This window comes from Uranotaenia lowii, chromosome 3 (assembly GCF_029784155.1).
Source record: "Uranotaenia lowii strain MFRU-FL chromosome 3, ASM2978415v1, whole genome shotgun sequence".
NCBI lineage: Eukaryota > Metazoa > Arthropoda > Insecta > Diptera > Culicidae > Uranotaenia > Uranotaenia lowii.
In genome coordinates this window covers 161,315,780-161,387,868 of record NC_073693.1, presented here as the reverse complement: position 1 = coordinate 161,387,868, position 72,089 = coordinate 161,315,780, and the positions used below count along the sequence as shown (strand labels likewise).

Below are 72,089 nucleotides of genomic sequence, written 5' to 3'. Positions count from 1 at the left end.
TTGATTCGTTGAATCTTACTGGATTTGTTCCCATGTACGTCCATCATTGCCTTTTTTTTATTTATTGCTTTTTTTTTCTTGCTGTTTCTTTTGCTGCTACAAATTTTTCAACTTAAGAACAGGGACCATCTGGGAAAAGGGACATTTTGGGGTGTAGCCCCATCCCACACACACATGAGTCCATTTTCAGGGTTTTACCGCGCCCCAGATCGCGTTGCTTTTGAGATTTGTCATGTGCGGCCCAGAGACGTTTGTTCAGTTGAGTTCATCATCATCATGTAATTTAATTACTAGCTTATTTTAACACGTACTATATCCTAATATTGTTTTTCACGAACGCCAAACATTTATTTTTAAAATTTGTCAAGTTTTCTTCTCGCTTGATGTCCATAGGTAAAGTGTTATACATTTTTATTCCTTTATAATATAATGAATTCTGTGTGGATGCTAATAAAAATGAAGCTGCTCTTATCTCACTGGCAAAACGAGTTCCATAACGATGCAGGTCAGTTCCTCTGATTATTCTTTCCTGAAGGTATTCTGGTGCTATTCCTTTTACAATTTTAAATATCAGGATCATGGTATGATACGTCACTCGCTGCTTAACTGAGAGCCATTGTAATGTACTCAGCATAATTTGAATAGGGGTTCTTCGGTCACATCTTAGAATCAGTCTCATCATTTTATTCTGAAGCCTCTGTAGACGAGCCATTTGTTGATCATTTGCAAAGCATATTATTGAGGGGCAGAAATCAAAATGCGGTGATATTATTGCCTTGTACAAGTAAATAAGACTCCATTGAGTCAAATCATTACGCAACCGACATAAAATTCCAAATTTTTGTGCTATTTTCTTAACAGCATAGTCGATATGGTTTTTGAAATTCAATTTTTCATCAATTATAACACCAAGATACTTAATTTCGTGAACTATTTCAAGACGCACACCATCGATACTAACATTAACTATATCACAGTTTGCAGGCTTGTTGGAGACAATCAAACATTTAGTTTTCGAGACATTCAGTTTCAACATTTTAAAATTCAGCCATTTACTTAAGTTTTCTAGATCACAGTTCAGTTGTACAACAGCAGCATCAGCATTGTCATTAGCAATAAATATTACAGTATCGTCAGCAAACAAATTTATATCACAGTGGTTCAGGATTCGTTTCATGTCATTAATGTATAAAATAAAAAGCAAGGGTCCAAGCACACTTCCTTGTGGTACACCGACCTTGGTTTCTTTGGTATTGGATATCACAGTGGCATACTTCGTTCGTTGATAACGGCATTCTAAATACGATTGGAAGCAATTCAGAGTTGTGCCCTCTATACCGTATTTCCATAGAGTTTTTATAAGATTTCTGCGTGAAATTGTTTCAAATGCGCGTTTCAAATCTAGAAATACTGCGATTATCTTTTGCCTTTTCTCCAACATTCCTTTCCATTTGGCCAACACCAAGTTTAAAGCTGTCTCACAAGAGTGATTCTTACGATAGCCACTCTGTTCTGGGATAAGCAGTTTATACGTGTCAATATAATTTATTAATTGTTCCTTAACTGCTAACTCCAATACTTTCTCGTACAGAGGAAGCATATTAATTGGACGAAATTCTTCTGCTTTCGATGTACCATTGACTTTTTCTATTGGGACAACCAAAGATTCTTTCCAAGAGCGGGGAACAATTCCAGTCAGCAGTGACTCATTTATTATGGTTAAAATATTTTCACCGATAGCATCAAATGCATCTTTTAAAACTCTGCAACTAACCTCATCCGCACCAGAAGATGATCCCATTGTCCATATAATTTTCTTAAGTTTTTCAAGCGTGATGGGCGAGAAACGAGTTAATTTGCTTTGGGTGTAAACTCCTCTAAGTTGCATTGGATCGGGCTCTGCTTTAATAGAGTTGCTAATTTCTTCAATGCTTTGGATGAAATAATCATTGAATTTATTTGCGATTTTGGTTGCGTTTAGTTCAACTTCTCCGCCAAATTCAATTAGACTTGGATTTGGTGCATTTGGACTTAAAAGCCTTCTGAGAGTTTTCCACAACTCCTTACTATTATCTCTGTTTTCTTCAATTGTACGCTGAATCCACTCTTGTTTTTTTCTCCGTAAGCAACAGGAGTATTCATTTCTGTACGTTTTATATACCAACCATGTAAAATCAGAGTTACATTTGTAACTCGCGGACAGCTACACTCAGTGGGTGGGAACATGGGAAGGAGAGATTATGGTGGGACTCAGGGTCGTTACAGGGAAATTCACTACGTTACACCGTCTTCTGGAGTAACCTCACGCAAGGGATTCCAATTACAGCTAACATGTTTTTCAGAGGTGCCGAAACGGGTGGGTACCTCTCATGCTATCAACCAGAGTCGGAAATTCAAAATATGATAAACAACGCAAACTGTGAATCACTGAGCGGACCACCCTAGAGAGAGATTTGATAACCATTTTGGTTCGAAACTTTAACGATTCCCGGAAGTGTAAAGCGATTACGGATTTCTACAGTTACACAATTTTTGGATGCGATTACAATAATGCTTAAGTTTATTTTACGGATGGGCCCTGGCATGACGTCACACACTATTAATACTTGCGGCTTTGGTTCTTCCTCGGCGTTGGTTAATCGCCGCGCGGCTGCGATTCCTCTGTCGGCTTATTATTCACCGTCTCAACCAGTAACGGAGGCACCTGGCTGGAGACGACTGACATGCAAAATGCCGCCCCAATACTTGCCGGTTCTAGCATAGTTGGGAACGGCCGGAAATAAAGCATGCTGGTATGATTGTTGTTTGTTGACCTTTCGACACCAGCGTCGGGCTAAAAGATGTTGTTTTGATGCTGACCGGTCCAAGACGAGGTTATGTTCGAGTCGATACCAAGTGCTTGCTCGACTCCGGTCTCGAACGGTGTTTTCTGTCCGGAACTGTTGGTTGCCTGGGGATAATTATGGTGTGGTTCGTAAGAACCAGCCAAACAGAAAAAGGCCCTTGTGGACCTACGCAAGGGTATTAAAAATAGTGTGCACGTCAATGTTTACATTGGTTTTGTTTTTACATGTGGTTCAGTCTTTTTAACAAATACATATTTTTAGATAACATTTTACCTTTTATCTGCAGTTTTACAATGTGCTTCGTTTTAATGTCGTTTTAACAGTTGTTTATGCCTTTGTCACTTTCTTTTAACACGTTACATGTAATATAAATGTGGTTTTAATTCTTTTGTCAAACGCATGTTCATTGAGTTTTCAGAACTATTACTAACCGTACTAACAAAGCAAATTTAACATAATTTAGCTTTACTTTTAACGTGTTGTGTTTGTTTTTCGCACTGTTTTTTGCTGTAATGTAAAGTAGATTTTAAGTAACGTTTTTACACTTCCTATTAGCTACGTTTTACTTTGAAAAACTCAAGTCGCGCACAACTGCTCCCTCAGGCGATCACGAACAGAAAGGACAGGAAGCGGATAGCCGCTAAAGCGCTAAGTGGAATTTTCTACATCCAACCAACACACATACATTTACGGTAACACAAACAATACTAGTGTGTTGTTTTCTGGGTGACCACACTTCCCCGCCTGGGCTCCGAAAACACACGACGCCTATGGATTTCCCCTGAGAAGACGATGTGAGATCTTGGGAAGGGATGGCAGTCGGTCAAGGTTTTGATCTGTTTGGATAACTGTTGTAGGGTTCACTTAATAGGACAGGGATAAGTCAATTTTGTGACAGAGTCACATTTACAAAAGTAACGAACGGTTACATTACCCCATCGTCCCTCTTCAAAATGAATGGTAATACATTCATTTTGTCTTGAGAGATGCATGCACCAGTCCATCTTACTATCTTTATTTTGATTGAACAAAATTAATAATCGAACTTTTGGAACGTTTATAATCACAATCCGCATAATTTCATGTCAGCATATGACAGAAACAGCTAATGATTTCGTTCAGTGTTTTCGCTGTCGTAGCGATCAGTCATGACAGTCTCTCATAAGAACTGTCAAGTGGGAACTCAAGTATTCATGAACAAGAGTCTAATAAGAAAATTTTCATAACAAGAGAATGAATTTTTGGTCGACCGGTCGAAAATAAACAAACTATCCGTGGCTGGTGGATTATCAAGGTAAGTCCTAATCTTCACAACATAAATCCTTCTAAGCGCTAATTGTGCAGATTTTTGCCTAATTCTAACGTTTTTCTAACTCTTTTCAGTTCTGGCTAAAACTGCGGAAGGAAATATCCGGAAATGGTGGAATACTGCTTGAAATATCAGCTGGTAAGTTTTCATAGTTTATGTTTTGCTATGTTCTGCAACAAATCCGAAATGGATGCTATACATCAGCAAAGGAAAGTATTCAATTATTGTTTCTTCGTCGTTTCAGATCTTCACATCCGCAATCACTCTTTGAAGGGACGGAAGGAAACCAACTCGGAAAACTTTAAAAGGTGAGTTTATGTATCGTGTTACCTAATGATCAGTAACTTTTCAGGTATTTTGTTTCAGGTTCCGGTTCGAAGTTCTCCAGCAGAGAAAACAACAGTGGCTTCGCCCGATGTCTCCGCTAACTCGTCCGGGATTGTCTGCAACTTAGCCATGACCATTTAGAGGACGTAAAATGGACTAAGTTCGGCGTTGTAGCCTGCAGAAAAAAGAGTTGGAATTATACATCTGCTCATTTTCCGACGACCTACAGGTACGGAAGCATAATGTTTGAAAGATTAAGTGTATGTTAAGTGTTTAATTATTCTTTTTGTGTTTCTAGGAGCAAGAGTGTGAATATATGTTTCTATTTGTTTCAAAATTCAGCGAATTAGTTATTGAATATCCGAAATTCCTACTGAAGCTTTGTTGACGCAGTTTTCACTACTGACAAAGATTATTCCGTGCATTACTATTCCTTCATATTGTAAAAACAAAGATGAGGCAAACTTTTCCAAGTGAGTTTGGAACTGCATACTGTACTGTTGCGTTAGACCAGATCTCCTACAGATCTTGATGCAAACGTCTTCGTTCGTATCAGGCTTTCTGCCGAGAGTTTGTGTTTTGTATTGGGAGTTTGTAGTTGGACTGAATTCAATGAAAAATCTAGGAAGAGAATTTTGAAACTATGGAATTTGGTAGCATCCGGTTGCGGAGAAACTGTTATCCGAAGATTGAAATGTTGATAAAGTAATTCAAATTTGCTAAACTGCTACTACGGAAAACTTTAGATGCTCCAATGCTTTAATGAACTGAGGTAGTAAATAAAGCTGATACGATTCTCAAAGTATCGTTAAATCAGGATTCTAATATCTATTTTCGTTTCACTTGAGAAAAACCTGCAAATTGTCATTTCTGTAAGATCGTCAAAGATCTGGAATTCTCAAAAATATCCAACAACAGCTAGATTTTCAAAGTTCGGGTTACAAAGTAATACATTCGTTCTTGAGGGTTTTCACCTAACAAATTAGAACATTTTTCAACTCCTTTGAGTATTTTGCTTCTAGTCAGAACTTCCATTTTCAAATTAAGTTAAAGTTTCAATTTCTTTGCTCCTACTACACATTGGCAAAATCGGAAGAATTTAAGATTTGATAATCTTTTTCGACAAAATTTAGGGTCAGATTTAAATTTTTGTAAGGGATTTGGACATTTTCCGGAACTACTTGCCCTTCCAAGTAGTTGCTTGCACACTTAGCATATGCTAGCTGGTTTGTTACTCACTTTGTAACCGTAGTCTTGGGGACTAAACTTGAAAAATATTCCTCCAAATAACTGTACGTTGTTAGATAACCGATTATTACGATAATTCGAAGTGTGCAACATTCTAACGCGGCGTTTTCGAGAGAACATCTGTATATCTCGATAGTTTTTTTTTCTGAAAATGTTGCTCACTTTTGCAACAATCATCCAAATGTCTCTTTTTGGTAATTTTTGAATTCGTAATCGTAACTGCTCTCATGGATGTGCTTATAAAATGAGCCAGCAGATTTTTTTGTAAATTTGGTTGCCTTTCTAAATCCAATGTATTTCGTACTCCGGTTCTAAAAAAAACAGAAAATAAATGTAAATATTAAAAACATAAACTGTTACATGTTAACTTTGTTGTAAATAAATAAATTTTGAACAAATAGGAGATCAATTTAGTATCCAATCTTCCGTATCTATTTTAGCTATTAATAATTTTTTTTTTTGCGTTGCTATCTGTGCATAAACTGTTTACACAAAATAAACTGAAACTTTATCAGGAATATTGAGTAGAGATCGTTCGGAGGACGATCAAGTTTCAATCAGGAACTGATTTTCATCCCTCTCCGGGGGAACGGGTAATGTAAACATAGCGAACTTTTTCTTTTTTTATGTGGGCGCCAGAATGTAACTCGCGGACAGCTACACTCAGTGGGTGGGAACATGGGAAGGAGAGATTATGGTGGGACTCAGGGTCGTTACAGGGAAATTCACTACGTTACACCGTCTTCTGGAGTAACCTCACGCAAGGGATTCCAATTACAGCTAACATGTTTTTCAGAGGTGCCGAAACGGGTGGGTACCTCTCATGCTATCAACCAGAGTCGGAAATTCAAAATATGATAAACAACGCAAACTGTGAATCACTGAGCGGACCACCCTAGAGAGAGATTTGATAACCATTTTGGTTCGAAACTTTAACGATTCCCGGAAGTGTAAAGCGATTACGGATTTCTACAGTTACACAATTTTTGGATGCGATTACAATAATGCTTAAGTTTATTTTACGGATGGGCCCTGGCATGACGTCACACACTATTAATACTTGCGGCTTTGGTTCTTCCTCGGCGTTGGTTAATCGCCGCGCGGCTGCGATTCCTCTGTCGGCTTATTATTCACCGTCTCAACCAGTAACGGAGGCACCTGGCTGGAGACGACTGACATGCAAAATGCCGCCCCAATACTTGCCGGTTCTAGCATAGTTGGGAACGGCCGGAAATAAAGCATGCTGGTATGATTGTTGTTTGTTGACCTTTCGACACCAGCGTCGGGCTAAAAGATGTTGTTTTGATGCTGACCGGTCCAAGACGAGGTTATGTTCGAGTCGATACCAAGTGCTTGCTCGACTCCGGTCTCGAACGGTGTTTTCTGTCCGGAACTGTTGGTTGCCTGGGGATAATTATGGTGTGGTTCGTAAGAACCAGCCAAACAGAAAAAGGCCCTTGTGGACCTACGCAAGGGTATTAAAAATAGTGTGCACGTCAATGTTTACATTGGTTTTGTTTTTACATGTGGTTCAGTCTTTTTAACAAATACATATTTTTAGATAACATTTTACCTTTTATCTGCAGTTTTACAATGTGCTTCGTTTTAATGTCGTTTTAACAGTTGTTTATGCCTTTGTCACTTTCTTTTAACACGTTACATGTAATATAAATGTGGTTTTAATTCTTTTGTCAAACGCATGTTCATTGAGTTTTCAGAACTATTACTAACCGTACTAACAAAGCAAATTTAACATAATTTAGCTTTACTTTTAACGTGTTGTGTTTGTTTTTCGCACTGTTTTTTGCTGTAATGTAAAGTAGATTTTAAGTAACGTTTTTACACTTCCTATTAGCTACGTTTTACTTTGAAAAACTCAAGTCGCGCACAACTGCTCCCTCAGGCGATCACGAACAGAAAGGACAGGAAGCGGATAGCCGCTAAAGCGCTAAGTGGAATTTTCTACATCCAACCAACACACATACATTTACGGTAACACAAACAATACTAGTGTGTTGTTTTCTGGGTGACCACACTTCCCCGCCTGGGCTCCGAAAACACACGACGCCTATGGATTTCCCCTGAGAAGACGATGTGAGATCTTGGGAAGGGATGGCAGTCGGTCAAGGTTTTGATCTGTTTGGATAACTGTTGTAGGGTTCACTTAATAGGACAGGGATAAGTCAATTTTGTGACAGAGTCACATTTACAAAAGTAACGAACGGTTACACATTGTAGAAATTTTGTATATGCTTTATCTCTTTTTCTTTTCATTTCAACAAATCTGAAATCATACCACTTATTTGATTGTTTGGCTTTTATTAATTTATAAACCACTAGGTTATTAACACATCTTTTGACAATTTGTATAAGATTATTTGCTTTGTCATGTAGATCATTGGAAAGCTGATCTAAATTTGTTTCTTGCTTGTGTTTTCTCAATAAAGTGAGTAGATTTTCTCGAGAATAGTTTTTCCAACACTTTACCCGGACAAAAGTATCTTCAACATTATTAACATTGCTAGCAACATGTATACATAGAGTTTCATGGTCAGATATTTTAAAATCATTGACGGCACAAACACTGATATCACAGTTCGAAAATACCAAGTCAATTATTGTTTGGCTAGTACGTGTTATGCGAGTGTAGTCTTTGACATGTTGATTTAAGTTGTACGAGGACATCACATTCTTTAAGTTTGCAGAACTAACCGAATTAGACCAATTGATATTGAAGTCTCCAACAATTAAGTTGAACCAAGTTGAACTTAGACAAATCTACGAAATCATCAAGCCAGTTTTCTTCTAAAACCTTCAGAAAATTTGCATCGCTTTCGTTTGGCGAATGGTACAGAATACCGTATCGTCCGGCAGTTAGTCCATTGTAAATTTCTATTCCAAGGAACCAATTTTTATCTTTCTGTTCATTTAGTAAGACCTTGTATTTCATACTTGTGTGTATATTAGACCGCTTCCAAAAATGACTTTTTGCTCCCATATGTTTTTTCGATGCCTTTTGGGCCACCAAGCATCTGTGCAAAATTTGAGATGATTTGGTTGATTCCTGAATTAGCGCAAAGCGTTTCAATTTTGTATGGAAATTTGTATGGAAGAAGAAATTTCTGCACATTAAATCGTCTAGAAAAGTCAAACAAGCTTGAAATGAAGTCGGTCTTTGATTTTTGGTTTTGACTATTCTTAAGCTTCATTTTTTGCTAACATGCCAAGCAGCTAAACATTTCATGAAAAAAGTTATAAACATTTCAAAATAAAAAATCTGAGTCCATTGGAAAATATTCAAAAAAGGCAGACTTTGCTTGCTAGAGCTTTTAATAATTTCATGAAATGTTTTTGCAAAGGTTATATAAATCAATAAAAATTCTGGCTATGCAAAGCAGTTTTTTAAGAATTTTTATTCTCATCATATGGTTACACAGCTTTCAATTAAGGAGTCAAAATGGCTTAAATTAAATTAAATAATTTTGAAAAATAAAATTTGTACAACATTGAATATTTTTTCTGGGGTACAAGTTCGGTATGTTCTTTCTTGACATGAATTGTACTGCAAGAATCAAGGAATATTTTTCATCCAAAGTTATATTTTTAGGAACATTCAGTACATCTCTAGCGATTTTTGAATGAAAATTTTTGTTTTCCCATATAAATTTCCATACAAAATTAAAAATCGTTGCGCTAATTCAGGACTGGATGGATCGCTTCCAAAAATTTTATTGCTTTTTCTAGCAGCAAAAACAACCAAAAAAAGTTATGGGAGGTGTAAAATTTTAAGAATTTAAAAGTTTCATACAAAGCTTGCAGCGGTCTAGTGTATATACATCATCACGCCTCCTGTGTGTCTCGAGTCAGAATAACAACTTATGGAACGGAAGTTTGCTATTTGAAAAAGATTTTCTCCCAGTGCTTGTGTTACATGTGTCTCAGATAGCAATAATAATTTCGGTTTGATCGTGTGCATCATTAAACGAATTTCTTCAAAAATTTGTAGTCATACCTCCACAGTTTAAATAAATAACAGCTGGATGATTTTTGCTTAGTTTGTGGGATTGCTATTGAGCATAATCTATGAAACGACGCTTATTCGCAACCATTTTTTATAAACGGGACATTCCTCACTGTAAGCAAAATGATTTATATCCAGGTTCATTTTCCGCTCTTTGTTGATGTTTTTGCAATTTATGCAGATCCTAAAGTCTGATTTACAATCGGAAGTTCTGTGATTTAAAGCGCAACGTGAACAGATTTCAATGTTTTTACAGTCTGCACTCTTATGACCATATGCACAACATTTGAAGCAACGCATTATGCTAAACGATTCGACTACTCTGCAGCTATCCCATCCTATGTTTACACGGCCCATTTCAAGCATAGTTTCTTGTGAGGCCAAATCGACTTCAATGATTGCTGTATATTGTGTGTAATTCATATACTTACTTGCAAAACTAGTAACAAGCTTTAAATTTTTGATTTTCAAATATTCGTTTTGGTCTGTTAGGCATTGTTGAAGGATTTCGGCCGATAATTTTTCCGATAATCCTGTTATTTTGAGTCGTGGTTTGATCGGCTTAGACATTGTACGTTTGAGACTACTGATTCTAAGTTGTCGGAACTATTAACACCGAGAATCACCCTACCATTATATCCTTCTCTAACGGTTTGTATTTTAGCAGCAGATCTATCTACTTTGGCACGTAAAGCTTCCTTAGTTTCTCTAGATGTTTGTTCCCCCTCTTTAGGCTTAACTATAACCATTGGCTCTCTTTTTTTCAGGGGCGTTTTTTCGGAAAATCGATTTTTACCTTTTAAAAGATCAGCAAAGGTTGGAGTCTGGTTGCTATCTATTAAAATCGGATCATCTTCTGGGTTTTCATCAGCGCTTTTTTCCAGACGAGCTCTCTTCCTAGATCCTAAATTAGCACTAGGGCCAGATGGAGTATCAAGACTTATTATTTTTTTCGATTGTATTGGAAGATTTTTAATATTTTCTTCCAAAACACTTTTGACTTCATCAAGAATATTTTCGCTCTCTGATTTTAACACTGATTTTAAATTTTCTACGTTTTCCTTCATCTTTGCATCAATTTCGTTTCTTAATGTATTAAAATTCTCATTCACAAACATCACAATCTCGTTTAATTTAATCATAAGCTTATCGTGGCCTATTCGATCATCACGACAATCTCTGCACACAAATTTCATTCCACGGTTTTTGTCCATATACTTCAGCCCATTATCATCCAACCCATCACAGCACTTCACATGCATGATAGAGCCACACGTCCCAAAGCATTTAACTCTTGCAGTTTCTTCTCGAATCGCTTTTGTGCACACACTACACGTCGAGTTCAACGACATCTCGGCAGCGAGTGTAGGCCTGCCGGCCACGCGCTTTGCTATCAATTTGCACTGCTTGAATATTTATATTTCCCACAGTGATATCAATCAACAGAACTTTATCCAAAGTTTTAGGACATTTACTTTATGTCTTCCAACAAGACTTTTATACTATTAGAAAGGAAATAAAAACCACTTTCTAATCGAACTGATTTGCTTATTTTCAACCACTTTTTCACGTCAAAAATAGTAAAAAATAAACTCATAACTTTAAACAGCACTGCAAACGTATCGAGGTGTGACTAAGTGAGTAATAAATATTAACACGTTGTAGAATGTAAGCACAGTCAATACGGTTGGTCAATGTGTCGAATATAAAACCTTGCTGCAGCTCGATGCGACGCTTTTCGAGTGAGGTTAGGCATATCAGTGCACACCTTTCCTCATACGGCGGTAGTTGGATCGGGTTGTTCCAGGGAAGACGCCGTAGAGCGTATCTTAAGAAACAGCGTTGAACTCGTTCAAGACGGTGGCATTGTGTCCTCTGAGCTGGAGCCCACACCTGGACGGCGTACTCCATGATGCTACGTACTGATGCACAGTATATGGCTTTCAATGCGTAAACGTCATCGAAATCCTTGGTGTTGCGACGCAGGAATCCGAGAGCAGCGAATCCTTTTGCAGAAGTAAGCGCGACATGTTCAGTAAATGTGAGCCTGTTGTCGATCTTCACTCCGAGGTCGAGAATAGACTTCACGCTCTCCAGCCTTACTCCGGTTAGTTGGTAGTCAAAAAGGATCGTTCTTCTAGCACGACAAAAGTTTATAACCTTGCACTTCTTCGCGTTTGCTAGCATTCCGTTTAAGCGGCACCACTCATCTAGTCTAGCGATGTCAGCTTGAAGGGCCAAACAGTCAACAGTGTTATGAATCTTCCGGAAAATCTTCAGATCATCGGCGTACAAGAGTGTATCGGACTGAAGTGTTGAGCACAGGTCATTCACGACGATTATAAATAGCAGAGGTCCGAGGTGGCTCCCCTGGGGAACTCCAGACGGTGTGGCAAACATTCGTGAGCGCGTGTTTCGTATTCTGGTGAAAGCCTGGCGGTCGGTTAGATATGACGCAATCCACTCGAGTGCCCAAGCCGGGAATCCTAGTCGATTCAACTTTGCAACCAGTATTTTGTGCGGCACACGGTCGAAAGCTTTGGCAAAGTCAATATAGACTGAATCCACCTGGCAACCTTTCTCCATGCTTTTATTCAGTGAACTTACGTAGCACATCAAATTTGTAACTGTTGACCTTTTCTTGACGAAACCATGTTGATATTCCGAGATCAAAGGTTTAACAGCGGCATACATTCGCTCGTGCATAAGAATTTCGAAGATCTTTGACATTGAATTTAAATTTTAGTTTATATTGGATTGGAATATGGTGTTCATTTCCTTACACATAACTTATATGAATGTGATAATTGAAATATTTCACCCTTTCAAAATGGCTACAATTGGAAAAAACACGATGTATGTACCAGTGAAAGAAATTTTATTGCGAAAAACAAAGGCAATTAAGGTTAGTAAATTTATTTTCAACTTCTAAAAGATTATTTTTCTTACGATTATCACAAAGCGTTTGTTGTGTTGTTCTATTTTTTCCCCACAGCAAGTTATCTTGTGGATTCCAGATAGTCCTTTAAAAATAGTGGAACGCTGGATTCTGAAAAGTAGCCTCGGATATTCTGGGCGATAAGCCACTGAAAAAAGACAGCAGTTGAGCGTCGATGATTCACATTAAATATTTTACTAGAAAATTATACCATTGGAAAAAAACACAACTGTCTCTCTTATTTTAAAACGCCTGAAGCTAGATTTGAAATAACATAATTTGAATATCAAATTAAAGCCTATTTGTAGGCGGTTTCATTTCACACATAACATCAATTTGTGGAAATTTATAAGTTTCATGTGTCGCCTACAGCTTTGAAATATTTCCGTAATATATGTGTGACACATAATTTGTAAATGGCAGACAAATTGCAAAGATCTATATAGGCCGACACATAGCCCTAATATGTGGATTTTTTGCAGTGTAGTGTGTAGTACAAACATAATTTTTCTTCATCGGAAGTTGGAAGCCGACTTCTGAAATTAAATTTAGTGCTGGCGCGATAGAAATATTCAATAGAAACTAAACTTGAAATCCTAAATTTGAATGAATTGAGTTTACACAAACTTTCAACATTATCACTCAATAGTACAAAGAATGTTTCAAATAAGTCGTAGATGTTTTAAAGTAACCGACTCTTATCGATATCTAATAATTTACAAAACTCGCCAAAAAGTTGATTCATTCATTGAAATAATAATTTAGTGCATCTTAAAAAACGATATACATATCACATGAAGATTTGCTTTAGTGTTTCTCGGCTACACTGACGAAAATGCAACCTATCAGCAGAGCTGTCAAATTACGGTTGTCAAATTTCGGGTCTAACTACCGTTGCAAAAATCCAATTTTTCTCTGAATACGCAATATCATAGATATATGTTGCCATTAAAAAAAAGTCCGAAATCTGATTTTTCCTCTCAAAGCATCCTATGCCTATAAACAATTCCATTTTCCGCCAAAATACGAGCAGTTCCCTTTCGACCGATCTGAAAAGAAATCTTCACATCCTTGACGGAAGTGACGATTTCTTTTCGAAAGACATTGAAGTCAGGAATCGTGACCGTAATTGGTGGAACCTTTTCGTTTTTAAGAGTATAAGAAGAAGAAGGTTTCTTAGTACTCTTATCAGAATTAAATATGAATATTTCCTCATCACCGATGTTATGAAGGACATCGAATGAATTGGAAATTTCAACTTTTTTGGGCGATGGACCTGAATTAGGTTCGACAATCCGTTTTCCTCCGGCCCTTGAACCGGCCGATGACTTCCCCATGCTGGAAAGAAAAGAGAAAAATATGAATAAAAGAAAATAAAAATAATTTTAGCACTGAAAAGTGCTGATTGAAAAACAGGTAAGGAAAAAATAAATAAAGTAAAAATGTTCCTGCAGGTACACAGCAACGATACGATGCTCCGGCGTACGCGTTGACGGCTCAACGGTACAGATGGAAGTGAGAGGGTGTTAAATGTTAATTTTAAGTTGTCCACGTCGATTATTCAGTCCTATGTACCAGTGTACCTATGTCTTTATAAACTCATTTCTATCTCTTTTCCTCTTCAGCCAATTTCATTATTTGCTCATCATGTTGTGACGATAGAGTCATGTAGCAATGAAAATTTTAAAAAGTAATAATAATAATTAAAATGAAAATAAAAATCAGGAGTCTTGCCAACAGCGTTAGTTTCCTTTCAAAACAATTTTAATTAAAAAAATATAACATAAAAATGAGCGTGTCTAAATCCAAAGAAGCCTTTTTGAGTTCTTGAATTCTTCTTATAAACCCCTCTGGATTTCTTACATATATTAGGGTAGATACTCTAGATTTCGACAGGAGCTAGTTTTCGCCAAATTTTTAATGAAAGGCTTATCTTTCTATTTGGTGGCTCAAGCTATCTATGTTCATATTTTTCTATTTTTGATTTCCCAGTTTAGTATACGTTGAATATAAAAAATCTTATAAATAAGTTGTTTAATAGTAGTAAATCAATAACTGAAAAGTAACATTCTAAATCATCCGTGAAATTCAATGCTATCGACCAAATAAGAATGATTTTGAATCATGAAAAAACTCCCCTTTTATTCGATTGAAAGCAACATAAAAGGAATCAATGGATCCATATAAAGTTCTGAAATCAATCTTTTCGGTACTTTATTTCATATTTTTGCTAACATTTTAAGAAATTTCAACTGTTTTTTGAGCTGTCGAAAACTAGCGCAGAAAATTCACCTACCGTCATCTGGGGCAACATGCAACATTTTTCAACTTCAATGGCTTCTAAAATCTAGAGATAATCTAGAGATTCCTCTTGTACATCAAAAGTTTTAAGGTTGATTGGACACCAAATTGACGTAGTCAGAAAAATTATTGGTTTCACCAGTTATTTTTAAATTTTCAAAAACATGCGATTTTCACCCAACTAAGAAAAAGGGGTAAGTTGCAACAAACTCTGTTATTAATTAAAAGTCAAATGATAACGTTTGAACATTTATAGTTTTGACACATTTGTGATGTCATAACGCATAAAGCACCAATTGCATTAATTTTTTTTGTTTTGTTCGAATTAAATTTTACATTTTTCTAACAAAACTGTTTTTAAGGAAAAAGTGTAAATTTGCTGCATACATTTAGGGGTAAAAAATGCTACAAATATTCTATTAGCTTAAATCATGAAAATAAATCTTAGGATGAATGAAATTTGAATGATAACAAACACATAGTGCAAAATAATGATATCCCAGCATATAGAAACGAGATTTATGAGGTTTAGTTATGATTTTCATTTTGTTGCCTTTTGCCCCAGACTGGTAAGTTAATTATAAAATATTTATTTAAAAAAATTGGTGATTGTCCGAAAAATATTTTTACTCAAACAGTGTTGGTATAGGATAATGAAAACAATATAAAGTTTGTAGGTATTATCATTAAGCCAATCCGTCATTCTGGGTAAAGTTTTTTACGGCATCGAAAAATGCCAAAATTACATTTATTGCTCGATTTTTCAAATTTTTTATGAGAATCATGAACTTTTAAAAACTCTTTCAGGATGTTAAAAACTATGTCATCATCAATTTGTTATCATTCAATGATAACTTTATTGCAGTTTATTGAAATACAAATTGAATGAGTGTTGTGGTATACAAATGTGGCATCTAACCTAGGGTTACCAGATCCTGCAGCACCAAAAAGAGTACATTGAGATCATTTACTCTAAAAGTCAGGAGAAACGATACATTTCCGATTTTTTGAACTCCCAGCCATCGGATTGATACAAGATCCATTTAATTTTCGAGTTTTGCGCCCGGATGGTATGCGAACACAGAAGGAAAAGGATGTACATAAATCGTATTATGTGAGGAGTGGAGGCTCCTAATACTTCTAATAAGCGAGTTTCTACTGTAATTGCTATCCAAGATATTTCAATTAAATGAAATAATGTCAATTTTTTGAAGTTTTGCAAAAGTTGGATATTCGGAAAGATAGCAGTATTTGGATGTTACACTGGTAAACCAAAAAAAAAATAAAACAATCCATTGCCATATTTTATTGACGTGTACATTTCCTTTACAATCATTCCATAGTCTACATTTGGGCGCATTTAAGTATATTGTCTAAATTGTGTACGTATTGAATTCTGTTTGCATACTCTAAGCATTTTAATGAAAACAAGATGTTAAAGAAATTTGTTGTAAGCTGTACTCTTTTCGTAATTTTTGCATAAGATGTGAAATAACCTCATAAAATGGAAGAAATACATAGGTTTTTCAGAGCAAATGTCTTTTAATAAAAAAAGAGTACATTTGGTAAAATTTCATGAAAAGAAGAGTACGCCCATTTCTCGATTGAAAAAGAGTACATGTACTCTTAAAAGAGTACGTATGGTATCCCTAATCTAACCCTGCTTTTGCATGTTGCCCCGTTTGACGGTAATAATCTATTTTTCGACAACCATCTTCCTTGGTATGTTTATACTGTTTCTATGGTGTAAAAACGCCGTGAAGTAGAAAAGCAATCCAATATGCAAAAATTCATATTCTTGAGCTAACAAAGGAGGTGAAAATGTTCTTGTCGAAAGGTTAAACTTTTTGGTGTGGAAAACTAAAATTGAATGTCGAAAACCGAATCATCGAAAGGTTTAAGTAAAAGGATAATAAAAACTTTGTCTTTAAACTTTCGATCAATAAAAAAGGAAGAGAATGAGGAAAAAAAAGTCTGATTCAGAGAACCAATCATATTTGTGATGAAAAACTTGAGTCAATTAATATAAACCATCCGACAAAAGCAGCAAAAACTGTCGAAATCTAGGTATTTTACCCTATATTATATTATATAATAAAGGGTGATACGGTGTGTGTGTGTGTGTGTGTGTGTGTGTGTTTGTGTGTATGTGTGTGTGTGTGTGTGTGTGTGTGTGTGTGTGTGTGTGTGTGTGTGTGTGTGTGTGTGTGTGTGTGTGTGTGTGTGTGTGTGTGTGTGTGTGTGTGTGTGTGTGTGTGTGTGTGTGTGTGTGTGTGTGTGTGTGTGTGTGTGTGTGTGTGTGTGTGTGTGTGTGTGTGTGTGTGTGTGTGTGTGTGTGTGTGTGTGTGTGTGTGTGTGTGTGTGTGTGTGTGTGTGTGTGTGTGTGTGTGTGTGTGTGTGTGTGTGTGTGTGTGTGTGTGTGTGTGTGTGTGTGTGTGTGTGTGTGTGTGTGTGTGTGTGTGTGTGTGTGTGTGTGTGTGTGTGTGTGTGTGTGTGTGTGTGTGTGTGTGTGTGTGTGTGTGTGTGTGTGTGTGTGTGTGTGTGTGTGTGTGTGTGTGTGTGTGTGTGTGTGTGTGTGTGTGTGTGTGTGTGTGTGTGTGTGTGTGTGTGTGTGTGTGTGTGTGTGTGTGTGTGTGTGTGTGTGTGTGTGTGTGTGTGTGTGTGTGTGTGTGTGTGTGTGTGTGTGTGTGTGTGTGTGTGTGTGAGTGGGTATGTGTGTGTAGAATGTTGCTCCTATTTTGATTTTGGAATTCACTCTTCAGTTGTCAAAATTCCGTCCACGGATGAAGAGTAGCGTTGTGGTGGACCCGCAACATTGTATTTATCAATATTACAGTTCGTTTATGCATGCAAAGCATAAACAAACTGTATATCGAACAAAGTCCAATGTGAGGGCTCAGCGCAAGACGCTGACTCCGCACTTTCGGACTGTACTATGTTCGGTCGGTCACCGCACGCAGCACTGTAAAGAAAGTAGCAAATAGATTAGTCTTAAGTGACACACGAACGACAGCACACGTATTTTTATTCAATTAACAGATATCACAGGGCCAGAGAATGGGAAATAGTTCATGGCGATCCTGCCCGGTTTTTATTACTTGGTGACACGCGACGTTCGGAAAAGTAAAACTAGTTAAAAGTGCAAGTGTCAAAAATATTCCCTTAAAAAGTACAAAAACTTAACTAGCACTTTACAATGGGATGGTTCAGCGCGGACGAAATCGTCGCGCCGGTGACGAACAGTGCGTGCGAGCAAAATCAAGTAGCCCAAACAGTGGCACTGTGTGCGATTGCGGCAGCCGCTATCGGATATATTTCAGTTAAGGTGATAATAAAACTGCACCGCCAACAAACGGAACGAGTAGCCACTCGTGCGATCCAAATGAACAACTTATCGGCAACACCTTAAAAAGTAAAAAAAAAAAAAAAAAAAAAAAATGTTAACGGGGAAAAGAAGTGTGCTAATCTAGTGAGTCAGAAACAAAAGACAATCAATGAACAATGAGTACAACAACAAACTACGAACAGAACGAAATTCTGATTAAAATATGCAAGCAACAACTGGAAGCGATAAGGGAACAACTAATGCTACGGCTGAAGGAAGATCCGTTCACAGCCCAAGACAGACTCTCGAGCTGATAAATACATCGGGAATCTTACAGACGATAGTATGAATACTTCTTCCACTGAGCAAACGGGATTATTGTTGACAATGCCGTCGGGGACGTTGGAAACGCACCTGAGAATTGGAACCGGATCTAGATAAGTATCTATAGGTTTAATTTAAAAAAAAAAAAAATTAAAATAATGTTTTTAATGTATAGAGTAGTCAAAAAGCTAAAATAATATTTCGACTTTTAGGAACAAACAACAAACAGAAAAACAAAACATGGAAAACCAAAACAACCAACAGAGGAAGAGAACAAATGAAGAGAAATGAAAGACAGAAAAAAAAAAAATAATAATAATCGTAAGTAGAAACCGTATTTTTTAGAAATAGTGCTTCTTCCCTACTCAGGGAATGGATAGATTTTTAGAAGCGGGAGATTTACTTAACCAGCTTCTGATAAACCTCAAAAAGAATAATAAGTAAAGCAAAAAGACAAGGAATCTTAAAATCTTACAGATTAAAGATACCTTGTCTGATGCAAAAAACTTTGTTATAAAGCAAAGAGGAAAAGAAAACGAACAAAATATAAATAAAAGATATGTACATTTGAAAAATGTTGCCAGAAGTTGTTTGGCAATATTAAAATCAGATAATTTAGAAAAAACAGAACTAGAAGTAGTCCTACTAGAAAAAGTTACCAAAGGTTCTGAAGGACCAGGTATTTCTAAAAGCACTAGACCCGAAGGAGAACAGGAAACCGACGACGAAGAAGACGACACTGGAGAAGACGAAGAAGAATCCGTGATAGAGTCTGATTCAGAAGAAGAAGAACCAAACGACAAAATGCCACCAAAGCTAGACTTAAACATAGCTTTAAAGGTAGTAAAATCTTTCGATGGTTCCGCAGTTAACCTGCAGAGCTACATCGAAAGTATAGAACTTTTAAAAGACTATGCGGAAGGAGTACCTCCCGCAGAGCTGATAAAATTTCTGAAAATTACATTGACCGGAACTGCCCGTGGGGCATTCGACAGTGTTGCAACCGTCGATGCCGCCATTGAGGCATTGAAACAAAAATTCGGAGTCAAGCTCACTCCGAAGGCGGTGGAAAGTGAGATGCTTTCCAAACGCCAAAGCAACAAGACACTAACTGATTTCGGAGACGAAATCACAAAATTATCGTCCAAATTGGCCGCTGCTTACGTTTCGCAAGGAACGTTTGCCAGCGAGTCAGCCGCCAGCAACCTGGTAGAAACGGTTGCTGTGCGCGCATTTGTTGATGGGCTTAAAGATCCATCAGTAAAATTTTTATTAAGAGCACGAAACCCGACAACTTTAAACAAAGCGGTTTCAGATGCTCTGGAGTGTCAAGCAACACCCCATCAGGAAAACTGTGTTGACACTCTAATGGCACTCTGGTGCACAACCGGAAAACCGTCATATAGAGGCAATGGACAAAATCAATGGAGAGGCAATGGCCACCCTAGAGGACATGGTTCCTACAGAGGGAATAATGGATACCGTGGAAGAGGTAACCATTATACCAACTACAACCGTGGTTACAACAATAACAACTATGGTAATAACCATAGCAACCAAAACCAAAGAGGGAATAATCGAAGAGGTCGAAACGGTCCACACATGGCAAACATTGCCGAAGGACAACAACAACAAATTCAACAACAACAACCACAACCCCAAAGACAAGAACGAGAAAGGGAAGAAGCCAATCTAATTGATCTTTTTCGCTAATTTTAATGCGAAAAAGGCTCTCAGAATAAAATTTTTATTATTTGGTAAGGAAGTAGAACTAATAATTGACAGTGGAGCATCTTGTTGTATTTTGGACAAAAGATGTCTCCCTGAAATTTTCAATATAAATAATTCACAAACATTGGAAATAAGTGGTGTAAACGGAGTTACCAGCACGCTGGGATACGTTGAAACTTTTGTAGGATACAATTCTGTAGAATATCCCATTAAGTTTAATATAATAGAGAGTTTACCGGATACAGTTAATGGTTTAATTGGTACAAATTTCCTTAAGGAGTTCGGAGCAAACATTGATTTCGCAAGAATGAAGATGGAACTCAAAAACCCAAATCACGAGTATTTTACAATACCGGCTAGAACGGAAATTGTTAGATACATCGAAACTAATTTTTTTGAAACGTGTGTTGTATTGAATGAGGAAATACAACCACAAGTATTTGTTGCAAATGCTATTGTACAACCGTCAAACGGAAAAATACCCATCCGAATGGTCAATGTTAAAAACAAACCAGTTCGAATTTCAAATCTGAAACCAACAATCAAGCCAGCCAGTGAGTATTTGATACTAGCGATGGATTATAAGAATGATAAGTCAGACAGAATCCAACAGCTTTTCAAAGAATTGGATTTGAGTCTTTTGCCAAAAACAGAGAAACAGCATATGGAACAAATTTGCACAAAATATGCTGATATATTTTGTCTTGAAAACGACAATCTGACTGTAACAGATATCTACAGTCCAGTGGTTAAAATAAATAAAGAAGCCCAGCCAATTTATAGTAAACCCTATAAATTGCCGCAAATGCAAAAGTCGGAAGTAGAAAAGCAAATTCAAAAGATGGTAAAGAACCAAATTATTGAGAAAGCCACTTCCGCATGGAATAGTCCAATATTGCTAGTGCCCAAAAAATCTTCAAATGACAAGAAAAAGTGGAGACTTGTTATAGATTACAGGAAGCTAAATACGGTAATTGAGGATGATAAATTCCCTTTGCCTAATATTGAAGACATAATCGATACACTTTCAGGTGCTCGTTATTTTTCGCATTTAGACTTGTCACAAGGATACTATCAATGCACCCTACGTCCAGAAGATAGACCAGTGACAGCTTTTTCGACACCATCCGGACAGTATCAAATGACGAGACTGCCGATGGGTCTCAAAATAAGCCCCTCATCATTTTCCCGTCTTATGACGATAGCGATGTCAGGGTTAGATATGACAAAATGTCTTGTCTATTTAGATGACATTATTGTCTTTGGTAAGTCAATTGAGGAACACAATAGGAACCTCATCGCAGTTTTTGAAAAACTTCGAAAAGTCAATCTAAAATTGAATCCTAAGAAATGTAATTTCTTTAAAACAGAGTTAATCTACTTAGGACACTTTATATCCGCTGAAGGAATAAAGCCCGATCCTGCTAAAATAGAAGCAGTGAAAAAATGGCCTATTCCGAAAAATGCGGACGAGGTGAAGCGTTTCGTAGCGTTTGCGAATTATTATCGCAAACATGTTAGAAATTTTGCAGCAATATGCGCACCACTAAATCTTCTAACAAGAAAGAATACACAATTCAATTGGAGCATTGAATGCAATGAAGCCTTCAATACTTTAAGAGAAAAATTTATAAATCCACCTGTACTTGATTTTCCTGATTTTGGTAAAAATAATACCTTTACGTTACATACGGATGCATCTGGGTATGCAATTGGTGCAGTTCTTTCCAATGGAAATGGCAGACCGGTTGCATATGCTAGTAAATCCTTAAACCAGGCTGAGACTAGATATCCAACTATAGAGAAGGAACTGTTGGCTTTGGTGTGGGCAATTAGACATTTCCGACCGTACCTTTACGGAAGAAAGTTTATTGTTCATACTGATCACAGGCCGTTAGTTTACCTGTTTTCTTTAACGGATCCTTCAAGTAGACTAACCAAATTCCGGTTGGCACTTGAGGAGTACGATTTTCAAATTAATTATATTCCCGGAAGAAATAATGTGATAGCGGACGCGTTATCACGCATTTCGATTTCCGATCTAAAAACTATGACAGAAACAACAATGACAATGATAACACGGTCAAAATCAAAACAAATCAAAGAAACCACTGACACGGAAGGAACTGATCAGCCTCAAGAGTCAAATGTGGAATATATGGAAATGGAAGTATGTCCAAATATAAAAGAAATTGAAATAACCCCACAAAAAATAAGAATACCGCAAACTCAAACGTTAACTCACCTACGGGGAGTAATGAAAAAGGTAGCGGATTATATAAAAAATTTAAAAATGAACGTATGCATACTATTAAAAAGAAAAAAGAGCGCTCAACATCTTATGGAAAATATCCATGAAATAAAAATGAAGGATATACCGGATATAATTATTATAGGGGAGCACATAAAAGTGATAAAAGAAGACATACAGAAAAAGATAATAATGAACGATTATCATGTACTACCAACGGCAGGCCATGCAGGCATCAATAGAACTCTGCACACTATCCAGCAAAGATTCTATTGGAAGAATATGAAAAAAGATATCAAAGTTTTCATTGATTCGTGCCAGTTATGCCAGAAAAACAGAATCATAAATAAACCCAAAACACCAATGATAATCACAACAACAGCTGAAACTGCGTTTGAAATAATTTACTTAGATCTTGTTGGTCCTTTACTGCCTAGTGCAGAAGGTAACCGATATATATTAACAACGCAATGCGACCTGACAAAGTTTATTACGGCAACAGCCATTAAAAACAAAGAGACAGAAACGGTAGCGAAAGCTTTTGTAGAAACCATTGTTTTAAACTATGGGATTCCAAAAAGAATCGTAACAGATAGAGGCAAAGAATTCATGTCGAATCTATTTTCGGATATATGCAAATTACTCGAAATAGAAAAACTGAATTCAACAGCATATCACCACGAAACAATCGGTGGACTAGAAAATTCTCATAAAAACTTGGGAAATTTCTTACGTATATATAGTGAGAAATCACCCTTGTATTGGGACAGTTGGTTAAAATACTACCAGTTTGCGTTCAATACTACAGTCCACACAACGACAAACAAAACACCATTTGAGCTAGTTTTCGGTAAAATCTGTAATTTGCCATCAAACCTATCTGACGCCGAGACAGTTGACCCAATATATGACATTGAGGATTATTCAAAAATTTTAAAAATTAAATTGAAATCTTCGCAACAAGCAATCAGGGACAGAATAATACAAGAAAAAATAAAACGAGTTGAAAAATTCAACAACTTGGCGAAACAAATGAATTTTAACAAAGGAGACTTAGTGTTATTAAAAAATGAAACTGGGTCCAAGATGGAAAATATATATGTAGGACCATACCAAGTAGTTGAAGATTTAAATTCAAATTTGAAAATAATAATCAAAAATAAGGAAGAAATAGTTCATAAATCTAGGATAAAGATATTTAGGGAATAAAACCAGAGCGTGTGGTGGATAGAATAAGGACTTAACATTATAAACATCATAAACATAACATAACAACACTATTTTACATTTTATTAAATACGAATCATACGTATAATTTAAAAATTAAATCTATAAACTAATTTTTAAATTTATTAAGGAAGGGCGTGTGGTGGACCCGCAACATTGTATTTATCAATATTACAGTTCGTTTATGCATGCAAAGCATAAACAAACTGTATATCGAACAAAGTCCAATGTGAGGGCTCAGCGCAAGACGCTGACTCCGCACTTTCGGACTGTACTATGTTCGGTCGGTCACCGCACGCAGCACTGTAAAGAAAGTAGCAAATAGATTAGTCTTAAGTGACACACGAACGACAGCACACGTATTTTTATTCAATTAACAGATATCACAGGGCCAGAGAATGGGAAATAGTTCAGCGTATCGAAATTTTGCTCGCGCATCGCGAAAATTCAAGCTACTCGCGCGCAAAGCTGTTAAAACCCCTAAAAGTTGCCAAATCAACCGTTACAAATGTTATTAAAGTATTAGGGGAACGATTGCCGACAGCCAGGAAGTCTGGATCGGGGGGAAATCGAAAACCGGAAGCCGCTGAGACGACAAAGAGAGTTGCCGGTAGTTTCAAGCGAAACCCTAACCTCTCTCTCCGAGATACCGCAAAAAAGCTGAGTGTATCGTCTACAACTGTGCATCGAGCCAAAAAACGTGCCGGACTATCGACTTACAAGAAGGTAGTGACTCCAAATCACGATGATACGACGGCCAAAGCGCGATCCCGGAGGCTGTACACGACGATGCTGAGGAAGTATGACTGCGTGATAATAGACGACGAAACCTACGTCAAAGCCGACTACAAGAAGCTTCCGGGACAGGAGTTTTATACGGCAAAAGGTAGGGGAAAGGTAGCAGATATTTTCAAGCACATGAAACTGTCAAAGTTCGTGAAGAAATATCTGGTTTGGCAAGCCATCTGTATGTGTGGCTTGAAAGCAGCATTTTAATAGCTTCCGGGACTGTCAACCAAGATATTTACGTGAAAGAGTGTTTGAATAAATCTAGAGTTTGTTTTGATTACGTCGTATGAACCATTATAAACAAAAATGAGTTATTAACTGCAAACGGTTTATAAACATGCATTCTTTATTAGATAAAAACTTGGTTTCATTTAAACAATAAATAACTTCAATATTATGATTTGATTTTAAGACGTATGAAGACTTTATAACTTTTGAGTGCAACTTGGTTTTAACGACCTTTCGCGTTGCCCAGCATTGCCGTGCATGCAAAAGGACCTAAAAACACAGTTCGACGAATTGGGTTATCGGTCCTTTTGCATCTTCGCAGAAAGTACGGTAGCAAATAACTGAAAAACTTAATATAATCGGAAAGATATCATTAGTGTGAGTGGTTATAGCTATCTCAGTGGAAAAAATTGTTGCTGGTAAGTGAAAACCACATTACTTTTAGGCTAAACAAATTCTTAATTTATATTTTTTACCACAGTGGAAGCCAAATAAACTTAAGCGCTTTTGATGTGTTCCATTATTCCTTGAGCGGTTATCGGAGGCGCCAGATAGTAACCAGCAATGTAAAATCAACGTTAAAGAATGTTTACTGAAGTCAGTCGATCGCAGTCCCTTTTCGGCAGGCCTCTTAGAGGACACTCGCACACATCACTGCTGCTTTCTGCTGCTACCCGAGGTTAAATTTAGTACCTAAACAGGAAATTAAGAGGTAACTTTCAATTGAAATACAGTTATAGGAAAAATTTGAAAAAGTTGCAAAACGACGTTTGCGCCAAAAATGGTATGCAGAAGGGCGCAAGTGCATGTTTTCTCGAACAACTATACTGATGCTTATAACAAACACGCTAGGACGAATCTCACATAAACTTATAGCGCATACTTAATTGGTATGCCATTCAGAGCGATACTTTAAATACAAGATTAAAAAATGCCTTACGAAACTTTAACATCGATTTTTTCGAAACTCGTCAGGTGGCTCATACGACCTAATCAAAACAAACTCTAGAAATGTCTACTGCCTTTCCTGAAGAAACACGTTTTTTCCGTACTGTTTTGGCCGGATTTGGCATCTTGCCATTACGGTAAAAAGGCCATGGAGTGGTACGCCGCCAACAACGTGCAGGTGGTTCCCAAGGACAAGAACCCTCCCAACACGCCAGAGCTCCGCAAAATTGAGGAATACTGGGCTATTGTCAAGCGGAACCTAAAGAAGACCAAAAAAACTGCTAAGGACGAGCAGCAGTTCAAGGCAAACTGGCTTTCTGCGGCGAAGAAGGTGGACAAGGTGGCTGTACAAAATCTGATGGCAGGGGTTAAGCGTAAGGCCCGGCAATTCGGATTAGGAAAAGCGGAAGCTTAACTGAATATTTTATTTTTCCTGAATTTTATTCTAATTAAACTTGAAAAAAAAATTAATTTGATTTTTTAAATAAACGATTTCACCGATTTACACGCGTTTTCCCTTGACCAAATTTTGACCGTATCACCCTTTAGTGCGAATAGATTGTACATGAAAGGATGTCTTTTTTGTCATTTTTGTGATTTCTTTAATTTTTGTGATTTTTGTCGTTTCTGTTATTTTCGTAATTTTTGTCATTTTCCTTATTTTTGTCTTTTATGTCATTGAGATAAGTTTAAAAAAAAAATTATAAATTTGTTTGCCTTTTTCAACAACATTTGCTACACCATGCATTGGAATTTGATTTGATTTAACTGTGGGGAAAGGAAAAGTGTGTATAAATCAGTGATTGAATTTTGCTGAGCATGAATTGATCAACCTTCTCTCGCTCACTGCTTTACTCGGAAGCAAAGGTTGCTTTGAGGCAGCGACCAAGGAATATTTAAAGAAGGTAGTGCCAAGGCAGCCCTGCTCTAGTATTGGTACAGACTGAAACGTCACAATCACGCAAAATTTGTTAATTTACTAGGAAACTTATCTTTTTCGTTGATAATTTGAAGAATCTGCTAGAAATTTTCCACTTTGATAAAATGTTATTGTAGAGGGATTCTTGCTCTTTAAGATCGGTACAAAAAAAGTTGCATTTTCGAATATTTTTTCTTGAAAATAGACCATTGAAGTTAAAAAAAAATGGTGCATTTTCCCCATTGAAATTTGGAAAACTTTAAAATTATTTTAAATTTTTACATGAAAATGTTCAAATCAGTACAGTTAAAGCTCCTCATTGCGATAAAGTGATCAAAACACAAATTTTTATACAAAACAGCAATCTTTTATTGGCATTTTAGTTAACTGATTTAACAATCGTTTATTGATGTTAATTGTTCTACATAAGAATTGAACATGGTAAACCAGTTGAATTAAAATCATGACAATCAGTTGAACACCGAATATCTACTAGTTATACCTTTTAAAAGCTGATTTTTCTTCATTTTTGCACGTTTTATCTAAAAGGCGACGTTGCATTCATTAATAAATTAAGAAAAAAACATAATGCAATCTTCAACGGACCAAAAAACTTCAGAACATAGTAAAATAGAGGCATAATCGGAACATAATCGAAATGAAATTGGAATTCATTTTTGTTCTAAAATGTGTTTTTCTTTGAAATTCTTATCATTCTCATATAAATTTTCGATACAATCGTTTTTGTGACGTCACAAAAAAATCCAATATGGCTCTCGGCACTACCTTATTTAAATATTCCTTGGGCAGCGACGACAAAACCGATGATGCATACGCTCTCAATATGGCCCGCCTTCAAGAAGCAGTATACATTCGAGGCAGCGAATCCAAAAAACCAAACGAATGGCTCTCACTCATCTCCTGTTACAACCAGTGATGTCAACCTTCCAGATTTTGTCTGGATCTTCCAGACTTTTTGGATTTTTGCCAGACATTTTTTCAGGTTTCCAGACTTCCAGATTTTTGACAATTCTTCCAGACAATTCCAGACTTTTGGGTTTGGACTTAAATTGTTCTAAGAAACTATGAAAATTCAATTTGGTCATGGTGTAATATGGCAGGAAATGATTAGAATTTATGAATTATGAATTCATATGTGTTCGAAACCTATTAATATTGGCAATTGCTTTGAAGATGTACATATGTCAAATTGAGATTAAGACACATTACGTGAATGATATGGTTTGGGGATTACCTACATACATACATACATACAAGACATAACGCGTGACTGATATGGTGACAGAAAAATAGTATTGCAACATTGAGATCTGGGGACCAAAAAAAAAAGGTCGCCACCTTCAAAGCTAAGGTGTCCAGACATTTCCACACATTTCCAGACATTTTTTTAAAATCTTCCAGACTTTTCTGAAAAATAGTTGACAACCCTGGTTACAACCTTGAGGGAACCGAATTCAAAAGGCAGAGCAAACCCGAGTCTCCTCGTTTGTGCCTGGATCGAATGCGTGAGGTTTTTCTGCTATTGCTATTATTGCACAGCAACCGCACGCAGGCAGCTAGTTTTTTCGTTTCTTTTTCCTCCCCCCTCTTTGCACTATACGTTGCGGGCCGTGCAACGCAATAAGTTCGGTTGTTTTTGTTGTTGCCAGCGTTACCACCTATACAGATTTTTCTGTGAATATACAGATTTTTTTGAGATTTTCAAACCAAGAATCTGTATATACAGATTACAGATAATTGGAAATTTATACAGATTCTATACAGATTTTCAGCAAATGAAAAAAATTCTATGATATTTTGATTATGCTTTGAGTTAATCGAGAATAATCTCCTTTGATGAACAAACGTTTAAGCCATCCCCAAGTAACATTTAAAGTTTTATAGCAGGCTATTAGATGATGTTTTGGTTTTATAGGGGGCTTGAACAGTTTAATAAAACCATCGGTGTTACTTGGGTCAATTGTCATGCTCACAAATGAGGAAAATCTTCCAGATTATTATTCAGAACGGCTTCAATGCAACACTCAACCGAAATAAAAACTCTTAATTCACCTGGATTTTCACGTAGGCGCTCACTACGTGAATTTTTGATCGATTTACGTGAAGCATTTAAAAATTAATAGAAAATCACGTGACCTTTACGTGAAATTCACTTGGTTGTATGCGGTCAAAACACAGACACATTCGTTCTACGTGAAAATCCAGTGATCCGCCAGGTATAGACGGGTTTGATGATTTCTATGTGATATTCACGTAACTCTGAATGGATCATTCACGTAGAATCTATGTGAAAGAATACACTATTCAATATGGCGTAGATCCAACAATTCGGACTGGAAGACAGCGCGACATTCTGAGATGGAAAAGCAGATTTTTCGTGAGTATTAAGAATTTGGTATTATCGTTGTTGTTTACATTTTTTGTTATTTTTACAGGATTTGGAATTGGGACGCCCAGCAACCGTGGCTCATCAATTGCCATTTCATCGGTAGTGTACACGTCTTAATAAAATTACTGAAATGTTAATGTGCAGTTAAAGTGGTAAACTACAGTTACTATTGAAGTGAAAAATATGTTCATAGTGTGTTTAATTTCATTCGACATAATAAAACTCCTCCGCGAATTTCAAATATGTTTTAATTCAAGATGCGAAATAAAACACCCGCTACGTTCATATCAATATGATATCTACGTGAATTACATGTAGCAGAACGAATTCCTTTTCCACGTACGCGCTTCAAGTGACATTCATCCACAACACACATGAAAATTACGTGAATTCTGTTTCCTGCGCGAGCTCTGTTTGCTACCTGAAATTCACGTAGATTCCACATGATTTTCAGGGTGGCAAAAATCTATGTACAATTTCACGTAGCGATAATGTGAAAAGTTTTTTCGGTGAAGGGTTTGAAAACAGTTTTCAAACCGGCGTTCGAAAATCATATACCAAGATCAGACATTGCATTACACGAATTGTAACTTTTAATGGTACCTAGTTAAATATAATTGAACTACTTCTGCGCTGCTGTGGATATCTTTCTTTCAGTATACAACAATTACAACTAAATACAGAAACTGATCAGAGACAATTGACACAATTTTTAAATCCCATCTGATTGTGAAATCCCGGTTGGACAAAGATCGTTGCATTTTACGAAACATATCCACTTTAAAGTTGGCGTGATCTTATTTTTAACATGTCCCGCGGATATGTATTTTGTTCGTTATACTGGAAGTTGGATTTCGAGCAATGTTTCGAAGTCGCAATAATTTGTACAGACAAACCAAAAGGCGGATCGCATGTAGCAAAATCACAGGATTAACACTGATTTGAAGGTGGCACAAATGTCGCAGTTCGCAATAATGAAGAGGGCAACTAAATTGTTACGCCGCGCATTATAAAAAAGATCGCCGTAGTGCAGTGTTAGTAGCCGGAATCAGAATTTTGAATACAGATTTTAATACAGATTTTTGAGATTTTATACAGATAAAAAAGATTTTTTGCCTCGAAAATACAGATTTAAATGTGGCAACGCTGGTTGTTGCCTCAACCTTTGCGGCGAGGTTGAAGATGTTCTCCTCAACCTTCCTCAACGACAGCTATCGGCTGGAGCAGGGTTGCCAACATTTATTTTCAAAAATCAAGGAACTTGCGAAATAAAAATCAGGCAAAATCAGGCTACGTAAAAGTAACGGAAATTTCGCTCAAAGTGATGACCATATTTTCCACATTTTAACTCCAATATGTGTGTTCTGAGCCTACTTAATTGAATAATTCTGCTGCATCCAAGCAATCCCTTCAATTCTCTTTTTCAATAAGAATTAACGGGAATCTTTCGATTGTTTTAATTCAGCCACATTTTCACTTTTTCACTTCTGCTATGGTACCTACTCCAGTTCCTTACTACCCATTTTTCATGACATTCGCAAAAATCAGGCAAAATCAGGCATATTTTCAAAATTCAGGGAAAATCAATGGCTTATCAGGTTGTCAGGCAGAGCCTCGAAAAATCAGGCAACGCCTGAAAAATCAGGCACATTGGCATCTCTTGGCTGGAGTTATTCAAATTCAAGAACGTAAATGAGTATGTGTGCCTCGTCTTCTTCATGCATCATGTAGCAACCGAACGTTGAGAGAGTTCGTTCGGGGCAGCAAACGAATAGTGTCTCTCAGAGCAGATCCTCCTCATGGGGGGAGGTTTGAATGAATGTATATGTATCGTCTCCTGTATAGCTATGCGAGGCCTCAAAGTGTGTATTTTGAATGCCTCTGATGAGAAAATTGGTGAGGATTTCAATCACTGGTATAAATCATCACTCTAAGAAAATTGTACATAGTGGGACCGTAAAAAGTACATACTTTGAAGTTCGACAACTTTTACGTAGAAGTGGGTTTCAAAAATTACATTCTTTGTCAGTTCTTTCTGTTCTACAAAACCCTCTATGTAGAAAGAACTTTAATTTCAGATAATTTGAAGTTGACGGCGTTTTGCTTCTCACTCGCACCACCAGGGAGTCAGTCTGTGATTTGCATCCTACTTGCGCGCAAGCAACAATTTTTGCAGAACTTTCCCATAAGTCTTTGCGAAAACATAATTTTCTTGGTAAGTTTGGTAACATTTTTTTCTGCTGAATGTTTTTTTTTTCAATTCATCTCCTTAATTTCAGGATAGTTGTTGGTTTCCACTGGGTCCAGAAGCGACATGAAACGCTATCATAGACGATTCAACAATCTTATTCCACCATAGTTGCGTCCTCAACAAAGAAAGCCAAAAATCAAAGTTAATATTTATATCTTTTTTTTTAACAATTTTGTTTAACCATTTTTTGCCTTAATAGGATTTTAAACTTAATCCGCCAGTTTACTGTCGATCGAATCATACCCTGCCCCAGAAATTGAATATCAAGGACACCAGCTCAAACTAAAAAATCGATGTTCTGGTGTGACAAATCCCATCTGGGTGATTTCCAGATAATCCATCATGATGTAGCATTCAATCCCCAACGGAAAAACGTATTACTCGGATGAACCGAAAACAGTTTGCAAAAAAACAGTGACCGGAAATGATAAAGGGTATTCAAAAATAAATTACTGTAGGTACTCGTTTTTAAACTTTGAATTGAAGTTCAATAAATTATCAACTCAAATAAAATTTCACTCAATTTAAAAGAAAATATCTCTGCTTCTTAATTCCTAATAAAAATTTTGATTTTTTTCCTATTTTATGTGATTTTAACATACTTTTTAGTTCACAGAGCTCTACGTTCTTTTGCGTACTTTCTACATACTGGTATGTACCAGCCTATGTTACATACTTTTTCGTGCCACCATTTTTTCATACTGCATGGTGGCTTCCTGCACTTACGGGTTGTTTTGGCTTCTTTTCACATACACGCTGGGCCACATTGAACCATTAATGTTTAAAAAATAACCATAATGGCAGTTTTGTGGATCAAGTCGTTTTATGAGTTTTCAGTGAAAACTCATAAAATGAGATTTCAACGAGAACTTGCATTATGGTTGTGATAGCCTTGCCCCTTTTTACCTATTTCCCACCATGCATGAACTGTAGCGAAAGCTCTCGTCTCGCCTCGTCATATGCGAACAGAGTATTCGGGACCGCCACCACGAGTAGACGTGTTGCGCCACATTAAGTTGAGTCTCACATGGCGACGAGTATTCGAACCTAGAAACGCGTGCGGTAAAAGTAAAAAGTAAAATTTTCCACAATTGGAAGTGTACCGGAAAAGAAATCTGTGAAAATTGGTGAAAATCTGTGCAAATTGGATCAAAGCCTGGAACAACAACGAGGATTAAAAGGTAAGCGAAACCAGTAGAACGATTAAAGTTCAGAAATGCGCCTCCGTGATCAATTAGTGTTTTTAACTGAAAACTTAGGCAGGTGACACTGCTCTTATTTTGCCATTTATAAGTGTGCTAACAAGTTTTCATTGAAATTGAAAAATTATAAGAGGTGAAAAAAAAAATTTTACTGCGCAATTTCTCCTCCTAACGGAAAAAAGCTCTTCAATGATGCTAACAGGAAGGAAAGCTTTTCAACCACAGTATGAGTGAAGTGTCACAACGGAAGAACCAATACAATTAAAACGAAACGGCTACAGTTAAACGCTCTTAGATGATGCGAAATTACAAAAACGGTACGGCCAGTGGAACGCACTTCGATGATGCGGAATAAGTGACAAAATGAAAAACCAATACAAGTAACGATACAGTTTCAATGAGACGCTCTTAGATGATGCGAGGAAAAAAAAAAAACGATACGAACACAGTGGAAAACTCTTAAATGATGTGAAATTACAAAGTATTGAAATACATAAATACACGATTAAAACTATGTCATTGTAAAATGATTTGCTTTTGGATAATGCAAATGAAAAAAAAAGCAACTAAAATGTTTGCTCTGTGATGATGTGAAAAAAAACAGATTTGATTAATTCAAAAGTCGCTCTTGGATGATGCGAATTAAAACAAAAATAGCTAGCTAATTGTGATGATGATGTGAATGAAATTTAAAATTATCGATAATCTGCTCTTGGATGATGCGAAAAAAAAAAGAGGAAGAAAAGAAACGATGATCTGCTCTTGAATGATGTAATGAAAAAAAAGTAACGAATAATAGAATTTCAACTGTAATGCTTAGGGGTTCTGCTCTTGGATGATGCAATACCAAGAAAAGTTGGTTTCAAACGAAGCATGAAACAGAATAAATGATTATGGCCAACTGAGCTTATTGGTGTATGTGAACACGAAAGCTGCTGCATGGTTGAAAGCTCCTTCGAATATGATTTGAATAGTGAACATGAAAACTGGCTGCTTACCAGCTAGGGTGGCCCAAAAAACAAAAAAAAAATAAAATAATAATAATAAACAAATTTTGAAACCAATTATTTTATTGATCGATAAAGTTTCGTGAAAAATAAATTGTTACGAAAATTTTATTCTCAAATACATATAATAAAAAAAAAACTCGACATGAAATAAACAATAAGAGAACTGAAAGAAAAATTGTTTCATTTTCTTTATTCTTTAATAAAACAGCAAACAACGTTACAATGGCAAACGATAAACTCTCCGATTCCCCCATACCTGGACCAAGTTCTCAACAAAATCAATCCTTTCTCAGTCCAGCGTCGTATAATCTTCCTCATTTTAAGTACAAGCATCTACCCTCATCTGAAATTAGAAATGTTTGGAATTCTTGGGTGCGATGGTTTGAGACAATCATGGAAGCTGCTCATATTATGGATGGAGCAAATCGAAAAACACAGCTTTTGGCTATGGGTGGTTTGGAATTGCAGAGCGCGTACTTCGGATTGCCCGAAGAAACGAATGTAGCGGAAGTTGATCCATACTTAGCTATTAAAAAGAGGCTGACGGATTTTTTCTCCCCGAAGCATCATGAAAGTTTTGAACGCTATCAATTTTGGGAAATGGTGCCAGAGCATGATGAGCCTATAGAGAAATTTGCTTTGCGGATTCAGCAAGCTGCTGAAAAGTGCAATTTCGGGAAATCAGAGATAGAAAGTCGTCACATTGCAATTATTGATAAAATTATACAATCAGCTTCCGATGATTTGCGTCATAAACTTTTAGAAAAGGAACAACTTACAGTCGATAACTTACACAAAATATTAAATGCATATCAATCAGTACGTTACCAGTCCGCCCAGATGAAACCAAAAACTCAAGGCACCACAGTGAACCGTCTCTATGATCAATTTCCCGGAAATGATAGAGGACCGAAGAATCCTAGATGTATGCGTTGCGGACATGATCGTCATCAAAATGTTCAAAGTTGTCCGGCATATTACCACAACTGTAAACGTTGCGATAAAGTAGGTCATTACGAATCGTTATGTAAATCCAAAAAGCGTGAAAATTTCAAAATGCGTAGAACAATCAACTTTGATAAACGAAACTTATCACGTCCTCCGAAATTCCCTCGAAGTGTTAATCATGTTGAAGATACGGGCTACGAAAATTCTTCTGTATACAATATCGGTGGATCTGATGATTTGATTTCGTGTCTCGTTGGTGGTGTTGATATTGTAATGCTTATTGATTCAGGCTCCAAATACAATCTGATTGATGACACAACTTGGCAACTAATGAAACTTCGTGGTGCTACAACCAAGAATGAGCGATTTGAAACAGACAAACGTTTTCTGGCTTATGGTCGTGTTCCGTTAAAATTGTTAACAGTTTTCGATGCCGAATTGAAGGTCCAAGACAATAACAACTTACTACAAGCTTTTAAGTTCAAGGTCGTTTATAGAAGAGGGTCTGCTAATTTGGCCGATGTTCTCTCCAGATTGGGTTCACATGTCCAGGATGAACAATGGATCGAAGACACAGAAATTTTTATAAGACGTGTTATGGTCAAGTCAATTTCAAGCCTCATCGTGGAGGAAGAAATCTCTTGCTTTGACTATGAAACGGAAAGCATTATTCAGGCTGTTCAAAACAGTGCTGCGATCGACATAGAGGAAGTAATTCAAGCTACCGAAACAGACTTAGAGTTACAAAATCTTAAAAATAGTATAATGACTGACAAATGGAATGGTAATAATCTGTGGTAAAATTGATACTAATAATAATAAACTTAATTCGTGATGTTTTCACTTCGTAGGTCATTCTGTTCAGAACGATCTGAAAGCTTATATCCCTTTTAAATCAGAGTTTTCAGTGGCAAATGGTTTGGTGATGAGGGGTTCGAAACTCATTATACCTACCCGCATACTAAAAAACCATATCTCAAACAGTTTAAACAATACATCAACGGCTTCAGTAAATGTGATTGTATCTGTAAACGTAGCTGTTCTTTTAAACTTTACTTCTCCAACGATAAGAACGAAATATGTACGATTATGTGAAAACGTGATGATATCTGGAAAGGTGGTAGAATGATTTAACGATTTCCTTCAACTTTTCTTTAATCATAAAAACCGAACTTGAACCGTTACACATACCGTTCATCTCTTCTGTCATTTACGTCAAAATGAACGAAACGCCCGGTCAGGGATGCCAGATGGTTTTGTACAAAATTAGTACACATTTACAAAAAGTTTTAATTTTTTTAACTATCATCATACTAAACGAGGTTATCTCTTTGATTTACAAAATGCTTTTAACAAATGTTAACGCTTCAAGTAAGGTAATGAAAGATAATTATGAATTTTTCTATACGAATCCATGGACTTAATTTTGATTTTAGCTCATTGCATGTTAAAAAAACAACAAGCAATTACAAATTTGGTGTGTAGGCTAGCATACATGCTTACAGGCGACACTGAAACATCAAAGTTTTAAATCTTTTATATTCTCACATTTTAATTTCATATTGGCACAATTTTTTAAAGTCGGTCTAGTCGGCATCACTGGCTGACAACTGGAAGAAGAACACTAAAAAAACAACAACTCTTTGTTTTACTCGTTCAAAATGTTCAGCTCCTTCCTCTAGCAGCGACAAAATTTCCCTCCGGATAGGGTCCAACCGACGGACAGACGGTTGGATAAACAGGAATAAGGACACCATCAATTTTCGCAACAGGTAAGTTTTATTATCATTATGTATATATCGATGCAAAGGTATGAAGAAGTGTTTTTTTTATTTCAGCGACGGGAACTGGAGCTGCAATCCCGCATAATCAATTACAATATATAGAGAATATTCTATATTGTCTCTAAACGTTATCGTTTATTGTAAAGTGAACAGTATATGTACAATAACACAGACCATATTAACAATCTGTATTATGATTATCTGTTAAAGTACCATATGGGGAAAGGGCTGTTAAGCATGTTTACCATTCAAAAAGAGCGATTTTTTCGAACAAATATTTCATGCTACATTATTGGATACGGTTAAAATATCATCCACTTTTGGCGAGCAAAACAATCTACCTGAATGTTCTAGCTACGTTGGAATACAAAATCATAGATTTCATCAACTTCAATGGATATAGTTTGCTTATAGTAGTTTGTAGTAAAAATAACGCTCAATCATACGTTCCGCATATTGTAAAATATTTTTAAAAAGAGCTTCCCTGTACCATAACCAATATAGTTCCAATTCTTTCCCACAAAAAATAAAATAAAATTAAAAAATTTAAATGTTGAGATTTTTATTTTTTATTTCTGATATTATACATGGATTATACAATCTTACCTATTTGTGCAGATCTGCATTGTTCAGCCTTTCAGTAGATTTTTTTTCCGCTCTCCGCTCAGCAGAGATCTTTGTTTCTGTAATTTCATTAGTTTTATTTAATCTCACTAGTTTTTATCGATAATATAATATAGTTTTACTTACTTTTCGCGTTCTGTGTGTTTTTCTCAGCGTGATTCTTTTTTTTCGGAGCCATTTTGAACACAGTTTTCAGTTCCGAACCTGGCGTGGGGTTGCCGACACAAATTTTAACGAAGTGAAGTGAAAATTAGCAGATGCTGAACCCAAGAGCGAAAAAATGCATAAGCTCACAACTACATCTTAAAATAACAATATTAGTTATTATCCGCAAGAGGTGAAATGATAACGACTTGTCTAACTCATACAATGTTGTCAATGTTGTTTTTTTTTAATTTAATGTCTAATGCTAAGAAAATATAAGGAAACTTTGTCGTACACTGTTAGAGTCCTGGATAAGGTCCAGAGACAATATTCAAAGGTTGCAAATTTTTATTCTCTTATTATACTATACTTACTAAATCATATATCATATTGTCACTGTCACTGATACGATCCTGTCATAATTTATTGAGGTAATAAAATTTTGAACATGTATAATGAAATGATACTTGGAAGATATTTCATACTGGTACTGCTACCAATATATTAAGTTAATAGTTAGTACTATATCCCCAACTGTTTTTAATTATGCGGGATGTCGTCACGTTGGGAGGAGCAATGTTCCGTACGACTTTCGGTTCCAGCAGTGACCAGCAGCTACGCCAACGCACGGCCCGTGTTTTTGTAATTAGACATAGTGAAGGAGCTCAAACAAATATACAAATGATACAGGTGAATAAAATGAACATTAATAAAAATTAAAAAAATGAGTTTGTTTTTCACTTAAAGAAAAAAAGTTTGTGTGTGTGCGTGCATCATTCCCATATACGATTCAGAATACAGTATACGCATAACGTTGGAAGAACGTCATATCGAATCGTTTTGCGACTATTACTGTAAATGTTCAGTTACGAGGAAATTTTAAGAATAACTGTAACAAAAACAGTTCGATGCCAAAAATACCTTTTTCATGAGCGTATTTGAACGTTGTCTCTACTGTTTGCTGAACAGTTCTTCAATATAAGTGTTTTAATAGTTTTTAACAGTAACATAACTTAACGCCATATTCAACGGACCGTCGTTTTGGAATTCACAATTAGTGGAATGTTTTTTACGATGTCAGTTATCGTTTTCTAAAAGTTTTTTTACGCTGTTCCGAATAGTTGTATAACTATTATAGTAACTGTTTGGTAACAGTATTTTTATATTCGGGTAGTTCTTTGAGACAACGGATGCTTGATTTAGCTCACGAAGGGCATCCTGGTCAAACATTGATGAAACGCCGACTGCGTGAACGATGCTGGTGGCCAGGTTTAGATAAATCTGCTGTTGAGATGTGTGAAAAATGTGAAGGTTGTAGACTCGTTCAAATACCGGATCCACCGGAACCTATGATCCGTCGTCCGCTTCCAGATAGGCCATGGATAGATGTGGCCATGGATTTTTTGGGACCCATGCCAACGGGTGAATATGTCTTAGTCATTATCGACTACTTTAGTCGTTACCTTGAACTGGAAATAATGAGTAAAATAACAGCTCAAGAAACTATTAAAAGATTAAAGCGTATATTTCGGGTTTGGGGTCCTCCACGAACAATCACCCTGGACAATGCTAAACAGTTCGTATCGAGTGAATTTGAGGAGTTTTGTGACTCTCAAGGTGTACATCTGAATCACACTTCACCGTATTGGCCACAAGCCAACGGAGAAGTTGAGCGCCAGAATCGGTCTTTGCTTAAACGAATGAAGATTGCAAATGCTCTTTATAACGATTGGAAAGCTGAACTCAATAATTATTTAGATCTATATAACAATACGCCACACACAATCACTGGAAAAGCTCCCAGCGAACTCCTACAGAACAGGAAATTGAGATCAAAACTACCACAGCTTGATGACCTCGATACTATTCCTCCAAGTGCAGACTTCCGAGACAAGGATCAGGAGATGAAATGTCTTGGAAAACAACGGGAAGATGCTAAGCGCAGAGCACGAGTAAGCGTGTTAGCACCAGGAGACACAGTTTTAATGAAAAACCGTTGCCCGAAAGATAAACTAGCCACGAACTTTCTTAAAGAGAGGTTTACCATTACAAAAAGACAAGGGTCAAATGTAACGGTAAAATCTAACGAAACCGGAAGAACCTACGACCGCAACACATCCCATTTGAAACGAATCAATGAGTCGCCATCACCTGATCATCAAACTGTAGACTGTGAACTCCCCGTAGCAAACCCTACACCAGGCCTTTCATCGATGGATTGTAGTGATGATCAGCAGAGATTGCCGACACCAACACCGGACGAGCCGGAAACAGATCAGGATATTTTTCAAAAGTCTCCGCCAGTTCTTAGACGTTCCTCTCGCGTATCGAAACCACGTTACTGTTATAGTCCGTAGTTGAAGTTCATGAAGCGATAACTTACTCCATGGCAAAATAAATGAATCTGGTTTTTGTTATAATTTATATTGTTTTTCCTTTGAAATAAAGGGGGATGTGATAGCCTTGCCCCTTCTTACCTATTTCCCACCATGCATGAACTGTAGCGAAAGCTCTCGTCTCGCCTCGTCATATGCGAACAGAGTATTCGGGACCGCCACCACGAGTAGACGTGTTGCGCCACATTAAGTTGAGTCTCACAATGGTTATTTTTTAAACGTTTTCTAGAAGCTGAATCATGGTTGAAAATTAACCGTTTTTAGAAAAATGGAACTAGGTTCAGTTTTTTAGGAAGAAAACAGAGGTATTTCATTAAATTTCAGATTGTATTGCAAAATCTCATTCAATCAATGTCATCAAATTTATTAGTTTGATAAGATAAAATAAATACATAATTGATTCATAACATGTTGAAGGACAAAAATCCCAACTCCGGGCGAATTAGGGCTTTTTGTATCCGGCTCACTATGAAACTTCTATTAGTGTCGACGAAAATGTAAATATTCCAATTTGTTTTGTTCCGGCAGTTTAGAATGACTTTCTTGTGTGTGACCATCTAGCCGGTCGTCGGAAAAAAATCGAATCTCAATCGAAATTCCCCCTAACTGAAAATTTTCCGGAACAGCTCCGGCTGTTCACGAATAGGATCCATTCATTTGGAGCTGCCGTTCCTTAATGTGTTGCTCATATATAAACGGGTGTTATCTGGAATAAGGAAAGGTATTTTAATATTAGACAAAAAAGATTTACTGAAGAATTGCCTGCCTACCTTTTCTGGAACCCAATTTCATAGCACATCATTGTGATTAGAACTATAGAGGAGCGGCTCTTTTTTTTGCCACTTACTGCTCCATTGCGATTGCGGAACAACATTTTCCACTGCTGGACGAGGGCTATACCACCTACAGGTTTAGAAACGGATATTCAAGGTTATGTTATCGGAATTTATTTTCTCATTACCGGTTTTCACATTTGTTCCGCCGGATCTGATGACTTCTCGGATCTTCCAGTTCTTTGATTGTGATCTTGTTCGGCATAACCGGGCAGACTTAGAAACAGTAAAATATAATCAAAACCGAATATTTAATGCGCTGCCAAAAATGCTAACACTTTCGATTCTATGGAAAACAATAACCGCAAAACTTTTTCCCCTTTGAATTTAACCATTTTCTGCGATTTCGTTTGGAACTCAAGAAATGGTTAAAATTCAGCAATTTTTCATGGTTGAAAAACAACAATTTTCGAAGTTCTTCAAGAAATATCATAAAATGGTTGAAAAAAAGTAAAAAATGGTTAGAAAAAAATGAGCGTGTACTTTTGTGTAGGATTTTCTAAGGGTGATCGAACAGTATATAATTTGGCTCAATCCGCTCTTTCGAAGCTGCGCTGCTGCCATCTGGGGTAGTACGATGTTGCGTGAGCACTATCTGTAACGTGTCGCTAAACTGAGCGGCTAACTTGAGTGAGAGAGCGTCACATGCTTTTTGGTGTGACGGGGCCTCCCAGGAAATACACTCATCACCCGAATATGGGTGCCGTGGCGACGAACGTGTTAAATTAATCCACTACGAAAATCTTGAATATACCAGGAATAATTATTACTTCTTACTTTAGGGACGAATGCCTCCTGTGGAGTTAAAATCCCTTTAAAATAAATAAAAACAATCATTACTTCTTACTTATTATTTAGCGTGTAGATTGCTGTTTCTAGTATGCGCCCTTTTAAAAAGTGACATGCTGTCAGATTTGACAGCAAGGTTTGTTTACCTCGAACAGATGATTTAAAAAAAAGTTCGTGTTCTATCGTGATTTTAACAGTGAATCGCTTGTGTTTTCATATTTAAACTTTCGAAAATGGCAGAGGAAAACGAAAACTCGTGTGACAAATTCGACGATGCAAAGCCGGATAAAATGTTCACCCTGAAAAAGTGGAATGCAGTTGCTATGTGGAGCTGGGACGTCGAATGCGATACCTGTGCGATTTGTCGGGTACAAGTCATGGGTAAGTGACAATGCAAAATTTCTAATTTAAAATTTGAAAATTAAACCTTAACTGTCTTGGCTGGATTGATAAATCATAATCATATTTAGCCTTTACTTTTGTAGGCCATTCAGGTCAGCTAGATTGGTGGAGATTATTATAATTTGTTTGTTCATCTTTACGATGAAGGCTCCCAAATTCTGAAGTAAAGAAGGTTTATGCTTTGACCGGTCCAAACCTACCTACATATTTTATTTTTACCTGGTCAATATTGAGCTATTTGATCTATTGGTGGTTATTTCCAGAAACTGTTGTGCTTGATGCATGAAAACATTCAACGATTCTGTACATCGTTCGTCTCGTGAAAAAAATCTTTTCACGTTCCTGAACTGAAATTAATGATTTCATCAGGTACAACATCAAGTGATATGGTTTAAAAATAAGTGGTTTCATTCACTAGATTATCAAATCCTTTTATTCAAATGGTCTGAGAACTTTGATATAACTTTCATTGACTAATGTTTTTTTTTTATTCTGAATTCTTAGTCGAGAGATTCTGTTCCTGCATTTCTTAGAAGTAGCAAATAAAAATCATTCCTTTTGGCTTGCAGTGTCCTTTCGGAGCATCGTGTGGTCGTTCTTTTTTTTTACTTGATTTGATCAACATAATTTGGGATAATAAGCCATTACCATTTTTAATTACCTTTTTTTTCTTTGGATTATCATCCTACAGGATGATGCAACAGTACTTTAACTGACAGACATATTCACAGCTTAACGTACTATGAAGAACCATGTGCAATCGGTTACCGTTCATTGCTGGCGTTGTTCACATTGTAGGGGTAAAATTATGCTCTCATTGTCTTTCGCCATCTTTTCGCACGGAATCTTATTCCCTTGCCTCTGATTATTCCTCAATGTTTCGAGGGAAGGAAAATACCTTTTTCGAATAACTGTATTGCAATTTCTTGCTGCGTTTGACCAAACGTTTTGTCTTCAAACTTAATCTTGAAAATTCTTCTGTAGCGAAATCATACTGCCATTATGTCGAGACTTATCCCGACATGCTGAGCCTTTCTAAGTAATCGGCACGCCTCAACATTCCAAGTGTTTCAGAATTGATGCAGTCCATTACCTAGAACTGAACTGAAGTCATTGAATATTCTCTAGATGCTAAATCATGACGTTTCTAAACTCAACGAAATTTCAAAATTATTTTTTGACCATCCTATAACATGATGTGAATAAATTGTGCCTGCAACGGGTAAACTCCTTCCAACAATATTCGTGAACGCCTAAAAATGCCTTAAAAGTGGTCAAATTTCGACTCTATGGAACGTTTTTGAGGCGGGTCAAGAATCCTCTGAAAACAAAAATTCTTGGGAAAATTAGGGAACTAAGCAGACCCGAGAGTGAACTCCATCTACATTTTCCAGAAACCTATCATACGTGGATACTAAAGATAAGTCATACTCGATACTTAATTCGATAGTTTTTGCTATTCATTATGTTTTGGCTTATTTTTCTTTTAAATTTTGATGAATTAATTTTTTTTATATGATTACTTCTTTTTGTCCCTTTAAATTTTGATGATGAGAATTAAAATGGGTTGTTATGCGTTAAGTTAGTATTCTGAAAAAATAATTTCATGGTGGGTTTGTTTGGTTGTCCACGATAAGCTCAGTCGTCTCGAGATCTAGGGAGCTAAAATTGGGCATGGGTGCTCATTAGGACCAGGAATGATGATAAATGTTTTTAGATTTTCGGATCTCCTCTTTTCAAGGGGGTTGTCCATACAACACTAATATCGATTTAGCGAAATTGACAATGTTACACATCGGAATAAGAAGAAAACTTGATCATGGGTGTTTGTAAAGATAGACACGCGATCTTAAGTATTACATTTCTTGTCAGGAGTCGGCCAAAAAGGTCGTCCATATTAACTGTTCCGTGTTTTTGGGATGTTGACATTATTTAGGATTGGATTCGAATGAAAAATTGACTCACGCGAGTTTCAAGAGATGAACAATCGATAACAGGTATAAATTTTTTAATAAAGGGTCGTAAAAATGGATCACCCATATAACCTTTTCGCTGTTATTGCGATGTTATCGGTATTTAGTTTTCGATAAAAATGAAAATTTTCACAGGAATTTTTAGGGCAAGTTACAAATTTTGTGTAAGAGGAACTTTTCAGTGTTTTTTTTTTCTTTAACCTCTGTTACATAGCTGGCCAAGTGGGTATTGAAAGCAGAGAAAATTACAGATCTATTTAACATTCTATGAAAAATTTAGCTACTGTTTTATAAATTTCAATATCTCGTTTCTTTAAAAAAAATTTGTGTATCAGGAACAACACCTTAGTTCACAAGAATCCTCCACGAAGCATTTCTTTTCGCACTGAAGTTCGAACAAGCAAACAAGAAGTGATCAGGGTCTGCGTTTATCGCGCCACAGTTGCAAACATCACTGGTTTTTCCTATATTGACCTTATTATGCTTAGGATTGACACGAAATTTGCACACGAGAGTTTTAAAGGACTGGAAATCGATTCCTAATTGTAAATTTTGAGTAGGGGAGATAAGGGCATAACGAGCACCCAGGGCATAATAAGCACTCCTTCCTCAATCAAATGTTCATGAGGATTTGTTTCGTACTACCTATAGTATTAATTTTTCACCAAAAAAGAAATATCCTTTTCATCTTTACAGAAATATTAGATAATAACCAGCTAGGTTCTCAAGTGACGAAAATATTATAATTTTTAAGCACCACCAAATAAGCTTTTAATTATCTTGATCTGAAATGTACGCACTGCAACATGATTTACACATTGTTTCTCAATTTTCACCATCATACAATTTTTGATTTTTCACTTTGACCAATTTTAAAACGCGTTTTTTCTTTAATTTGTTGACCTGAGGCGAACAGAGCACTATCAATCAGGGCACGATGAGCGTTTTCTGCCTCAAAATCTAGCAGCGAATTCAACTCAATGAAGTCAACTGAATAATAGAGCTACAGCTTGACTTGTTTCATCTGTCGATTTGGCCTATTGGTAAGGTGTCGGAGAGGTAATCAGTAGACTCGAGTTCGATTCCAGTTCAAAGGGATTTTTTTTTCACATACCATTCATGATTGATTTTGTTTTATTGTTACATTATACGGCTAGCAGCATCATCCGTCAAACAAAATACCAGAAACATAATGTATGAGCATGTGTTAATTGTTTGAATTCTACAAACAGATCTAGATTATTTTGTTATTGCTTTATTTGATAAATCTACGCCTCACCGTTTAGTGCAAAATGCATCGATCATGAATGATAAATTAAAAAAATCATCTTGACCAGGAATCGAACTCGAGTCTACTGATTACCTCTCCGACACCTTACCAATATGCCAAATCGACAGATGAAACAAGTCAAGCTGTAGCTCTATTATTCAGTTGACTTCATTGAGTTGGATTCGCTGCTAGATTATACGGCAGAAAACGCTCATTGGCCATTGTGCCCTTATCTCCCCTAAGACGACAAAAAATGGGTCGTGCAAATTACCTGTTTAATGATTTTTCAATAATTGCTTTATTATGCAAGTGCCGAGATGGAAATACATATACGGGAGTCATACAAAACGAACAATCGATTCCTTAATTCAAATTTTGAATCAGATGTCAGAAAAAGAGGCCGTCCATATTAACTTTTAAATGTTTTTACAATTATAGTGTTACTATCCATGGAAACGAGACGAAAATTTACAGGATGATTTTTACGGGATAATTTTTGTATCAAATGGCAAGAAAATGGGTCTTTAACATTTCAACGATCAACGCGAAAATTCGTACAAGGTTGTTCTTTTCGAAGGTCATGTTACGTTTGAAATTGTTAATTTATTCCAATATAATTTCTTCTTCTTTCTCTTCTTATTCTTGTTGTTTTACCAACATAGTCAAAACGCTAACATTCTGGAAAACGAAAAAACTTGCGTCCTTCATTTTACTTTTTAACGTAATCTCTGTTACATAAAACATGCATTGCAGAGATAACTTCGGCCAGGCAAGCCATGTGGAAAATACCGGGAGCAAGGGGAGGAATAATGCGTGGGGACTCCTGAACGCTTCATATTGATTACTTTTATACATTGATTTCACCAAATAAGTCTTCGAAGTTTTCGACTAGAAACCTCTTCCTCTAGTCCGAACCAGCTGTCGTTAAATCACTCCGGGAACTTCCGTCAGCCAGATTCAATCATTTTCCATTGTTTTATTCTAAAGTTTCTAGTTTAACTTCAATTCAATTACAATTATTGATGGGCGAAAACAAAGACGCATGCGTTGCCCAAAATTCATTTCTTACTCCTCTCGGGGTTGAAGCGGCAAAAAGTCAAAAATTAACTTTATCGTCATTCACTAGCTCGGACCTTCATATTTATCTAACTAAAATATCCTCAATTTCTCAGATCAATAGCATAAACATGGGTATCAGACTAAGAAAATTTTGAAAAATGTAGTGCATTTCCCATTATATTCAAATTAATTTTTCTCCTGAAGTTAAACAATTAAATTTCTAAATCGATAGAAATAACAACGGTTTTAAAATAAAACTTTAAACGAAATAAATTTTGTTCAATTTTATTTTTTCAATTTTTCTGTTTATTCTTTCTGATATCCCACTCCTGCATTCGAATAAAGTATTACAAAAACCATGAGTCAATTCTTTTGAAATTCTACAATATTTATTACATTACATTTTCGCAATTCTGATTAAGAATAAATGTATTTGGAAAAAAAATTGGCCCGCAGACAAATCTCGTTTCTAAAATTTGGCCCGTCTCGACTGAAAATGTTGGCTACCCATGCATTGGGCTGAGACGATTTGGAGTCATTTTCCAGTATCCCAAACCCTGAGTTCTAAAGGGTGATACGGCCAAAATTTGGTCAATATCAACTTGACGTATTTCTTTCAATTTTGCATTTAAAAAACCTGAACACCCCTCATTTTGAAGGCGTGTGTGTTTAGAATGTTGCTCCTATTTTGATTTTGGAATTCACTCTTCAGTTGTCAAAATGCCGTCCAAGGAAGAAGGGCAGCGTATCAAAATTTTGCTCGCGCATCGCGAAAATCCGAGCTACTCGCACGCAAAGCTGGCAAAATCGCTAAAAGTTGCCAAATCAACCGTTACAAATGTAATTAACGGAATTAATTGGGGAACGTTTGTCGACAGCCAGAAGTCTGGAAAATCGGAAGCCGCTGAGACGACAAAGAGAGTTGCCGGTAGTTTCAAGCGAAATCCTAACCTCTCTCTTCGAGATGCCGCAAATAAGCTGGGTGTATCGTCTACAACCGTGCATCGAGCCAAAAAACGAGCCGGACTATCGACTTACAAGAAGGTAGTGACTCCAAATCGCGATGATAAACAAAATACGACGGCCAAAGCGCGATCCCGGAGGCTGTACACGACGATGCTGACGAAGTTTGACTGCGTGGTAATGGACGACGAAACCTACGTCAAAGCCGACTACAAGCAGCTTCCGGGACAGGAGTTTTATACGGCAAAAGAAAGGGGGAAGGTAGCAGATATTTTCAAGCACATGAAACTGTCAAAGTTCGCGAAGAAATATCTGGTTTGGCAAGCCATCTGTACCTGTGGCTTGAAAAGCAGCATTTTCATAGCTTCCGGGACTGTCAACCAAGAAATTTACGTGAAAGAGTGTTTGAATAAACGTCTGCTGCCTTTCCTGAAGAAACACGGTTGTTCCGTACTGTTTTGGCATCTTGCCATTACGGTAAAAAGGCCATGGCCAACGTGCAGGTGGTTCCCAAGGACAAGAACCCTCCCAACACGCCAGAGCTCCGCCCAATTGAGAAATACTGGACTATTGTCAAGCGGAACCTAAAGAAAACCAAAAAACAGCTAAGGACGAGCAGCAGTTCAAGGCAAATTGGCTTTCTGCGGCGAAGAAGGTGGACAAGGTGGCTGTACAAAATCTGATGGCAGGGGTTAAGCGTAAGGCCCGGCAATTCGGATTTAGAAAAGCGGAAGCCTAACTGGTGTGGTGTAGTCTATTGAAACTAAAGAACAAAACTTACCGAGCACAGAATGCATACGAATGTTCGTTGCCCGACAAACCGAGCGATCAGTACCTCGCAACACCCTCTCACTCATTTCCCGTTCCTTGGCCCTATCACTTTTAGTCACGCCCAGCTGCGTTGCCCGATTGATGTGAACACGAGTTTGAAATTTGAATCCGCAGAACAGACACAGAGAATAAAGTATAGTTTTTCCAACAATATTCCGCCTACATTCAACTATATTTTTGATTGATTCTCGACCAACTATAAATCTGAAGATTTCAATTTTTAATATAACAAATTATCTGATTGATATTTTGCGTTCAACAATACATATACATAATAGATTCATCTATACTTGTATGATTGATTTCATGCTTCAACTATAAATATGATAGAATCAACTATAATTGTATGATTGATTTTGGTCGTTCAACTATACATATGTATATAGTGAAAATTCAGGTAACATCCGATTTCCCTTACTGCTAGTCAGCTGCTGCTGCTGATGGTGTTGTACACCACATATTTTTGTGGGTCATAAGTGGTTGGAACTCTTAAACCACGGGGCTGGTTAAATTTTGAGCCTGCCGGATATCCGTGAGAGTTTAATGGGAGAAGATACCGTACCTAAAATCCGGGAATCACGAATGTTAATCACTTCGATTTTGCTCTCATCAATTGCCTCAAAAGAAGATAAATATTCAAACAATCTTATTTCAAAATCTTACCTGTTGCCTTCCTATATAGCCACTTGGGTATTTTTCTTTGTAGTAGCTGTACATTCACATGTACATTTTTTTAATTTTTTTTTCCTCGGATAGGGAAAGCTCAGTGGAGTTAAGCTTCTTCCAAGCCTCTTCTCCGACAGGCACAAAACCCTATCAAAACAGTTTAACAATTCATTTCAATACAATTTTTTTTTTCACAAAATGTAAAACCATTCCAGTGAGCAAATTATCGCTCTTTGGAGGAATGGTTGGGACTACTCATAGGCTATTTCACAATTTTTTAATATAGAGTTGTGGTATATTCATTAGTTTGCAGCGTTGTGGTGGTGGCGGTGGAGGGCGATGAGGTGTTTTGATGGTTGGCGGTGGCGGCTGGATGGAGTGGCTTGTGGGCGGCGGTGGTCTTGGTGGAGGGGCGAGAATAAAAAGAATAACAATTTTTTTAGCTATGTGGCACGAAGATACTAGCGGAGGAAACGATGGATGTTTTGCTTGCAGATCGACAACAATTGTGATTCGAAACGGGAGCACGTTGGGCATTGCTTTAATGTGTCTCGTAGATTGTTGTATAGTTTACTTGCGAAGTAACTGGGTTTCTTCTTTCCAAATTCTGTTCTAACCCTGAGCAGACGAAGGTGATTTGCATTTCTGGACGAGCGGTGAGACGTCATTCTTTCGAAGTGCATGTTGTGATGAGAATCCCTGCTTGTTAGGAGTTTGTGGGTATATACCAGAGTTTGAAATTCCTGGGCACCTCGTATGGGAAGTACTGAATCGTCCATACTATATAACAGTTCGGAAGGGTACAAATACGGCAATCTAAAGACAGCCTTTAACGCTCTATTCTGCATGGCCTGTAACTCCCTTAGGCGGCTTTTACAGGCTTTACCCCATAGTGACACCAGATATTGCAGTCTCGAGTGAAACAGCGCAAAATATACATTTTTCAGCCAGTGGGTTGGAATGAACGCAGAAATTTTCCATATGGCACCAACGACCGGAGCGAGTGTTCGTTTAAGATGCTCTATATGGGCTGCCCAGCTTAAGGTATCATCGAAATGTAGTCCTAGATATTTAAACTCATTCACTCGTTCAATTAGAGTGTTGCCTATACGGATTATTGGCAGCTGAGGTATGGAGCGACGACCAGAATTGAACAGCATGTACGAAGTTTTCAACAAGTTTAACGAGAGAAGATTACAGTCGAAGTAATGCTGAAGGATTTCCAGATCGTTTCCAATCCATTCCACTATCTGGAGAGGATTGGAATTGCTGTACGATAGCAATGTGTCGTCGGCAAAGAGTCGAACTTTGCCGTGCAGATTCAACAGGGGGAGATCGTTGATGAATATCAAGAACAACAGCGAGCCCAAGTTGCTTCCCTGCGGTACTCCCGTTGATATGAATCTTTTACTACTTGAAGCTCCTTTGAGGGAAACAAATTGTTGGCGAGCTGTTAAGTAGCTTTCGATAAGCCGAAGGGGTTGTCCACGTAATCCATACCATTCAAATTTCTGTAACAGCAAAGCATGATCAATGGTGTCAAACGCTTTCCTCAGGTTCAAAAATAAGGCACCAGCATATCTACGGTTATCTAGATCATCGTACACGTCCTCCAAAAGTTCGGTTGTTGCAGTTAGAGTGCTGCATCCCTTTCTGAAACCATACTGGCGTGGGCTTATGAGGTCATATCTAGTTAAATATTCATTCATTCGAGTGACGAGTAGTTTTTCAATAACTTTATTCAAGACAGAGAGCGTTGAAATTGGACGGTAGTTTGATACATTTGATCTGTCACCTGACTTGAAGACAGGAGTTACGCGGGCTAGTTTCAATGCATCAGGATAGACACCAGTTTCGATAGTTTCGTTGAAGATGTCTGTCAAGATGTTGGAAAAAGCCAAGTGATGGGCTTTCACTGTAGCTACGGAAATATTATCTGGACCAGATGATTTGTTGGTGTCAAGGTTACTGATCTCTAACAGAACCTCTGCAATAGATGCCGGTCTCAAGAACAGGGAGGGCGGATGCGAACGAATAGCATTGAACTGTTGAATATCTCTGGTGCTGACGATATTTGAAGCCAATTGAGGCCCCACGTTGCAAAAGTACTCGTTGATACTGTTCGATACTTGGGCTGGATCGGTTTGTACTTCATCGCCAAACTTGAGGGTGATGGGGTTGTGTTCTTTGGTGATACGACCCAGGGCTTCATTTAGGAATTTCCAGGATTGCTTCGGGGTTGCCGTTTGCAGAAGTCGAAAGTAGTAGGTCCGTCTGCAGTAGCTTTTAAGTTTTGACAACCTTTTAGAGATAAGTTTCAGGGCAGTTTTAGACTGTTCGTCCGCAGGATTCCGTTTACAGTGCTTCCAGATCTTGTCTTTAGTTGATATTAGGTTCCAAGCGTCGAAGGTCATCCACGGGCAATTCCTCTTCACTTTTGCTTTCACTGTTACTGTTTTTGTGGCGCGATTTCGAGTGTCATTATATTTGTCAACTATAAAAACAATTTTTTCATTTGCGGATAGATTTTCTGGGATGTTCATCAAGGCTTCTGCAAATTCAGTGTTCAGCTGCTGGTGGTTGATGATGCTTTTGCTCAGGGATTGGGCCTTTTTATCGGAACTGGTTGACAGTGTAGTAACGATCATACTATGGTCACTTGTATCCAGGCAAATGGTTTCGTTTATTGTCGAGCCGATGATACTCTGAGAGCAAGCAACGTGGTCGAGTATATTCCCACTGGCCGGACGGGTTACAGCATTATTAACAACAAACATGTTGTGTGACTCCAGGATCCTCGTGTACTCTCTGACGGTGTTATTAGACATGTTGACTGGCACATTGGTATCTTCCAGTAGAATCGAGTCAAGACATTTAATATTACTTGCCAGCTTACTTTCCAGCTTCTCTACGAAATTGGCGAACCGAAATACAGGTGTCAGCGTTTAAATCGCTACGTGTGTATACGGCCAATCCCCCATGCGATGTCTCGCGACAAGAGAATATTGCATCGAATCCATTTATTGTGAATAACTGTGTGTCGCCTGATTTTACCCATGTTTCACCCACCACAATTATGTCAATAATTTTAGAGTACCTATCTAGGAGGTCTCTGAGTTTTAATGTTTTAGTGTTTTAATGTGTAGTAATTATTCAAGCATCACACAATCAATCATAAAAGTATAGTTAGTTTTACTATATTTATAGTTAAATGCCTAACATCAATCATACATTTGTAGTTGAATCTATCATATTTACAGTTGACTCAATTATACCATTACAATTGAATCTATCATATTTATAGTTGAATGTGAGATGTCAACAGAAATGTATAGTTGAATCTATGATATTAATAGTTGAATGCATAAATCATTTTTAGTTGAATGTATCATATTCACAATTGAATCAATTATATCATTATAGTTGAATCTGTTATATTCATAGTTGATTGCGTAAGGTCAATCATCAGTTTGTAGTAAAGTCTATTATATTTATAGTTGGATGCAAAAAAATCAACTACGCTAGTCGCCTTTTTTCTCCGTGTACGTCCATCACTTACCTACTGATGCTTGTTGAACCTGCTTGTTGAACCTAGCATCATTGCATCATTGCAGTTCGAGTTTAACGGAATAGAATCGATCTGCAAATATGGCAAAGTGCGAGTATTTAAACTCACGATTTTAACATGTCTGCTGCCAAATACAGTCTTAACATTGTTTAACGAATGCTTAAAATGTGAATAAGTCCGGGCAATATTCGCACTTCTTCCGTGATGTTCGGGATTTGTTCGAAAAAACAACAGCCCGACTATCTTGATACTTGGAGATCTTTGATGCTAGCCTTTTTTTCGAAGACGACGTATTTATAAGATGTATTGGAGTAACGATGAAATTTCACGAACTTTCCCATCTTAAAAACTTGATCTCCGAAACGGCTCATTTGTTTTGAGTGAATGAGTGATTCTTATGTAAAATTTCACGCTGAATACATTGGCGCCATCAAAACAAAAAAAAGTGGGGGCATTTTGAGATAATCGCAATTTAAGTTATAAAATGCAAAATTATCTAGTTTGGCAACACTGCCGGGAATTTTCTATCAGCTCATTTGATAGCTTATAATATATTCTTTATAGGGGTGTTAAAAAAACAAAAACAGTCTATTTGGCAAAAATTGCCCAATTTACAAAAAAGGGGGGGCTGCCATTCGGGAGAGGGTGGTCCGATTCCCCCAAAACTTTGGATTTTTCTTATTAACGTTATAATAAGTCACCCTAATGATTTTGAGCGAAATCGAAGAGGGTCGTTGCATTTTCATGGTCACTTGGTATGGAATGACCCATCTACATTTATCGTACCATAGAGTGAAAACTAGTTACTACTTATATAAATTATAGTTTATTTTTAATATGATCGCACATTGAATATTGATTACATTTATTTATATGCTAATGTCCGACACAAATCGCTAGATTCCTGCTGGCTGCTGATTAATTAAACTACATTGTAAATTGCTGAAATTCATATTTTTATAAAATATAACAGATAGCGAATCTGTATATGAAATAAAATTTAACCTTGCTATCAAATCTCATTACATTTCAAACTGTGAGGTTAGCACAATTAACATCTTATTTGAGGAAAAAATTAGAATCATAATAATCGTCTTTCATTTTTTTTGTGAGTGTCCCTTTTTATTATTTGTCACCTATTGTTAATTTAATAAAATACACTTTTCTAAACTTTAATCGTTAATAACTAATTTTTGGCATTTTCAATCGGTTCACCTCTATTTCAATCTGTCATGTCTAGCATTTTGGCCGATACGATTCGAAGTTGAAAGTACAAATGTCCTTGCCCTGATTGTTCGGCATTTTCCTACACTACGAAATCTATGTATATCCAGCATGATCATAATTGGTTTACTGTTTTCTGTTTTCTGTACAGACGGAAGGAACTTATTAACTGCGTTGGCGTCGCTTAACAAAGCCTAAGAATATAATATATTTACATTGATTTCACTAGCGTCCGGTTAGTTAGCTGCCTGTTAGAGGAGTTGCTGGCAAACGTAGGGCTCTTATCGTGTCTTATCAGTAACATCAGTAGGCACAAGAAGTAAAATGACTTTTTTGTTGCTGTTAGCTTTATTCCTGCAACGATTTTTGGGTTTGAATTGCCGAACGATGGCCAGCAGTTTGAAACTACTCTAAATAGTAACAGTGTATGCTATTGAGGCAAACTGTTTCGATTCTTGCAGTAAAAGATTCTGTATAACAAACCTACCCTCTAGGAGGACATTTCTCATTTTTGTATGTTTTTCTAAATTCATATCACATTAAATCTCATAGCTATTGGCACCTACTATCTTCTGGTAGCAAATCAGAACATTCTTTAGTATAGTCCTGAATTCGGAACAAAAGTTCGAATCAATTCTCGAACCTTTTTCCTATTGGAAGAACTGTACTCAAAAAAGTGCTGTATTCGATGTATTCTTTGAGAAATCTTTTGATCGCATGTGAGATTCGACTTAAACAAATTATCAATTTTTTTAAAGCTGCGGAAGTGCAGCAGCTGTTTCTAGGGGCTTATTCCTCATCGGTCGTTAAAAAGTTATCTCTATGATCACTCGATAAATTTTCAGCAAATGCTGCACTTGCTAGTTTTAAGGAAAATTCCATAATATCTCATTAACGCAGTCAAAAGTTTTTCACAACAACAAGAAAGTGTTGCATTCTTTCGAGTACAGTCCTCGTTTTTGTTCCTAAGTTTTGTTTCCCGAACAACTGTTGAACAGAGTTTCTACTTTTAGCTGGAAACATCTGTTGAGGTTCACGGAGGAGGTTTGTACGTTCCTGATGAAAGTATTTGCTTTTTTCAAAGCTGTTAACAATCCGATGGTTGCGGCACGATGGCCTTGACGACCTCCTTGCACTGCTTTTACATGTTGAACGACAGCGGTTTGATGTTGGCCACCGAGCTCATCCTTCTCACGCGACCCATCATCTTGCGCTCAATGTCCTCCAGGGATTTACCCTGCGTTTCCGGAACGTATGCTATCACAAACACCAAACCGACCACGCACACCGATCCGAACATCCAGAAGGCACCGGCTGATCCGATGGAACCTGCAGATACGTGTTGATAAGAGATGAGATCAGTTTCGGTATAATAATTATGGATTGCCACAAATGTTCATAGTCAGATGTCAGTACTTACTGATGATATCTTGGAAAGTTTTTGTGACGACAAACGTGCAGGACCAGTTGAATGCAGTCGCAACGGAAGCAGCTGAACCTCGGATTTTTCCGGGCAAGATCTCACCCATCATCAGCCAAGGAATAGGACCGAACCCTAGTGAGAAACCTAGCACGAAGATGACAAACGAAGCCAGTGGCAGCCAACCGACATGGGACACATCATGCCCATTCGCTTTCACGTAGAAGAAGCCACCAAGCGTCATAAGGGTGATTATCATAGCTACGTCTGAGATGTACAGCAACATTTTGCGACCCAGTCTATCAATCAGCATCGTTGCAATGAAGGTGGCAATAAAGTTCACCACACCGACAATGATGGTACACAAATTCTCATCGATTGTGGATCCGGCATCACGGAAGATCTGCACCGTGTAGAAGATAACAGCGTTGATACCTGACAACTGTTGGAAGAACATCAATCCGAGCGAAATCATCAATGGCTTAAGGTTCGATTTCTTCAGAAGATCCAACATGGCGCTCTTAGAAGCATGTCGTTCGGCGTCTTGGTGAGATTTGATGATACCCTTCAGCTCGGGATCAACGTCCGCTTTCTTGCCTCGAAGCCACTGCAGAGCTTTCCTGGCACGATCATCTCTACCCCGTGAAACATACCATCTGGGCGTTTCCGGAATGAGGAACATCAGCAACAGGAACGGAATTGGCAAAGCCGATCCGAGGAATGCCAGCTGAGACCAGTCCATGTACTTCCCGGCTACGAAACATAACAAAATACCGATGTTACCAAACGCAGTCGGGAGCAATCCTAACGTTCCTCGGACTTCTGGCTGTACGGTTTCTCCGAGATATACTGGCAAAGACAACGAAGCGACACCAACTGAAAATCCTGACAAGGCACGACCTGTGGGAATAAATTTAAAAAAAAGAAAACAGTCAGTTTTTTATATGGTGATAGAAGGTTCATAATTAATCTTACCAACTAAAACCATGGCCACGTGAGAGGCGTTTGCGATCAGAAGCCACGACACGATGAACGGTGTAGCCGTGGCAAGAATTGTATTTTTTCTACCGAGGTATTCGATCAGCGGTCCACCAATAATACCACCGGCAAGACCGGCGAGGGGCATAATTCCGCCAACCCATGAACCCTTGATGAAAATAGAAGAAAAACAAAAGCACAGACATCGATTAGCAACTTACTTGTACACCAGTCGCAAAAACTAGACAAAGCAGTAGTGGTCACATTGTTACAGAAGGAAAAAAAAAACAAACAAAAAAATATCCTTAAGATTAGTCTCTCGTGTTGGCGTTTTCGCTGAAAAGTTGTCGTGGCTATTTATAGCCGCATCGCAAAATAACAAACGTGTGTATCAAATCCGGATACACGCAATCAATCGGTGCGTATTTTGGTCAGCGACATTTCGCGTTGTTTTGTGATGCTGTGACGCACTACAATCAATAATGGTGGTAACACAATGACTCTGACTCTGATTTTTTTGTCTTTCTCGAGATTTACGAAGTCGAGCATTCTTCCTTGTGACCTTGCCGGGGTACTCGATAAGGCAACTTTTCGAATTGAACTTGACTCTGGATGCCGAATTTCAATGTTACTTGAATCAGGTTTTGATTCGATCTCGTGCTTTGAAGTAGCAGCAATATTATTGAAATTAATCGATTCGGATTCATAATTCGCATGCGAAAAAAGATTCAGTTTTCCTGATTGCATATTCTGCTTCAGATTCAGATTTCAGATTCAGATTTCAGATTCAGATTTCAGATTCAGATTTCAGATTCAGATTTCAGATTCAGATTTCAGATTCAGATTTCAGATTCAGATTTCAGATTCAGATTTCAGATTCAGATTTCAGATTCAGATTTCAGATTCAGATTTCAGATTCAGATTTCAGATTCAGATTTCAGATTCAGATTTCAGATTCAGATTTCAGATTCAGATTTCAGATTCAGATTTCAGATTCAGATTTCAGATTCAGATTTCAGATTCAGATTTCAGATTCAGATTTCAGATTCAGATTTCAGATTCAGATTTCAGATTCAGATTTCAGATTCAGATTCAGATTTCAGATTCAGATTTCAGATTCAGATTTCACATTCAGATTTCAGATTCAGATTTCAGATTCAGATTTCAGATTCAGATTTCACATTCAGATTTCAGATTCAGATTTCAGATTCAGATTTCACATTCAGATTTCAGATTTCAGATTCAGATTCAGATTTGAGATTTAGATTTCAGATTTAGATTTCGGATTTCAAATTTCAGATTCAGGTTTGAAATTCAGATTTAGATTCACGTTTCACGATTCACGAAAGTTTCAAATTTCATATTAAATGTGTCATATTAACATTGACAATAAAACAAAATTCTAAGCTTAAATTTTTTTTAAGAATTTAAATCGTTTTTGCAAAGTCAAATTTTCGGGTTTTTTTTTTCATTTTGTGAACCCTCAAATGGAGCTCGTTCACTCAAGGATGTTTTTTTCAAAAAACTCAAAATTTGAAGTAACTCACCGATTGTTCTGTAACCTCGAACGATGTGATGTTTTGATTCATCATCGAAACCAGTGCCGGTGATGTGTAAGCCGATGAAAATCCTACAACCATGGAGCCCAACGAAACCGATAACGCTGCCAGGACCTGAATTGGAAAAACGAATGTAGAAAAAGCAGTTGTGAGAATAATAGTTGAGTTTAACTAAGCATGGTTAAATTATAAGAGAGAAAAACAATAAACCTGAGAAAATGTGCACTTTGCCACCGGATCCTCCGCGGGAACCGTGAAGGATACGTGGGTATCCGCCCGCATCAACAGCTTCACCATTTTGACAATGGAGCGTTTGATTTGCTTGAGGAGAAAAGTTATTTCACAACCTATTTCGGAGAAAATTTGCTGATTAGAAATCGTTGCTGATTTAGTTGCGGTTGCTTCTGATCGGTCAGTCGTTGTATTGTGGTTTTGCCTAAGTTCCAAGTTTATTGTGCCAACGGCCAGAGTGTAGAGTTTAAACAAGCTCAACAGCTGGCATTGGCAGTTGGACTAAAAACATCAATCTCGTTCCAATCAACCGGAAATGTACTGACAAATAGCAACAATACAGTATTGTGCATTTCAAACAGTATTACTATCTTAGACGCGATATGGATAAGGGATAGGATCACCATGTGCCCTGAAATGGATCAAACTCCGAACTGATCAAACACTGTCGCCGAAATCGAAGACCGGAGAAGTGAAACTAAAAACATATCGATGCCTACGTCTTGAGATGAGTGTCGTCATTCGTCGAAGGGAAATTTCAGCATGTCTGCCGGAGGATGTGTGTAGGCATAGCAAGCCCAACGAACGCACGGATATAAAGATAAGAGTGCTGATTAAAAAAGATTCGATTATCGATTGATTGCCCGTTTTGAATGTCATTCAGAAGATTGTGACATACTCTGGTTTGTGTGAGCAAATAGTTGTTTTGTGAGACGTTCATTTGTTCAATTAAATTTGAAATAAGAGCTCTTCACACATTATCATCGATCACTTAATTTTCTATAATTTCTATCGTAACTCTCTGGAGCCATAATTTTAAATGCTTAAAATATCAGGAAAACTATTTTGAAGCAATGAATCATCTATATTATCAAGTTTACTCTCTGGGGCCACCAATTGTACTAGCATTCAAGCGCATAATTCTAAAATTTCCAAAGATGCTCTCTGGCGCCACAACTTGAACTTTTTAATTGCTATAGAATCATGATTTGGGTCAAATAATAACAACAACAAAAATGTATTTAATTTGATGCACTCTCTGGAGCCACCATTAATAGGCACTTTTTTAGTCATAACATTTTTTCAACTTTTCCTCCAAATCTTGTGAAATATTTTAGCCCTCCCTCGAAAACAATTTCAATCCATCTATCATCAGTACCTCATAGCGCTCGGGAATCTCAATCCACATGTCTACCGTTGATGAGTGCGATATCAAGATCAAGAGACTTAAAGTGGCAAACGAATGTCCGGCAAAATGAGAACACACTTCTCATTCTTCGCCCTTACCGGACCCATCCGTGGATGCAAAAAGTCTCACAATGCCACCAAACATAATCACACCACGCTTTACTCCTTCCAGTTCCAGCAACACTGGCTTCGCGTTTTTTTTCTTACGTATCTTTTCGCTGTTAATGTAGATGAGTGCAAAAAATGCAAAAAATATATCGGAAAACTTTCCACTATCCTGTTGCCATACGTTAGGCGAATATCTTCTGTTCAATAAGACTTTGGTTTGAATTCAAAGTTTTTCGAAACATCAACAATTGTTGCACCATTGTAGTCACAAAATTTTAAAAAATAATCACAACATTTTTCCAACTGAACACGCACCATTCCAACCGTTGCCATATGTGGACGAGCGTGCCAACCTTTGGCGAAGAACAATTTCGCGAAAATTTTCCACTTTTGTCGTGATTTTAGAAACGATTGTATCAGTAAAATTTACAAAAATAAAGCTACCAATGAAGGGAATCGTTTACTTAAAATACTTAAATTCAATTTCAAACCGCACTTTCACTTGTTGCTAGACCGACGACAAATCGCAACCGGCAGTTCGTACTTGGCCTAGAGCCGAAATAAAATTCCAGCCGAAATAAAAACCGACGAAAAAAAACGGGAGAGACAGGCGCTCCTAGATACGCATTGAAACAGACGATCCTGTCGCGAAGTGGAAGGACAATTGCAAACGGACAACAGTTGGACACATAATCATCTCTCATTCAATCTGTTGTTTGATTGAAGGCGTAAAGCAACAGGACAACTACTGTGACTGCTGCTGCGCGAAAAAAATCCAGCGTTTGAATTGTTTTTGGAATCATCCCCCCTTACCACGGCTTGTGGAGGCGCGCTTCCTGTCAAATGGTACATGTATTTGTAGTCTGTTTTGATTTTATTGTCGACTGATTGAATGCTGGGACAAATCAAAACATTTTGCTTTCTTTCAAATGACAAGATAATGGCAAACTTTAACAAGCTTTTCGAAGCATTTTAATAACCATTTAACTTGCTTTGAAATTTGGAACCAAACGAGAACTTCACGCTCTTTCTAATTTAATAACTGAATAACAACATTTTGCACGAAAGGCAATTGGGACTCATATTTTTCAACAAAAAAAAGGACAAATTATAAAATCAGTCCAAATTGATCATAAGATCGAATTGAAGCTTCAGATATCTAAATCTAAAACCTGAAATCTGAATCCGAAATCAAAATTTGAAATCTGAATCTGAAATCTGAATCTAAATCTGAATCTGAAATCTGAATCTGAAATCTGAATCTGAAATCTGAATCTGAAATCTGAATCTGAATCTGAAATCTGAATCTGAAATCTGAATCTGAAATCTGAATCTGAAATCTGAATCTGAAATCTGAATCTGAAATCTGAATCTGAAATCTGAATCTGAAATCTGAATCTGAAATCTGAATCTGAAATCTGAATCTGAAATCTGAATCTGAAATCTGAATCTGAAATCTGAATCTGAAATCTGAATCTGAAATCTGAATCTGAAATCTGAATCTGAAATCTGAATCTGAAATCTGAATCTGAAATCTGAATCTGCAATCTGAAATCTAAATCGGAGATCTGAATCGGAAATTTGAATCTAAAATCTGAATCTGAAATCTGAATCTGAAATCTGAATCTGAAATCTGAATCTGAAATCTGAATCTGAAATCTGAATCTGAAATCTGAATCTGAAATCTGAATCTGAAAACTGAATCTGAAATCTGAATCTGAAATCTGAATCTGAAATCTGAATCTGAAATCTGAATCTGAAATCTGAATCTGAAATCGGAATCTGAAATCTGAATCTGAAATCTGAATCTGAAATCTGAATCTGAAATCTGAATCTGAAACCTGAATCTGAAATCTGAGTCTAAAATCTGAATCTGAAATCTGAATCTGAAATCTGAATCTCAAATCTGAATCTTGGAATCTGAATCTGAAATCTGAAATCTGAATCTGAAATCTGAATCTGAATCTGAAATCTGAAATCTGAATCTGAAATCTGAATCTGAAATCTGAATCTGAAATCTGAATCTGAAATCTGAATCTGAAATCTGAATCTGAAATCTGAATCTGAAATCTGAATCTGAAATCTGAATCTGAAATCTGAATCTGAAATCTGAATCTGAAATCTGAATCTGAATCTGAATCTGAAATCTGAATCTGAAATCTGAATCTGAAACCTCAATCTGAAATCTGAATCTGAAATCTGAATCTGAAACCTGAATCTAAAATCTGAATCTGAAATCTTATATCTGAAATCTGAATCTGAAATCTGAATCTGAAATCTGAATCTGAATCTGAAATCTGAATCTGAAATCTGAATCTGAAATCTGAATCTGAAACCTGAATCTGAAATCTGAATCTGAAATCTGAATCGGAAATCTAAATCTGAAATCTGAATCTGAAATCAGAAATTGAAATCAAAAACTGAAATCTGGATCTAAATTTGAACTAGAGGCCTGAGTTTCAACCGATTTTCGAATCTGAATCTGAAATGTTAACCTGTATCAATTATTTTCATGGGCATTCGACCATATATGATGAAGTAATCTTTCTTGAAGTATTATTCTGATTTTTTGCCTTTGTGCTAAATTTGTTATAATTTTACCCTGAATTCATTCGTTCGAACTTCAGATCCGATCGAAAATAACATAAACCCGCATGGATTTTCCTTCTCGGAATTTCGGTTGTAACGGTGATAACAACCGTCAAAAATTACTCTCGAAATTATAAGCGATAATGTCTGAATGAACTTGACCCACTTAAAAACAAACTGAACGCCCCAAATTAGCACTGAACTTAGTAGAATTGTTCAAGGTCAATCTCATACGTGTCATCCGATTAGGACTGTTCATGGGTCAGTCGTTTTTTAAATCTCTTCTAGAAAATTTGCTCCACAACACTGTGTAACATTTTGTGTTATCAATCACTCTCATCGTGGCAACTGCTGGTATTTACAAACTTTGGCACACTAACACACAAAAGTCCTTAACAAGTCTGGGTAATTGTGTACTTTCTATTCATTTTTGTTGTAATGAATACATTAAGTAATCGTCTTTTACATACATAGGTTTGGGACGAAATTTGAAACGCTCAACATGTTAAACGCTGAAGCGTAACACATCTACACTCCATGCGCTACATAACATCCTCATCATCTTCCGAATGATTATAAACAGATGTAATCACTGTTTTCTGGAAAAAAATAGCTCTAATCGTAGAAGCATTACAGATAACTTTCAAAGTAAAAATGAATTTGAATATAGTGAGATCAACATTCCTGACTCTTCAATAAATAAAGCAATGCGTCGTCATGTGCAGAAAGTCTCAACTAATATCCTTTTTCTTTTGTTAGTAAGAAGAAATTTCTCAGAAATACACGATAAAACCCAAAAATTCACTATTTTCTTCGTCACTTTATACTGATTCGTATCTCTGCTAAGATGTTTAGAAACTTTAGAAGTGAAATTTGCTCACTAGATTAAACAAGATTAAATTTCTCACAAGAAATTCTCCGTGTAATAAGATTGTCACATTCCAATTTGTTCATCCTAAAAACGTGACAGATACTGCTCATGCGATGCCAAATGACGACCTTCAAATGTCACTAGAGCTATCTCTCTAGCCTCGGTACATCTTCCGATAACTCTAATCACTGTGGTAAATAAAGTTCTAATATTGATTATCACTCGCCGCCTCATCGGTCGATCTTTGTTCTCCGGATTACGGAAATCGGTTCCGCAAACGTGATCTTTGTCGCATTTCACAGTAGTTTTACTACGAGTCTGCACTTCAATCGACACAACCAACAAATTGTGAACTTAGGCAAAATTCAGCAATATTCTTCCTGAACATCCTGAACAGATAGCAACAACAGAGCAAACACTTTAAGATTGGCTACACACACTCTTTCGCGAACTCCCAGGGAGTTGCACCAGAATTCAGCACACAGTACTGATGAGATCAATCAAGTTCCAGTTTAAACGGTCGAATGTAGACTGAACCTGGCCAATCCATTGGACATTGTTTTTATACAACTGATAGTGCTGGATTGGAAAAAAAGTTATGTGTATTTATTTAACTTTTCGCAATACGAGCCAGCAGGAGACGGTAGCTCTCTAAGGATCACTATCAGTTGGAAGAAAGCACCCCACCTGAGTTCGAGCTCATATTCTAAACACTTCTAGCCGAGGTATTTTTCCCGTTCTAATCGACCAACATAAAGTGCGGATTCCCGGACCATAACAATAAGTTATCTCGTTTATGACAAGTTAACAGCACCAGGAAGCTCTTCTGCCATAACCTTCAATGTTTTGGGGTAGGTTCCAGGACAGGTAGGAGTGCAAAATAATTCCACACAGGTGATGGCTGAGCTTTGAAATGCAATTGGGGCTATCGAATCAGGAGGGCAATAAAGTCTGTCGTATTTCCATCATATTAACAATGAGTTCGTTCTGGCGAGCTTCTCGATTCTCATTTGGGATCATCTTGAGGGAGTGGTACCAAACCGTGAATAGGATTCAACTGTCCGTTATCAATTAGTTGATTTACTGAAGTTGTTTTGGTTTAGAATGATGCCGTGTGTTAGATGCAGTGGAGCGGGAGGTGTAGGATCATAAATTTTAGAAAATGTGTTTATGTTTATAACCGGCGTGCTCGAGCTGAAAAATATCTATTAAGTTTTCAAGGTCACACAAAATCATAATTCTGTTTTTCATATGACTATTCAATTATTTCAAATCCTGTTTTGTGCATTTTTATTCGCTTAAAATATACAAACGGGAATGAGCACCTTTGCTGATTCCTTGTGATTTATCATAATAATACTTATTTAGCTCCATGCAACATTTTCGCCAGGGTTTGTTGAGCATATGTATTTCGAAATTTGCCTTTAGTATACACGATTCTAACGCGAGAGTAATGTTCAGTTTTTGTAAAGTATCGCAGCGCTTATGGTATGAAATTAGCTTTCTAGTGAATATAAATTTATTGCGAAAATCTTGATTTCAAAGTGGTCGATGATTCCTTTGAATTCAGCCACAGTACTGTGGCTGAATTCAAAGGAATCATCTACTACTTTGAAATCATACCTAACTAGTTCATTCAGCTAAGAGGTTCTTCAAACCTTCTCTTTGAATATGAGCGAAAATCTTGCTAATATACTCAATCTTGCGTTAATATACTCAAAATCCAGTGCAAAGTGGAATTTCAGGGCAAGGAAATCTGAAAAAAAAATGCAAATTGACAAAAAGTTAAAAAAACAGCTACATTTGAAAATTCGTCAGAAATTCTGTGCTTCGTATTTTGACAATCTAAAAATGCCAAAATGTGCCAAATCACGTGACCTTTTCAATCCTCTTTTCAAAATTTATCTGGTGTGACTTCAACAATTTTGACGGTTCATTGATTGAAACGTACGGTTTTTACACCACTTTTTCACATTTTTTGTGGTCATGATCATAAAAAAATTTAAAAATATATATCTTTATGTGCAACGAATAGCTTCTAACTTCAGCTTTCCTGGACACTAAGTGAAATTTTTTCTGAGCATTCCCAAACTGATCTACAGTCTTTATTCCGAAACATGTTTTTCTGATTTTTTCCTTAGATTTTGAATAACGGAAAACTGAATTGTTGTACGTGAATAATGTCTAACAAACATACGTTATCCAAAACTATACGATTTATAAAAATCGATTGGAAAACAAGAGAGATACAGCGGTTTTGAGCGAGGAGTGTCAAATTGACACTCAAGGTCTGATTAGGGAGTTATTTTTTCCTGAGCTTTCAGGGTGCGTCCATAAAGAAGTAATCCCGAGCAGACTTTGATGCCTTAATCGATAGCAAACAGTAACCAAGATGAGCTAGCAATACCAAAACGATAGCACAATATAGTATCGTATTTTTCCCGATGGCAAAATTAGGTTACATTGGAGCATCAATATGTTGAAAGATGATTCCTAATCAAGACCTGAATAAGGCATTGAGACCAAAATGAAAGCACTGTTTGGTTTTGGTATTTCTAAGATTACAAAACGAGGCATCATTAAGGTTTCATTTATTATGATAGAGCAGAAAAGAGATATCAAAATAATATCATAATTTGGTATTAAATTTTCTGTGGTCAAAAACCAGATTTAATTGAGTGTCAAAAAATAAATCAAACTGAAAACAAAAAGTAAATTTATTCGTTACCGGTATAGTGTGCGCATTTTTTAATGTTGATTTTTCAGTCGTCGCAAAATTGGGCATCATTAACGTATCATTATTTTGAAAACTGAATTTACACCAACATAAACCTCTGTTCTTTTATTCACCTATTTCTAACTGCGCAGTAATGTGAGATCAAAATGATAGCATTATTTGGTATTCAATTTTCTGTGATGAAAAATCAGAGTTTCAAAGTGTTGAAATGTATATATTCAACTGAAACTTTAGGAACGGTAAAATATTTCGTCTAGATCTCTCAGTCATAGCAAAATTTGGTGTCGTTACGGTATCATTATTTAATATAAATCCCATTTTGGCGAATGCCAATTACAAATTAACATCTTCATTCAATCTAAAAATTATATAAGATAAAACTTGTATGAACTATCATGGGCATGAGGACTTATATATAAACTCTTGAAGGACCCTTTCTGGTTATTTTTTATTTCGTCCTATAATAAAAAAAATTGAATGTGCAATCTATCATTTAATTAATTTGTGTTTTTCAATTTCAAGAAATAAAATTTCGGATTACTTCGTTAATGATTTTTTTTTTTAATTTGAAACCTGAAACCTAATTTGCAAAGATTGTCAACTTTCAAAACGAAGTCATAAATTATTAAAACAGTAATAACTCAAAAGTAAAAAATCGAAATAGTCTACAAATATTTCTATTTCCTAAGGAAATAAATTAAATTTAAATCAAATGTGAGGATGAATTACCAATGTTTTATTAAATTTTGTATTTAATATCGACGCGAACAAAATTTATTCGTTTTTCTATTTTAAATTTTATGATGCAAACAATCTGAAGCAAACGATAAAATAAATGCAAGGCATTATCTAGTCGCAAAACTCCTAAACCGGAGTAAACGTCAATATAAGCGCTAGCGACTTTCACTGACGACATAAAATGTTGACCACAGATATCTCTCAAACATATTCCCGGTTTTGATACTAGTATACAGTGTCAGCACTGGTTTTATCAGTTGCCATTTTTTATATTCACAGAAAGCCAAGTTTGTCAATCACCTACGCCAAAACTCCGGATTTCAAATACATCGAAAATAATGAACTTCATAGATCCATTTGCGGACGTGTTTGCAACAACATTCACATAAACAGATAGGTGTTAGGTTTACAAATTCCATAACAATTTACATAAAATTAAAGTTAACAATTTTCAAACATAATACCACATCATACTGAACCGGGTAAAAAAACTATAAATACCCCGAGACATATTGCGTTTGTCACTGATCCAACCGTAGAACGAAACAAAATCAAAACATTAAACAAATTTTTCTCGGCCTAGAAGCAACAACGATAAATTCCACCAGAAATATCTATTTTCATGGCAGTTTCGTATCATAAGATGGGAAATATACATTGTTTCGTTATTTTCTCTATGAAGGTAAGTACGGCAGTTATGTAGTTTTCAGCAAAAGAATGGACTCCCAATTTTATTTCTTCGAACACAATGCTAATAAAATTTTTCGGCAGACAGGTTACAAACGAGATTGGCAGCGGATTGTCTTCGAAGACAGGTTTAACGATATGGTTACAAGTACATACCCAGCCTAATCTTCCGAAAACTGATTACCAGGATCACCATGAACGGATGTTTGCAGAGGACCACATCGGTATGACGTGCAGAGAGAGCGGTAAAATTTCATTGAAACGGTGGAAAGTTGGTAAGATTATGTTTTTAATAGTAGCTACTCATCATAATGTTCTTCAAGGATTTCTACCTTACACACAATAATGCCAAGTTATAACATTATTTTTTCTGATTCTGAAAAATTCTTAAAAAAGATAAGCCCCTTTATATAGCGAACATAAAGAATGAAGGATAAGGAAAACAAAGTTTGTAATCATCTTTGACGATGAGTTTATTCAAACGCGTTTAAAATGCGCTTAGAAATTTTTGAAAAAATAATAAAGTATGTTATTTGATACGACAGTTTCAAAACGAATAATAATTTCAAATGTCTGTAAACACAGTTTCCCTAAACTTGCTCATAAAGTATGAGAGGCCTGAAACGAACTCAAAATCACATCAAGGCTACTGTTGCATTATTTTGCAGAATAAATAAAAAAAAACTAAAGCTAGAATATTGAAATTAGCATTTGTTGCCTTGTGTGGACTAGGCTATTTAGACAACTACAAAGTGACACAGGCTTCCCTCACTGGTTAAGATCATCGAAAAATAAAACGGTACACCTACTCTACTGCTTGAAATGCTTATGCATAAACAACAAGAAGTTATTATTCGTATTACTGTTTTCTTACCTAATGAAATACATTGATATTTGGCCTATCATTCCACAATCATGAATATATTAACACATCGATGTAGACATATTTTACATATACGATAAAAACTTTATTCTCATTTCTTATTTTTTATGTGTTTCTAGTTTGTACAAGGGGTCTTATCATAGGGATCATTCAAATATTACGTAATGCTTTAGGGGAGGGGTATAGCAGCTTAGAAATTGTGAGACGAATGTGCTACGAAGGGGGAAAGGGGGGGGGGGGTCGAAAATTGCGTTACGTAATATGTGAACGGCTGCTTCATCAAAATTTTTCCTTCACTGCGAAACATAAGATAGATTAATGTACATGAATTCAGGCGTTTAGCCTGATGGGAAAGTTTAGGATTTTCATTTAACATTTCAATGAACCTGATATTTTTTGAATAACAATTAGGAAACTTTGGATGTATTGTGCATAGCTATTCACAAGCCATTTCATGAATTTCAACATCACGAGTGAATCATACAGGAGGTTTTCCAATTTCTGTTTAGTGCCATAAAGTAGAGCGTTATGAATTCAAAAAGACAAATCACATCTATATTTTATTACGTTCGTTGTGACGTAGATGAATCGTATTCAAAGCAAGATAATTTTTTCTTCATGCTGGTAGTTATTTTTATTCATTCAGTATTTTAGATATGAATAATATTCCGAAATAATTTTCAACAGATCATATGAGCCCTTCATGTTGTTTTAGAACAAACTTTAAATTTACAACAGATGCTTACGTTGCCCAAAATCCTAGTAACGGATTTTTCAGTTTAATCAATTGAATATTTTAAACACTTTTGTATAGATCACTTAGAATTATCTATGACACTATGAAAGAGGACACAAATTATGTTTTTTTCACTTTTCATCATTGCGTTGTCTACATGAAGGTGTTAAAACTAAGGTATACCGGGAAAACTGGAGACGATGGCTGTCTGAACTGTTAACTTTGTTACGAAATTATGAATAGGAAGAACAAAACACGTTAAAAAATTAGCAAATTTCTAGCAATCGGAACCTAATTAATTATATCGATGCAATACCTTACGAAATAAGTTATGGTACACAAGAAAAAAGTTTAAATGTTCAGCTTTTCTTTATGAAATTTTAAATTGGCTCAGTAATAAAAAATGTATTCTATGAGAGAAACGAAAAATGTGCTTCAGTAGTACAAATTTTACATTCGTTGCCTACATTGCGGCGTTTCTACATCCGCCCATAACAATGAACTTACCATGATATCACATTCACTTTGGATTGCATAAGAAAAGGCGATTATTCAACAAAGGTTCTATAGTGTGTATGCTGGGATCTGAAGCAAATCTTTAGAAAAACATAAAACGATATTCTTAAAAGAAAAAGTATGATTTGTGATGAACTTTTACCCTATTCTGCTATTATGCTTTGTAAGCAAAATTTGGTATCATTTTGCCCGAAAAACGGTAAAACAATGCCCCAATATTGCTCTCATATCTCATACACGGATAGCACAATTATGCCAAATTGTGGTTGTTAGGAAAGCTTATTGACACCTCGATAAGGCAGCCTTTTTAAAGAAATTTTGAAAGCTCACCGATGCCAAATTTTGGATCTAATCGAAGCCAAAAAGTGGCATCGTTGTGCTCTCAAAACGTGTTTTGAGACGGTTGCTAAACGAGGTATCATTAAGGTTTCAGTGAAACCTACAGTTGGTATAATTGTGGTATCGATATATGAAAAGTGAGACCCAAATTTTGGCATTGTACCACCTTTATTCGGGCAAAATGATACCTCATTTTAGTTTCAAGGCATGATAGCAAAATAAGGTATAATTTTGCCATAAAAGTCTGCTCGGGATGATTTCAAAATTCATTTAGGGTTCCCTAAGATTTTTTTTTTGGATGCACCCGATTAAAGTTACAAGCTGTCAAACTTCCAATAGTGTCATATTGACACTCAAGAGCGGAATAGGGTTAAATCATCCATGAAATTCAAATAAGCTTGAAATGAAGTTTGTCTTTAATTATTGGTTTTGCATATTCTTAAGCTTAATTTTTTGCTAACATGAGAAGATAATAAGTACATACTTTATGAAAAAAGCTATAACCATTTCAAAATAATAAATCTGAATCCATTGAAAAGTAAAATGGCAGACTTTACTTGCTAGAGCTTTCAATAGTTTCATGAAATGTTTTTGTCAAGGTTCTCTGAATCAACAAACTCATTGGCTATGCAATGGTGTTTTTTTTATTTTCATCCTACGGTTAACCCTTTCCTTCCCACGAGGTTTCCCACATTTCATAGATAGAAATATTCATTTACAACCAAAGTTCTAGAACAAAACATTTGTAATTTAGCCTAGAAGACAATGGGGAATCAAGGTCCACTTTTTTATTTGTTTTTTAACTTCTTTACTTTATAAGATAAAATGAAAACGATAAATGGTATGGGTTTCTATATTTCTAAAGTATAATTTGGCAGTTTTATTTATTTCTAAATTATTTGATTTCCGTTTGAACATTTTGACAAAATTCCTATATAGGATTTATGTTTCTATCGTATTCAATAAAATTGATAGAATATTTTCCATAACTATTTATTTTGGCATGAGGAAACTTTACAAATAGGGACGTCGAGTAGATAAAGTGTGAAAAAATCAACAAGTAGCAACTACTCTAAGCGAAACCCGAAAATTGCAATCATCGCTAGAATCGGGTGCGCATTTAAGAAAGCACATGTAGGTAAGTCGGTGTGGTGCTACGTTTTTGCCCGATTGTGTATTCACAGTACACAATCCAACTGGCCTGCTGTGTTTAGTAATGTGTAGATCAAAAGTCGATCACGCTTCCTATTAGGATATATTGACAGTTCTACACGAACACCACCTTAGCAGGAGGCCTCAACCCTAACCTCAAACCATGGGAGAACAGAATCGATTTTTGAGAAGGGCGCACGATAAACGCAATTTTCCGATACTAATATCGACAAATTCGCCCTGTGGAAAAGCGATACACAGATGTTCGTGTTTTGATTTTTTGGGTGTTCAGGGCTGCCAAGTGCATTTGATATTTGGAAAATGAATATATTTTTTTAATTGCATTGTTATTGAAAAACCTTTTCATAAGTACTGGGAATTTGCAACTTTCCGGTAGATTTCTATTCGAATGTGAAATCAAACGCATCATTCATCTGAACGAAACAACAACCTAATGTATCGCACACTTAAACGATGTAGCGAATTATGTGGATATGTTTAGAATAATCAGAGCATGTAGGCGATTATTTCCAAAGTCAACATAGACGGGGCTTTCATTAATTTACTTGTTTGTAACTGTGAATGTTTTTGCATTCGTTTAGAAGTTAGAAACAACTCTGCTTTCAATCTACCAAGCAGTACATGAAAATATAATTCAGATGTTTTGAATTCACCTTGAAAATTTATTAACAAAAGATGGCTTATCTACATATAACCATTTGGGGACGCCCGGTAATGTATTCAAACTTTAAGCTGTTGATGGTTAAAACATTTAATCAATTCAGAAATATTATAATTAGTTTAAAACAAGCAAATACTGATATGAATAAAGCACCTAGCATCACTGGTGAGGCCGCAAGCAAATTAAAATTTGAGGTTATGGCTGAGGCCAATTTTTCGCCAATACTATCGTCCCAGGGCTAGAAGTTAGTCACTTTTTAGTAACTTTGTCACTTTTTTCAGGCTGGTCACTCAAAAGTTACTTTTTTCGAAATTTGGTCCCTAAATACACTTTTTTTTGATAACTTCCTTAGCTTATTTTTTAATTTTTTTCTTCTTTTCTTTCTTTACGAGTCCTGTGGAAATTCACACGACCTGTATTGGGAGAATGGCTCAGATTCAGTAAAGGAAGATTATTGTTTTGTTTTGCTTTGATATATGACACTTTAACATTCTATGAACAAAAACTTGAATTTAAACAAAAATCGTTTTTCATCTTAAAAAATATGTTTTTTTGTTTATTTGTGTCACTTTACAAACGTTTTAGAATTTCGTGTCAAGAAAAAAAAAGTATTATTAATAAATTTATTACATAAAATGTTTCCTAAAGAGTCACTCTTACCAAGATGTTTCACCAAGATTAAAAGTGTTATGACTGTTAAAGCTTGAATTTGTTAAAATATAATTCTCAACTTAATTTAAAAAAATCAATCAAAATCTCTTCAGTACACTTAATCACATGGCAGGAAACTTCCATGCTATTAATGCTCTTGTTGTATTGAATGGAAAGTAAACTTGTGAAAAGTGACTCAATTGAATCGTAAATATCAGATATTTAATTTCTAAGTTCCTTTATTTCTAGACATTTTTGAATCATTTGAAAAATTGGTAGATATACATAGATATCAATTTAAGAGTTCAAAACCTATTTGAAGTTTTCGATAACTTCCAGTAATTTCTGTACCTTTTTAGAGTTTTACTGATGATAAATTTCATAAAATATTCTAAGAAATTTCTGATATTCTTTCTGAGGTTTCTTGGATCTGTTATTTTTTTTAAATAAATTGTCGTGTTAAATCCTTTGTGAATATTTTTTTTACAATTCCTTCCTTTTGAACCTCATTTTTTTAAGTAAATCTTTCTAATGATTGATATGTGAATCATGCAATAAAGTCTGCAGTGAATCTCTTTGAAAATGATTCATTTTTGACGATAAATTCTCCTTGAGTTATTTTTAAATTAAAAAAAAAAATTTTATCTTGAAGATTAGTCTCGTAAAATTGTTAAGACTTTTTTGTGTTATTTTCTTGAATCCTCAGTCAATTTTTCGCTAAACTTCTTTGAGTCCTTGTCTGTCAATCTTCTGACAACGTTTTGTCGTTTATCTATTTTCAATCTTCTATGATAATTTAATCACTTTTTCATGAGGACCTACTAATTTTTAATTTCATGACTCTTTCATGAAATGAAATTTCTGTAAATGTAAATCTTAACTCAATTTCAAGTATATTTTTTAAACTTGAACATGAGCTGGTTTTTCATTTGAATTTGAAGATTT

At 36.4% G+C, this 72,089-nt stretch overlaps 2 protein-coding genes and 4 long non-coding RNA genes across 6 annotated transcripts; 2 read left to right on the top strand and 4 right to left on the bottom strand.

Moving 5' to 3' along the window:
* Positions 1-2,216: 2,216 nt before the first annotated feature.
* On the bottom strand, positions 2,217-4,342 carry LOC129755994 (uncharacterized). The gene is made up of 4 exons (XR_008739363.1): positions 3,413-4,342; positions 3,278-3,353; positions 3,120-3,191; positions 2,217-3,011 (listed from the first exon to the last, which is right to left on the bottom strand). It is a non-coding gene; the product is annotated as an uncharacterized LOC129755994 (long non-coding RNA).
* A 2,058-nt stretch (positions 4,343-6,400) lies between these two features.
* Positions 6,401-7,923, bottom strand: LOC129756782 (uncharacterized). The gene is made up of 4 exons (XR_008739532.1): positions 7,597-7,923; positions 7,462-7,537; positions 7,304-7,375; positions 6,401-7,195 (listed from the first exon to the last, which is right to left on the bottom strand). It is a non-coding gene; the product is annotated as an uncharacterized LOC129756782 (long non-coding RNA).
* Positions 7,924-30,843: 22,920 nt separating this feature from the next.
* LOC129757630 (uncharacterized) lies at positions 30,844-31,851 on the top strand. Its single transcript, XR_008739750.1, has 3 exons — positions 30,844-31,357; positions 31,422-31,534; positions 31,593-31,851. It is a non-coding gene; the product is annotated as an uncharacterized LOC129757630 (long non-coding RNA).
* Positions 31,852-38,295: 6,444 nt separating this feature from the next.
* On the top strand, positions 38,296-39,462 carry LOC129752794 (uncharacterized protein K02A2.6-like). The gene has a single exon (XM_055748570.1). The coding sequence runs from the start codon at positions 38,296-38,298 to the stop codon at positions 39,460-39,462; it is 1,167 nt and encodes a 388-aa protein (XP_055604545.1).
* A 432-nt stretch (positions 39,463-39,894) lies between these two features.
* On the bottom strand, positions 39,895-40,611 carry LOC129751546 (uncharacterized). Its single transcript, XR_008738743.1, has 3 exons — positions 40,463-40,611; positions 40,272-40,404; positions 39,895-40,207 (listed from the first exon to the last, which is right to left on the bottom strand). It is a non-coding gene; the product is annotated as an uncharacterized LOC129751546 (long non-coding RNA).
* Positions 40,612-52,662: 12,051 nt separating this feature from the next.
* Positions 52,663-62,571, bottom strand: LOC129758802 (facilitated trehalose transporter Tret1). The gene is made up of 6 exons (XM_055756430.1): positions 62,462-62,571; positions 57,247-57,383; positions 57,025-57,150; positions 55,475-55,646; positions 54,500-55,399; positions 52,663-54,408 (listed from the first exon to the last, which is right to left on the bottom strand). Exons 2-6 carry the CDS (start codon positions 57,331-57,333, stop codon positions 54,221-54,223), a joined length of 1,473 nt encoding a protein of 490 aa, XP_055612405.1. The 5' UTR covers positions 57,334-57,383; positions 62,462-62,571; the 3' UTR covers positions 52,663-54,220.
* Positions 62,572-72,089: the final 9,518 nt, after the last annotated feature.

What these genes read in the sequence shown, in the direction of transcription:
- LOC129752794 (XM_055748570.1), top strand. Translation starts at nt 38,296, where the DNA reads ATGCTTGATTTAGCTCACGAAGGGCATCCTGGTCAAACATTGATGAAA.
- LOC129758802 (XM_055756430.1), bottom strand. Translation starts at nt 57,333, where the DNA reads ATGGTGAAGCTGTTGATGCGGGCGGATACCCACGTATCCTTCACGGTT. An exon ending in CAAAGTGCACATTTTCTCAG is followed by an intron (nt 57,151 to 57,246) that starts GTTTATTGTTTT and finishes TTTCCAATTCAG; the next exon opens with GTCCTGGCAGCGTTATCGGT. An exon ending in TCGAGGTTACAGAACAATCG is followed by an intron (nt 55,647 to 57,024) that starts GTGAGTTACTTC and finishes ATTTTCATCAAG; the next exon opens with GGTTCATGGGTTGGCGGAAT.